This window comes from Papaver somniferum, unplaced genomic scaffold (genome assembly GCF_003573695.1).
Source record: "Papaver somniferum cultivar HN1 unplaced genomic scaffold, ASM357369v1 unplaced-scaffold_31, whole genome shotgun sequence".
NCBI classification, from domain to species: domain Eukaryota; kingdom Viridiplantae; phylum Streptophyta; class Magnoliopsida; order Ranunculales; family Papaveraceae; genus Papaver; species Papaver somniferum.
In genome coordinates, this window is record NW_020642151.1 from 983654 (window position 1) to 1055742 (window position 72089).

Here is a 72089-nt window from a genome sequence, read left to right on the forward strand (position 1 = left end):
TATCAAACGGGGTAATGACCAGAATATATAAAGGGAAATTGAAATCTTAACCAAACCCCCTGTCTTCTTGAGATATTGTTCACCATTTACTATTTGGTGGTTAGTTTGGTTGGAAAGAAACGACGCTGCAAAGAAACAACGGAGAAAAACTTTAATCTCTCACAGTTGGGATATAAGTATTAATTCATTTACGAACATTAAATCGAGCAAAAGGAAAAAAAATTTTAAGAACATTAAACTTGTAAATTCTCTATTCTCTTCCTCTTGTATTGTCTAAGGACTAGGTGCTATATATCTTGGCACTCTTTTTTAATTTAATTTGAGCGTGCCTTTTTCAGAAACAAAAATAAGATATAAAGGGCTAACTAAAAACGCAAAAATCACCATAACTGGAATCTTTAAACGGGAGGAAGAAAAAAAAAATCTATAAATGGTAAGCAGTTGAAGACTTCAAATATATTTCGTGGTGTTGTTTACTAATGGGACACCTCTGTATGAACAACTTTTTTTTTTGACTTCTCTAAAATATGGCCCACACATTTATTAACCATAACCTAATTTAAGTTAAAATGAAAAACCAAACAAGTATTAATTTCTTATCAACAATCAAATAGAAATTGTCATTCTGCGTGAGAGTTAAAACAAACCCTAACTTTTATGTTAATTATACTTCAAATTAGTTATAATTGTTCTTGACTAATTATAAACCTCAATTCCTTTTTTTTCCCCAAACAAAATAAACCCTAATTCTTAATTTTTTCTATTGTTTTTCTCAATCATAATTACATTAAAATTAAAAGGGATGGATATTCTAATTGTTCCATTCAAAAATTTCCACAACAACATCAATCAAAAGGGATTAAATTAAGGTTTTGATTCTTTTCCTTGGACCAATTTCCTAAAACTCCATAAACACAATCCATAGAAAAAACTCTCTAAGATGATTTTTGCTCAATCATGATTACATCAAAATTGATTGAGGGTATTGATTATTTTTCAAAAGCATTAATTGTATCCAATATCTTACATAAATTTAATTACAAAAATTAGATAATTAGATAATTGAATTATTTTTGTTGTTGTTGACTTAGAGCAGTTTCTATGGACTCAACAAAACAAGGATTTGTTCATTATGCTCCCACAATGGACTCAACAAACATGAAAAACGGATGGACAAACCAACAAATTTGTTGGTTTATTGAGTGAGATGGAAGAAGAGGCATGCATTAGATGGAAGGTCGGGCGGTTGTGCCACAATCGTTGGCGTGTGAAGTAAGTATGCTGGCGTGTAAAGTAAATTCGCACGGGCATGATACAACCATTCATTGATTCTCATATTTGTTATTACATGGGTAAAGTCGTTTAAAACATTATAATATATGAAAGTGGGGTACAACATTTCCGGTTTTTAAAGAAGAATAGATTATTTTGTTAGAAAAATAATAATCATGTCCACGGATTTTAAGGAATATAATATACAAAAATCATTACTATATCAAATAAAATAATTATTTCATGTACTTCAACACCAGAAAATTATTTGTGGGCGGCCGATTCTTGAACGCCCGCAAAATCATCCGATGTTGAGTTCTTATTCCATAGCGGAAAAAAGAGTTTGCACATCCACCTGGCTACATAAAAAATTTCATTTGTACATTACCATAAGAACTGCCCGTAAGAATCTAATTATCATCTTATTATTTTGGGCTATATATAATTATGTATAATTTTGTGGGCTATGTGCAATGGCATTTAAAGGTGTATTCGGTTAAATTAAACACTTAATTTAAATGAGTTATGGGTAATGAAAACATGAGCTACATTTAAGAGAAAACCTTCTTCTTCTTTTTTTCGATTTTTTTAAAGAGAAAGCAAAAAACAATCCTAGGAGAACAAAATTCATAGTCAACTAATTTACTAAACTGATAGATATATTAAAATTTGACTCAGACAAAAATATCCCTCACATATTCCTTTCAGATGCTCACAACCCAACCCCAGATAACCCTAAATTAAATTAACGTGACAGTCCCTTATTACTTCTTGTAAAATGCAAAAAAACCATATCACTACTTTTTTTTTTTTTTTTAACCTATCACCGTCTCCTTCCAGAGTCATGCTTCCCCATGAAAATTATTTGTACTCACTTTATAACAGTAGTGCATCTCCCTCAAATACATAACTCAATTAGATTATGTTCTATAAAAAATAAATTAATCAAGCTACACTATTATCTTCTTCTTTAATTTTTTATACCTAGTTGATGATCATAAGAAGTATTACGATTTTTGAGTAAACAGTCAATAAAAAAGTCGTTGGTAATTAAATTTATGGGGATGAAAATTGAAAACCAATGTTTTCTCACTGAAAATGATGATCGACTTCGATGAGATGATGATAGGGAATAATCATTCGTTCATACATGGAAGATAAGAACGTTTTCTCGTTATAGAAAATATTCAAAGATTTTAGATTATGGGTTTCATTGTCTCACAATCGTGTAGACAGAGTTATATTCCATTGTGTATTTATACATGTTACATGAGAAGAAATCAAACTAATCTAAACAACTTGTACGAGTTTACAGGGAAGATTACAACACAAGACTAGGAAGTTTACATGACTTAGTTATAGCACAAGACTAGGACTTTACAACAGATTACAGCTTGTATATAGCAAAGGACTTGGACTTGGATTTATGTAGACTTGGACTTAGATTCATGTGTTGATGTTGTGTGTTGTAGCCGCACACTCCAAGGATGGCAGATAGTACGTCTAATACCCCCCTCAAGTTGGAGTCTGGGGAGAATCTGGACGAAGACCCAACTTGCTGGCAAGTCGTCGAAAATGATCCACTCTCAGTGTTTTTTTTTTGAATAAATCAGCTAATTGTAATACCGATGGAAGATGAGTAGGTTTGATGAGACCGGATAGCAGTTTTTCACGTCCAAAATAACAATCGATTTCTTTCGTGAAAAACTGGATTCTCAGAAATATGAATAGAAGCTTGATTATCGCAATAAATTGGAATAGGTTTCGGGATAGAGATACGAAGATCACTGAATAGATAATGTAACCATTTCAATTCAGAAGTAAGCCTTGCAAGAGCTCGATTCAGCCTCAGCAAAAGAAATAGAAATTGTCGGTTGTTTCTTAGACTTCCAAGAAATAGGACTATCGCCTAGCATGGTAAAGTAACCTGTCATTGATCGGCGAGTTGTTGCGCAGCCATCCCAATCAGAGTCAGTATAGCCGGAAAGAGACAAAAAGCTTGAAGCAGAGAGTAAGATGCCATGACTTACGATGCCTTTAAGGTAACGGACTACACGATGTGCACCATCCAAGTGATCAAAACATAGATCCTGCATAAATTGACTTAAAAGTTAACAGAATAAGTGATGTCAGGGCGAGTCACTTGAAGATAAAGAAGTCGACCGATGTGACGACGATAAATACTAGGATCAGGTAGAGGCTTACCAGAAGACGGAAGATGTTTGAGATGTTGTTCCATCGAAGTTGGAGAAACCTTAGAACCTAAAAGACCAGAATCATTAACAATGTCAAGAATATATTTACGTTGACAAAGAAAAATACCTTTGGGAGAGCGAGATACCTCAATGCCCAAGAAATATTGTAAACGACCAAGATTTTGTTAGAGAAAATTGAGATTCAAGTTTATGTTTTAGGTCCTGAATAGAAGAATCACTATTACCCGTGATAATAATATCATCAACATAAACTAAAACATAAATAGAGACTACACCAGAATGAAAAGTAAATAGAGAATAGTCAGCCCAACATTGAATGAAGCCTGCATTAAGTAGAGCTGCGGAAAACTTAGCAAGCCATTGGCGAGAAGCTTGCTTTAACCCATATAAAGACTTATTTAGTTTGCAAACACGATTATTTCTCTTTTTCTGGAACCCTGGAGGAAGTTTCATGTAAATATCTTCGATGAGATCTCCTTGTTGAAAAGCGTTATTAACATCAAGCTGATGAAAAAGCCAATTATGAATGGAAGCTATAGATAGTAAAACACGAACAGTAACTAGTCTAGCAACAGGAGCAAAAGCGTCGTGATAATCAATACCTTCTTGTTGTATGTAACCTTTAGCAACAAGAAGTGTTTTTCATAGCGTTCAACTGTACCATCAAGATGATATTTAATTTTAAATACCCATTTGCAGCCAACGGCATATTTTTCAGGTGGAAGAGTAGTGATAGTGAAAGTATCATTGTCTTTTAGAGCAGTATGCTCCTTTACTATGGCATCACGCCAAACTGTATTTTTCATAGCCTCCGTAAATGTGCGGGGTTCATCATTACTAATAACGGAGGTAAGGAATGCACGATGTTGCGCAGTAAATTGATCAAAAAAATAATAATTTGTGAGGGGATATGCAGACTTAGATGTGCACTGTTGAACCAAACATATGTAATCCTTTATATGGTTAGGACGATGGTGTTCTCTAGTCGATCTACGCAAAGGAACTGAAGATGTATCGACTGTAGGAATTAATGAAGAGTTGGAACCAGAAGTACCAGGAGATATAGGTAAAGAAGCGATAGTGCTGGAAGTTGACAAATCAACAACATCTGGCGAATGTGACATATGTGAAGAGGTACTTACGTTTGGAGAAGATTCCATAATTGGAAAATGTTCCATACAATGATTTGCCAGTGGTTGAGCTGCTGGCAACTGTGAAAAAGTCGTAGGAGTATCATCAAAAAAATGATCCTCTTGTGTATTTATACATGTTACATGTGAAGAAATCAAACTAATCTAAACAACTTGTACAAGTTTACAGGGAAGATTACAACACAAGACTAGGAAGTTTACATGACTTAGTTATAGCACAGGACTAGGAATTTACAACAGATTACAGCTAGTATATAGCAATGGACTTGGACTTGTCTTTACGTAGACTTGGAATTAGCTTCATGTGCTGATGTTGTGTGTTGTAGCCGCACACTCCAAGGATGGCAGATAGTACGTCTAATGCCCCCCTCAAGTTGGAGCCTGGGAGAATCTGTACGAAGACCCAACTTGCTAGCAAGTCGTCGAAAATGATCCACTCCCAGTGGTTTTGTGAATAAATCATCTAATTGTAATGCCGATGGAAGATGAGTAGGTTTGATGAGACCAGATAGCAGTTTTTCACGTACAAAATAACAATCGATTTCAATATGTTTAGTTCTTTCGTGAAAAACTGGATTCTCAGAAATATGAATAGCAGCTTGATTATCGCAATAAATTGGAATAGATTTCGGGATAGAGATACGAAGATCACTTAATAGATAATGTAACCATTGTAATTCAGACGTAAGTCTTGCAAGAGCTCGATATTCAGCCTCAACAGAAGAAAGAGAAACTGTCGGTTGTTTCTTAGACTTCTAAGAAATAGGACTATCGCCTAGCATGGTAAAGTAACCTGTCGTTGATCAGCGAGTTGTTGGGAAGCCAGCCCAAGCAGAGTCCGTATAGCCGGAAATAGACAAATGTTGAGACGATGATAAATACTAGGATCAGGTAGAGGCTTACCAGAAAACGGAAGAAGTTTCAAATGTTGTTCCATCAGAGATGGAGAAACCTTAGCACCTAAAAGACCAGAATCATTAACAATGTCAAGAATATATTTGCGTTGACAAAGAAAAATACTTTGGGAGAGCGAGATACCTCAATGCCCAAGAAATATTGTAAATGACCAAGATTTTGTTAGAGAAAATTGAGATTCAAGTTTATGTTTTAGGTCCTGAATAGAATAATCATTATTACCTGTGATAATAATATCATCAACATAAACTAAAACATAAACAGAGACTGCACCAGAATGAAAAGTAAAGAGAGAATAGTCATCCCGGGATTGAATGAAGCCTGTATTAAGTAGAGATGTAGAAAACTTAGCAAACCATTGGCGAGCAGCTTTCTTTAACCCATATAAAGACTTATTGAGTTTGTAAACACGATTATCTCCATTATTCTGGAATCCTGGAGGAAGTTTCATGTAAATATCTTCAATGGGATCGCCTTGTATAAAAGCGTTATTAACATCAAGCTGATGAAAAGGCCAATTATGAATGGCAGCTATAAATAGTAAAACACGAACAATAACTAGTTTAGCAACAAGAGCAAAAGTGTCGTGATAATCAATACCTTCTTGTTGTGTGTAACCTTTAGCAACAAGACGTGCTTGATAGCGTTCAACTGTACCATTAAGATGATATTTAATTTTAAATACCCATTTGCAGCCAACAACATATTTTCCAGGTGGGAGAGTAGTGATAGTGAAAATATCATTGTCTTTTAGAGCAGTATGCTCCTTTACTATGGCATCACGCCAAACTGTATTTTTCATAGCCTCCGTAAATGTGCGGGGTTCATCATTAGTAATAACAGAGGTAATGAATGCACGATGTTGCGCAGTAAATTGATCAAAAAAATAATAATTTGTAAGGGGATATGCAGACTTAGATGTGCACTGTTGAACCGAACATATGTAATCCTTTATATGGTTAGGACGATGGTGTTCTCTAGTCGATCTACGCAAAGGAACTGAAGATGTATCGACTGTAGGAATTAATGAAGAGTTGGAACCAGAAGTACCAGGAGATATAGGTAAAGAAGCGATAGTGCTGGAAATTGACAAATCAACAGCATCTGGCGAATGTGACATAGGTGAAGAGGTACTTACGTTAGATTCCATAATTGGAAAATGTTTCATACTAGGATTTGCCAGTGGTTGAGCTGCTGGCAACTGGGAAAAAGTCGTAGGAGTATCATCAAAAAAATACTCCTCTTGTGTATTTATACATGTTACATGGGAAGAAATCAAACTAATCTAAACAACTTGTACGAGTTTACAGGGAAGATTACAACACAAGAGTAGGAAGTTTACAGGACTTAGTTATAGCACAAGACTAGGACTTTACAACAGATTACATCTTGTATATAGCAAAGAACTTGGACTTGGCTTTATGTAGACTTGGACTTAGCTTCATGTGCTGATGTTGTGTGCTGTAGCCGCACACTCCAAGGATGACAGATAGTACGTCTAATAAATATCAGTTCTTTTTTCCCTAATGTGGGTTAACAAATGTGTTTGGGTTGTGAGCATGTGAAGGGAACATGTATAGGGTATTTTTGTACGAGTCAAATTTTAATATATCTGTCGCCCTAGTTAAACACTTGACTAAGATTTTTGTTCTCCTCGGCTCGTTTTTTACTTTTACCTTAACAAATTTTTTTTTTTTTTGTTATATACTGGCGTGTTACAGAATTTCAGTACAAAATGATGGTACAATCCGTACAAATAAAAATCACACAAATGTACTTCCCTGTACATAACAATCTACAACTTTTCGACTTTTCCTATACTCTGAAAACTCGGATCAAACTGAGGTTTGTGAGTGTCCCAAATGAGGGTCTTAGATGGTAATTTTTCAAATGAGGTTTCTTTCCTTCCACAACAATATAACATATTCATTCCCAAATGGGGTTTCTTTCCTCCCAAAATGACTCTTTGGGTACTACATACGGACGTGTAATTGTAACCTTGTTCTTTCCTTAAATGCATGTTTAAAAGAAAAAAATAAAATAATAATACTCCCCCCGTTCCATTTTACTTGTTTTTTTAGGGTTTCTTTTGTGTTCCAAATTAGATGATAGTTTTAGTTTTTTTTCCCAATTTTCACTAATTTATCCCTGTTTTGGAATCACACCAGAGAATTAATTCTCATGGTAATCAACACAAAAACAATTACTCTATAATTTTTAAATATACCCCATGGAGGATATATACTCAATCTTGTACATCTCAAGTACATAACTATGGGATTGATAACTTTCCCTATATTTTAGAAACACAAAACTAGGTTATTTAATTCTTTAAGTAGGAATTAATATGGGTATTATTGGAAAGATTTTACTCTCTCTGATATTTCTTAATATCCATGAAAAATTCAACAACGTCAAGTAAATCGGAACGGAGTGAGTAACATAGATAAAAACGCATCATTCCACAAAGCCTTTGCTTAGCCGGTCCGGGTTGGGCATATATATATCTAAGATATGCAAGCATCTAAACACTGACGCTGGAAGCGAAAATTGTACACACCATAATTTGCATTCCATAAATTATATAGAATGCAAATATTAATTATGATACCATACTGAATTGCAGGTGTTAAGGTTTAAGCATCTTATAACCTCTGAACTTAGGAGGAGGAAGAATCCAATAAGAGCCATTGATGTAATTGATGTCCAAGTAAGGTTTTACTTCTTCATCTGTTAACATCTTTACATATTTTACACGCCCTGTTGGGTTTGCTCCTGGACCTTTGCACTTGTATTCTCCATAAAATACAGTCCTGCACCACCAAACACATATTAACAACTCAAATAGGGATACAAGAATAGCAAACGCTGAAGAAAAAGTATTTAAAACATTGTGAAAGAAGAATTGAGTGTATACTTATCGGCTTCGAAGTTTCCTCGATCATTCCATCCTTCGGAATTAACAACAGTTCCCATGTCTGAGTAAATGAATACAACTTTTGCCCTTTGTTTCCATGCTCGTCCCAAATATGTCTTACTATTTCCAGGACCTGAAACTAAACAATGAACAAAAGAAAATCCGCTGTCGTCTTTTTCTTCTACTCTTGCTTGTGCTGTTATAACTGCAACGTCAGGCGCCACCGATCTTAACTCTGTGTTCTGCATTAAACATATACGAGTTAGCATAAATTATCTAGGTGCTCCACGCTTAACCTGTGCCAACACAGGCATCATAACGAAGGATGAGCAAATGCTTACCAAGTAGAGTGATTTTCCATCACCAAAGATATAATCCACGGTTCCTTCAACATAACAGTCCTTAAAAAAATGGTTGCCCCTATCGTCGCACAAAGTGTCTTGGAAACCAAGGAACTTGCAATTATAGAATGCAGCTTTGTCACCTGAAATTCTCATTGCTACTGCTTGAGCTCCCTTTCTTATTCCATCAGGCATTGGTGACGAATTCTGAAATATATCACCAAAAATATTATTATTAATCGTTTCGATTGGTTTTTAAGTATTTCCTACTCGAAACAGAAGTTTGTTAAAAAATGGATTATTACGCACCTCAAAAATGACATTGACAGCCATGAAGTAATCGGACGAGACGATTACGGAAGCACTATCTACGGTACCATACTCAGCAGCAGTGCCGTGAAATGTAAGCTTCGGCATTTGATATTTCGATCCAAAAAATGTAATAAAGGGTTTCGTCTGATCAATATTTATTTTCTCTTTATAAACACCAGGACCTATCCGTATAATCACACGTCTATTATTTCCCCACGGTATACTATCTATAGCTTCAGTAATAGTCTTGAATTGCCCCAATCCGTCTTGACGTACACTGATAACTAACTCCTGGCTCTCTGCATCCACCAAACTTTGTTCAAGTCCTCGTATGTCATTCTTACGGACCTTAAACGGGATTATATTTGTGGCAGACCAAGATCGCAAACTTGCTGGATTCTCAGGAATTGGTGAAACGTTAACTGAGAAAACAGGAATTAGCAGGTGTAGGAGAAGAACAAGATAAGTGGGAAGAAAAACAATGTAGCTCTTCATTTTTGTTGTTCTGCTAATTATACATTTTGTTTTTCATGGAATTATTTATAATAGTAGGGAGAAACTGAATTCAGAATGTGTCCATTGTCCACTGATTTGGAACTGAATTTGGTTCCGAGTTGGTTAGGTTGCTTGAACTTGTTGGAGGTTTATTGGTGAGGAATTTTGTAACTGAAATTGGAAAAGCTGTTTTATGGGTCAATGGGTGAGTAGTACAGGCTGCCTATGTACGTACATATCCGATACCGACACACAGTTGCAATATACACAGAAGATCACAAACATCTGTGCGATGACCAGAAGATTATATAATTAATGCACACACATTATGCCATGTTATTTTTTTTTTCCATATTCTTTTTGCTTTAAATCGCAGAATATATGGTAAATGAAGAAATACTTAATTTTTAAGAAAAAATTCATGAGAAATACTTTTCGTCTGACACCTTGACAATCAGTGACAATGGAAGGGTACCTAAGAGATGTCAATCATAGAGTTGGATTAGCTTATTATGGGTAAACATCATCTGTAAGCATAGAGTCGGGTTGTCATGTTTTAGCCGATGAGTGTCTTTCGATATTCTGTCAGCCAATTTGGAATAATTGCATAGGCTATACGATGTTTGCATATGTATAGTTGGACCTACCTATTTAGAAGCTTTAGTCAATTTTGGCATAAGCTTTTTTTTTTTGCTGATGAAGTTTTGTTTTCTTCTTGTTTGGCAAATATATAGTGTACACGATATGAGAGAAAGCGAGTTGCGAACAAATTAAAAGGATAGCTCAAAAATATCTTTGTTTTTGATTAATTGTGTACATTAACGTTTTCTCTTGTTCACAAAAACAACAAAAGAAAAAAAAACATATTTTTTTGCAATAAGAAAGGTCGTGATTCTTACAAAGGTGATATAACATGTGATCATGCATCAATTGTATCGGTGGGTTACATTTTATACGAGGTGGGGAGGAGGAAGAAGCCAAGCTGAAGCATTGAGGTCATTGAGATCCAAGAATGGTCTTGCTTCTGCATCGGTTAATTTCTTGGCGTATTTTACTCGGCCTGATAAGTTTGATCCCGGACCTTTGTTCATGTACTCTCCATAATATACAGTCTTATCAACTGCTGTTTTCCCGTTGTCACTCCAGCCTTCTGGATGGATACATGCTCCCATGTCTACGTAAAGGAATACGACTTTTCCCCAGTCTCTCCATAACCTGCCTAAGTATGTTTTACCAGTAGTGACACCCGAAATTGAACCATGTATAAATGCAAATCCAGTTTTTTCAGATTCTGATGTCCTCCCGTGCGCGGTTATGACACCCCCTTGGTCCCAAACTGCTCGTATCTCTGAATTCTGCGCATATGCTAGTATCATGTGACCATTTTGCAAAGAATTAAAGAGATAGATAAATAGATAGATACCAGATACACTGATTTGCCGTCGCCAAAAATGAAGTCAGCCATGCCTTCAATATAACAATCTTTGAAAAAGTGATTTCCATATAAATCACATAGAGTGTCTTGGAAACCTTTGAACCTGCAGTTGTAGAATGCAGCTTTGTCCCCGGCTATTGTCATTGCTACAGCTTGACCATCCATGGTTCCCATTTTTGGCATTGGCGACGAATTCTTAATTTACCAAATGAAAACAGAAGTTAGGCAAGAAAACGTATTGCGACGTGAAATCTCAGCACTACGAGCCTGAAAAACTTACCTCAAAGATGATATTCACAGCCATGAAGTATTCTGAATAAATTGTAACAGAACCACTAAAAACGGTACCATATTGTCTTGCGGTTCCATTGTTGAGATTATAGTCCCACATTGTCTGGGTTATCTCGAATCTTGTGGTTTATAACTCTATGGGCCTCTCCACTCATTGTCAATTGGTTTTGAGTTGGACGCCCGTATTCTAACATGGTATCAGAGCATTCTATTTGTGTCGAGTCATTTGACCGCACCTTTACTCCGCGTCACCCGATTTATTGTGTCCACGTGTTAGACCCAACGAGGCTACACGTGAGGGGGCGTGTTGAGATTATAGTCCCACATTGTCTGGGTTATCTCGGATCCTGTGGTTTATAACTCTATGGGCCTCTCCACTCATTGTCAATTGGTTTTGAGTTGGACGCCCGTATTCTAACATCCATCAAACGTCAATACTGGCATATCGTTTGCATCTCCATATAACGTAACGAATGGTTGGTCTCTTTCTATCGTTATCTTTTCCTTATAAACACCAGGACCGATCCAAACGATTGTACGTTGGGTATTCGCTTTTGGAATCGACTTTATGGCATCAGTCACCGTTCTGAATTGGCCTGAACCATCTTTACGAACTTTGATTATAACTACATGTTTCTCAGCTGTTACAAGAGCTGGATCTAGATTTGATATATCACCTATACAATCTCTGACTGAGACAAGATTTGCATGCGCCCAACTGTTCAAACTTGCTGGATCGCTTGGGATAGGCGCTAAAGAAAATGAAAAAACAGGAACTAAAAGACCAAGAAAAATGGTGTTTATAAATGTTGCAGGAACAATGTAGTTCTTCATTTTTCTTGGTCTATTTTATTCCAAATGGTCGTAGGATCGTTTTACACACAAGCTATCTATATACCGGATAGAATAAGAATAGATATCGCTATTTGCGTGGCTGGTTTGTGATAATTATAAACTGGTTTACTACACTTGAATGTAAGCTATAACTTATGAGGTTGTGTTCTAATAATAGGTTGTCGTTAATCAATCACAAAGGACTTATCGGCAAGGATTTATGCGTAGGTTATTGATGCAGTGCATAAAAACATGGCAGAAACATACCTAGTGGAAAGGGAGCGGCGTACTCGTTGTTCTTAGGCACTTTGGGAAGAAACGCACTTAAGGTTAGTTTGTAGTAGTTTTGGTTGTTTTGAGTATTTTATTTAGGAAATAAGAAATCTGTCGCTGCATGTAAAGATATTTTCATTATTTGCAATTAAAAAAAATAAGAATTCATAGATTTTTAGATCTTTATAGCTTTATTTTCTAGGGACTAGGGGTTAAATGAATCTTTTGTTTCTAAAAGCCTTTAATGGCTGGGATGTTTCTTTGATTATTTGGATAACTCAAACAACAAGAACATAAACCATTGTAGGTGCACATTAACGGAACACTTAAAAATATTCAGACACAAGAAGTAGAGGATAAAGAACTATAATTCTGCATTTAAACTAAAGGAGGAGCTGTAATCCATGTCGAACCCTTGACATATTCAATGTCTAAGTATGGTTTTGCTTCCAGGTCTGTTAGCATTTTCGTAAATGTTGCCCGTCCTGATGTGCTCGCTCCTGGACCCGTACAATGGTATTCTGCAAAATACACAGTCCTACAAGAAAAAAAATATTATTTGAAATTTCAGAAATCAGTTGTTCGATGTAAAAAAACAAAAACGGGGTTTTAATTCCATACTTATCGTTTTTAGTGTCTCTATGATTGTCCCATCCTTCGGGCTTCACAGAGTCGTCCATGGATGAGTACACGAAAATAGTCTTCGCATATGGCTTCCATGCCCTTCCCAGGACTGTATTACCAGCCCCACTACCTTGAATAGTAGCATGTACAAAGACGTATCCCGTATCATCTGCTTTCTCCCTTGCTTGTGCAGTGATCACTCCAGCTTTATCTTTAGACACCGAATGTAATGTCGTTTTCTACACCAAATGTTACATGAACATAGACATAAAAAAAATTAGGTTGTTAATGTACGTTGCATGAGTCGTATCCATGCATGTGAAGATGAGTTAAGAGTTAGATAGAAATACCAAATATAGGGATGTACCACTTCCAAAGATGAAATCAGCTGTTCCATCGACAAAACAGTCCTTGAAAAAATGTAATCCCCTATCATCACATATAGTGTCTTGGTACCCGTAGAATTTACAATTGAAGAAGGAAGACTTGGTCCCTGAGACCCTTATCGCTGCTGCTTGAGCTCCTTTTCTTACTCCATCAGGCGGAGGCGATGAGTTCTGAAATTCAAAAGTGTAATAACATAATCATCCCGGTTAGCGTACACCATTCATGGATTGCATTTGCCTCAAGCCAACTGATGATCTTTCCCTGGCAATAGCGGCATGATCTTAAAATATAAACGTCACAATATGCAACAATCTTGGGGTGAAATTTACTCAACAAGGAAAATTTATGTACGACCCAAAGAAAATTTATTGATAAACGGGGTTTTAAAATATTCATCACCTCAAAGATAATATTAACACCCATGAAATAATCCGACTCAGTTATGACAGTTGCGCTATCGACCGTTCCATACTTGGCTGCATCCCCATTAAATGTAAGCTTTGGCATATCATTAGCTTTCTCTCCATAAAACGTAACGAATGGTTTGGATCTTGGTACTTTAATCTTCTCTACATAAGTTCCAGGACCGATAACAATGATCGTTCTTTTTGTGTTCCGTTCAGGGATACTATTAACAGCTTCAGTTATAGTCTTAAATTGCCCTGACCCATCTGTTCTTACCAGTATTTTTACAAGGGTTTTCTCTGCTTGTTTGATAAGAGGATCGAGTTTGGGATCGTTGGCGCGTGCGCTAAACGGAAGTATACTACTTGATTCCCATGTATGTAGAGCAGCTGGATCTGATGGAAATGGAGTTACCTTAAGTGAAATCACTCCTGGGATTAGTAAAAGTAGATTAGAATGAAGAAACAACATAATTAGGAGGATATTGTTTTGTGCCATTTTCATTAGCTTTAAGTTTTTCTTGTTTTTGTTTTCAAGTCTATATCAGTCTATCTATATATAATTAAATTACTAATTAGATGATGAAATGTGCACCTAATTTGTAGGGGTAAGAGGAGAATTCCATGACCAAGTGACCAAATCCAATGTTATTGGTGCTTGGCATGTGTTATATTTAACTTTAGAATGCGGTATAATTAATTGTATCCGTAATCATAGGTGGTGTGAAGATGTTTTTAGAAAATTGTTTGACTCAAACGGTTTGTTCCATATGCGAAGGATATGCATACCTATTTATTTTACACATAAATGAAAATTCTGACGCATGTCGAATAAAAACTAAAAGGAATCACTAGGCTAATCCGGTTATCCATAAATTTGCTGAATTGACAATACTTAAAAAGAAAATTTTCATTTGTTATTACTTTTTATTATTAGATAAAGAGTATTATTATAAGAAAAATATTTTTATTAAATAAATAATAAATTTGTTAGTAATCATATCAACCGGTTGGTATTTGTGTGTGGTGGTCCATGTAAGCCAATGACGATAGTGATGAAGTAGTGGTGATGTGTGATTCCGGTAGTGGTAGTGCAGGTGGTCAGTGCGGTAGTCAGTTAGTGGACAATTCTTATTCTATGTTGTTAGGACACAAGTAAATCATTATGGAAGTTGTGGTTGATTTTTTTAATATGAAAATAAGCTGGTTATATAATACAAAAGAAACAATTGTACAAGCTACAATGGGGAGATCTAGAGTTATGGAGAGAGACCGAGGGAGAAACTTGGAAACTATCTGTCTAGAGAGATTTTTTTTCTGTATCAATGGAAACTTTGGGTAATGTTCACGGAATCAGATTGGAGGAAAGAAAAAAAAATGGGATTCAGATCTTGGATTCATTTTTCAATAGAAATGGCGTTTTGGTTGAGTGATGTATTGGATAAAGCAATGGAGGAAGGTGGAACTAGGAAGAAGTGGCCAAAGAGAGAACGGGGGGCTTCTTTTTTATGCGAGGACAAGGAGAATGAAGGAGGAAGATACATGAAAGTTTCTAGAGTAAGAAGAGGAGATCAAGACAGATCTCATGCGCTGTGCATACCTCGTGGAAGTAGCTGTTACTATTGGGTCGTGCTTTGTAAGGAGATCAGAAATATGTTACATGTTAATAACTTGCGCAGAACGATAAGATAGGTTTTACCCTCTGATTCAGATTTTGAAGTATCTTTACCTAAGAAGACGATGCCTGGGGTCATTTCATGTTGATGGCTTTATTTGATGGCAGAGGGTTGCAAGGGAGATTAGAAATCAAATGCAGTGGGAGTCTTTTATAGACATGGAGATTATTGATGAACACAATGCGAAGATTACTCATGATTATTGGCTTGATATTTGGAAGCCAAAAAGCATTATTGTGGATGATTTATTGGCTCACTTATCTCAACTCCGTGAGGAGTCTGACCAGGTGGAGATTGTGCAGCAAAATGATACCGCTAAACAGAATATCTCAGGTAAGCAAAAGGAGAAGGTGAAACAAAATAATTCAGCCAAATCCAGTATTGTTAAAGATGTTATTATTCCATTTCAGGCGGCATGAAAATTTAAAAAATGGCTGAAAATTAGAGGCATTCCTCGCTGTTATTGGAATTCTAATCTTTTTAGATCCGTTGGTAACTCCTTGGGAGGTTTAACTGAGATTGCAACTAGCTCTTTGCATCTCGAGAATGCTTCCTTATTTAGAATCCAAGGGAGATTTCTCGGAGATTCCGGCGGTTCTAATGGTTGAAGAAGGAGACCAATTATGGGTTGTTACAATTGAATGGGATTTTAATTTTAATCTTAAAAATAGACCTACATTGGAGGAGTATAATAGATTGGTTATTGAGTTTCACAATAAACAGAAAATTTCAAAATCAATTAATCCCTTGATGTTAGGAGCTAAATCGGTCTAAGTCTCTGATTCTTCATCTGGCGAGTTGAATCAGCATTTTCGTGAGAAACAAGACAATAATAATTGGGTTTATAATCCTAAAAATAAAAAAGTGTCTGATACTTTGTTGGACGATTCCTCGCTAGAAGGTGGTGGTTTCCATGGGGTTGGCACTTCTCACTCTGCTTCTCAGGGTTTGATGGAAGAGAAGTTTAAGTTCCCCTTCAAGCTAATGATACAGAGTTTAATAACTATGTTGTTGAGTTGAATGGAGGTGCAGATGGTGTTCCCATCACTAACAATAGAGATATAACTCCTCCTGCTAATAGTTTTCAGGTTTTTGATGAGGATGGAAGAGGTGTCGTAGTTCCCATCTCTTCTAGGATGGATATTATTGACAGTATTTTTGCAGCAGAATCAGTGGGAGTACAGAGTGAATGTGGAGGTGGTGAAGGACCCTTTCATTTTGTTTTTCAACTGCATTCGAGCTGCTCTGGGCTCTCCCCTTCAGGTTGTTAGTGGATGTGAAAGTGTAGTTCCTACTACAACTTTAGAGTTGAGTTCAGAGGCTAATAAAAGGTTTGATTCCTCAGGAGGTCCTGACGACCTTCAATTAGTTTTACATGGCATGCCTTTGCAAGAAGAGATGGAATTGTAAGTGGCCACTGATATCCAACCTTTACAAGTAATTCCTACAAATCTGTTTACAGTGAAGGAATATCAAATTGCAATCAGTCTTGGGGATCTCCAGAAATCTAACATCGATTCAAAAGAAATTATTTTTTCAACCTCAAAAATGGTTTTTGAGTTATGTTGCAAAATGGGAGGTATTAAATCCAAAGATGAAACGGATGCCAAAGAGGTTATTGATGAGATTCTCTTCAAATACAGAGATAGGTACAGAGCTATCGCAGAAGGGAAACAGGTCCATGACAGTTGCGAATAAACTAATTATGGTAATTCTAATGACCTGAATAACGAACATCAAGAGTTAAATTCAAGGGAGAAGTTAATCTCTGATGGGTTCTAAATTCATTAATAAAGATTGTTGTCAGAGATTTGATTGTTGCACATAGATGTCTGGTGTGCACAATTCAAGAAACGAAAATTCTTAACTTCTCTCAGTGGTTTATAAGGCAACTTTGGTATGATTTTGAGTTTGGGTACGAATATATTCATTCTCAAGGCGTTAACGGTAATAGTCGAGGTCTTATTTTAATCTGGGACAATACTAATTTGGAGTTACTGGACAAGAGATTGGGAGTCAATAACATCTTTATTCTCTTAGATTCAGATGCAATGACTTCAAATTTATTATCACTAATGCCTATTCTCCTTGTGAGATTACTATGAGGGAAATTTTCTGGAATGACTTGGATGAAGTGAGAAATTGGCATTCTGAAGCTTGGTGTTTGATGGGAGACTTCAATGATGTAAGAAGTGATGCTGAAAGAAACATGCCAGGGGGATTTACGAAACATGTCTTTTCTCAATGATTTCATTACTTCTCAGGAAATGATTGATTTGCCTCTAAATGGTAGCTCGTTTACTTGGAGTAATAAGCAAGATGAGCTGCTCCTATGAAGATTGGATAAAGTATTGTTTTGTATTGTATTGCTTTTGACTCTAAATTTTCGAATGCAACTCAAACTGCTTTGGTACGTAATTTCTTTGATCATAATGCTCTATTACTGGAATTATCTCCAAGTGTTAGATCATTCGGTCAAACTCGCATGCATTGATATCTCAAGCATGTTTGTCAATGTTAGTGATCAAAACAATAAGTCTTGATTTCTAGCCTATTTATAGATGTCTCAGACTAGGACATAGATAGTGTAGTTGAGCTTAGATCTCTCGGCGTTCATCATTTGAAGACGAATAACTACTAAGGAGAGCTTGTGGAACTTCATCAACAAAAAGGTATGTGGAGACTTGAATTCATCTATCACAGGAAGGTCTATATCTTCTATATATCCTATATTGAGACATAAGTCGTATTTACGATATAGTTTTCAACTATACACATTTGAGATTTCGAACTAAGTATATCTCGCTTACATATTTCTCGAAATATTTGTTGGCAAGCTTTCACTTTATCCATGTTCATCTTTACTCGTGACGAAAGTCATGTTGACATTTCAATAACTTGAAAATTACTTTGATGCTAATAGTGTGTGAAAACGACTATTGTCATCCTCTATGAATGTTTCGATGATTGGAATGAAGAGTTGATAATGTAACCATCTTTGGATATAAGCATATATAGTGTGTTCGCACATTAGTGTATAAATCTATAAACCGGGAACCATGTGCATGCATATGTGTGTATACCAAATTGGTGAAAGGTGACAAGATAAGTGTGCGTACACGTACGCATACTGGTAAAGGTTTTCAAACCGAAAATATCTGCTGGGTTTTGGAATTACAAACTCCTAAACTAGTCACCTTAAGTATGCGTACCCATACACATACTAGAGGGAGTTTTCGAACCGAAAATATCTGCTGAGTTTGGGAATTACAAACTCCTAAACTAGTCACCTTAAGTATGCGTACCCGTATGCATACTGGCGGAAGTTTTCGAACCGAATATTTCTGCTGAGTTTGGAAACTTAACAAACTCTAAATGCGGTTGCTTAGGTACGCATACCCGTACGCATACTTAAGATGGTTACTTTATCAAATCGGTATACTCATGAACTTAAACATTTAAATCTTAAGGAATAAAATCTTTGCAAACCGTGGCTATAATGTTCATGATTGATTCAAGTGAATCAAACCGATTTTGTTTCGATTGTTTTTTCTATGCAATTGAACAACTCTTTAGCTAGTTTCATTTGAGTCATTGGAACTAGTTATGGATAAGATGAATAAGGTTAATATGAGAGTAAACATATGGCTAACTTTGGTTATTCATTTGTGAACCGGCCAACATGGTGTACACATTTAGGTACAGTTGCATAAACCTAAATGAAGGGACATTTCATTTGTTTGTGACAAGATAAGTTCGATATAACGGTTAAAAGATATTAGCTTGGTTGAATCAGGTTTTTCATCTAACGGTGAATATTGAATGCTTTGTTACTAAGCTAACATTGATTGCAAACCCTGATTTGAAAACTATATAAAGGAGAACTCTAACAAATGGGAAACTTAATCCCCACACCTCCTGTGTGATACTAGTTGTATGCTACAGTCGATTAACTTTTCTTGTAGTTGTGTGATATGATCTTGTTGTATCTATCATATGAGCACAATAGAATAAATATCTTGATATTTATTTCTCCGATAAGCAAGATAAAAAAAGAAGTCACAAACACCTTCGTCTCATCGTTTGTGATTTCACAATATCTAGTTTCGTTTCCACACGATTTAGACTATTGTGAGGTGATTGATAATACTAGGTTGTTCTTCGGGAATATAAGACCGGTTTATCAATTGGTTCATGTTCACCTTGGTTTATCAAAATACGAAACAAAAACTCTTGGGTATTACTGTGGGAGACAGATTTATTCAATCCTATAGACTTTTTTGTGTGAGACAAATTTGTTTATCAATTCTTCGACTTTGGGTCATAGCAACTCTTGGTTGTGGGTGAGATTAGCTAAGGGAATCAAGTGCGTACGTAGTATCCTGCTGGGATTAGAAATGTAAGGAGCGCAACTATACCTTGAATCAGTGTGAGATTGATTGGGTTTCAACTTCAGTCCAGTACGAAGTTAATTGGTAGTAGTCTAGTGTCTGTAGCGGCTTAAACAGTGTGGTGTTCAATCTGGACTACGTCCTGGGGTTTTTCTGCATTTGTGGTTTCCTCGTTAACAAAATTCTGGTGTCTGTGTTACTTCTTTTCCGCATTATATTTTGTGATATAATTGAAATATCACAGGTTGTGCGTTAGATCGATCAATTAGAATATCCAACCTTTGGTTGTTGATTTACATTGATTGACACTTGGATATTGGTCTTTGGTACCATCCAAGTTATCTCTCTTGTATTTAATTAAGACTCGCAGATTTCTATTTGCTTGAGTAAGGATTAAATCAAGAGATTGAGATATTAAACTCTTTGATATACTTTTATCTATATTGAGTTTGACTATCTAGTTGATTCTCTAGAAAGTGTATTGGAGTAAGTCCTCTCAGATTTCCAAACGAATTATTGGGTGTGGTTATTTGACCCCCGCATTTTCACCAAGTATTTGTCAACATTCTAGATTTAAAATTAAAAACCATTGGTTGAAGCACCCAGACTTTGTGAAGATGGTAGATATATGTTGGAATTCTATATATTTTGAAGGTACTCCTGGGTATGTGTTTTTTTGAAAACTGCAGAATCTTAAATTCTTTATTAAATCTTAGAGTAAGGAAGTTTTTGGTCACGTCAAAAAACAAGAGGTTGAGTTGAAAGACAAGATTAAAGCTCTTAACCTTGATGAAGAAACTTCTGCCTTAACTAGAACTCAAAAACATGAAAGAGCTGATTTATTAGTGAAACTCAATGAGGTGAAGATTAATAGAGCTAGAATGGCATATCAAAGGGCTAAGGTTCAAGGTTTTAAGGAGGGTGATAAAAATACTAAATATTTTCACAGGATTGCAAATTATAAGAGGAAAAGAAGTTTAATTACTAAATTAGAAATTGGGGGAGTGGATGTGTTTAATCAAGAAGCTATAAATATGGAGATACAACATTATTTATCTAATATCTTTACATCTACAAGTTCCGTGGATCCTTGTTTTGAGAATATGGAGTTTAGATGCATTGATATCAAAAATGCTGGTTGGAGAGATGCTTTCAGGAAGAGGAAGTTTGTTGATGGGTATAATATTGAATTATTTAAAGATTGCTGGAGTACGATGAGGAATGATATTATGGTTGTTCTTAATGAGTTTTTCTCTAAATGTAAGTTGGATTGGAGACTAAATATGTCTTTCTTGAAGTTGATACCAAAAAAGGAGGATTCTGCAACTCCAAAAGACTTCAGACCTTTGAGTCTCATAAGAAGTTTTTATAAGATTATTTCTAAGCTACTTGTTGAAATATTGAAGGTGGTCATGCCAAGTTTGATTTCTAATGCTCAAGGAGCTTTCATCAAGAATAAACAAATTTTAGACGGTATTCTTATTGCAAATGAATGCATTGATAGTAGACCGAGGCAAAAGAAACCAGGCATCTTATGTAAGATACATATGGAAAAATATTTTGACAATGTCAATTGGCTTTCCCTCTTCTATATATTGAGAAAAAATGGCTTTGGTGAGAAGTGGATTTCTTGGTGTGTTACAGGTAGGCAGTTCTATATATTGGTCAATGGTGGTACTACTTTTAGAATTCAACCTTCTAAAGGAATCAGACAGGGTGATCCCTTGTCACCTTTTCTTTTTATTTTGGTGGTAGAAGTTCTTTCAATTTTGATAAATGATGCAGTGATAATAGGGAGGTTAACTGGTTTTCAAATGGTTGAAGGTGGTTCTTCTGTTTCTCACTTACAGTTTGCTGATGATACCATTATTTTCTTGAATGCTTCTAAGGTGGAGGTAAGAATATTACTTATTATTTTGTTGATGTTTGAAGTTCTATGTTAGCTGTCGTTAATGAAACAAATTAATAAAGATATTTCTTACTAATTAACCGGTAATATAGCGGTAGTAAGAGATCGTTCCCACAGAGAGCTGTGTAATTGATAGGCTATTTGAAATAGCACAATAAAGCAAATAATAAAGAGGGTTTGGTTATGAGATAAATAAAAAGACAATAAGAAAAAAAAGATGATTAAGGAATCCTTCGCCGTTACTAAGCGATAGCTGGATTAGTATACATATCTATCGTTCATAAGAACTATTCATTAACAACCGTGGAATAACATCTAGAGAAGTGTTATCCCCAAAGTTCCTTGTGTAACTGAATATCGAAGCGCTCGCATATCAAGTTCTATCCAATTGAACCACCAAGTAGTAGCGCACTCAAGGTGTAACCCAATTGGAAGATTTAAGTTATGTGAATTTAGGTTGATCCTAGCAATTAGACTCTTAGCGCAAGGTCCACTTACTAGTGTTGTCTTCACACACGATTGCTCTACAAAGTCCCTCTGAGAGGTCTCACGTTCTCTACTTGTGTAAGGGTTATTCAAAAATTACACGGATATCCTAACCCTTTACTAGCAATACAATGATCAAGAGATTAATCCAATTGTACACTTCAACAATCTAGAAATCAATCATAAACCCTAGAAATAGTGAAAACAAACGATGATGATAAAAACTCTCAATAGATTTGTATTAATAATAAAGCTTCACGCTTAGAACATTGAATTCATCCTTAATCCACAAAGTAGCTACTCATATTACAAAGAAGATGAATAATCAACAAAGTAGCTACTCACGGTGGTTTCCCCCTAAAGGGGCAAACCCTAGGTTTTGATACAGAACTTGTGATATGACATGGTCGAAGATTAATTTTACATAACCTAATACCTTTTTATAGGTTTAAATTGCTTGGTCCTCAAGTATCTATTTTGGTTAAGAAACCCGATCCGAAAATACAAAGGAAAGACTGTAACCGTGAGTTTTGTCTTAAGTATGCGTATCTCAAATTCCAGCAGACATATTCGGAAATTTAATATGCGTACCGGTATTGTCTTTCATATTCGACCAAGAGCTTGTTTTGGCCGTAACTTCTTCGTCCGAACTCGGAATGACCTCATTATTTTTGCATTCTTTTTATCTTTCAATTATATTCAAGATGGTGATGATAAATCCTTAATTTGAATGAGTTAATATCGGTCTTTGGCCTGTGTCTTGATTTTGAGCGTTTTGCTCCTTTTCGTCGCACTTCTTCCACTACTCTTGAACTTAGGCACTTGGATACTTGGAACACTTCTCTTAATAGCTCTTTTAAGCACTTTGTAGCTCCTTTTTGGATGATTCACCTAATATATACAAATAAGAGAAAACAATAGTAATAATACAAATACATGCAAGAATAATAGCTAAAACATGGAATGGACACTAAAATCATTTGAATTATGCACTTGTCATTCTAACTGGGATGAAACTGAACTTAGATAAGAGTTCTATGAAAAGTATTGGTGTTGTGATGTGGTGAATGAGTTTTCTTTGGAGTTGGATTGTAAGGTTGCTGCTCTACCTATAACATACTTAGGGATGCCCATAGGTGCTTCTAATAGGAATGTTAACATTTTGGAAGAGGTTATTAAAAGATTGTAGAAGAAACTTGCCCCGTGGAAGAGAAAGTTTCTCAATAAGGCTGGTAGAGTAACTCTAATAAAAATCTCTTTGGAGAGCATTGTAGTTTACTACTTGTCTCTGTATTACTTGTCGGTGTCTGTTGAGAAGAGAATCAACGCAATAATGCAAAAATTCTTGTAGGAAGAGGATGAGAACAATAGGAAGATGAGTTGGGTTTTTTAGGAGAAGATTTGTAGACCTAAGAATAAAGGGGGTTTGGGTATTAAGAATATCAGATTGGTGAATAGGTCTTTTTTGTCAAAATGTCATAGTAGAATCTGCAAAGGAAAATCAGCGTGGTGGAGGCAACTTATTTGTGAAAAGACTAAAGAAGATTTGGAGTGTTTAGTGCCATTACAGGTGAATGAATCCATCGGGAGGAGTATGTTGTATGAAATTTTCAAAGCAAACAAAAAATTTTTTGAGACTGTCAGCTTAAAGGTTAACAATGGTAGAAGTGTAAAGTTTTGGCAGGACTTGTGGCGGGAAACTATTCTCTCAAATATAAATATCATAGAATTTACAGAATAAGAAGGCAGAAAACTGTAGTTATAGCTGACATGAAGAACCCAAATTAGAATCTCTTATTTTTGAGAGAGCTAGACACTATGGGGAGAATAGATTTGTTGGAGCTCAAATTCGAGACAAGAAGTGTGATTTTGAGTACTGATGCAAATGATGAAATTGAAGGAGGAAGCTCAGCAAAAGCAGTTTTTAAGAAACTCTCTTCAACTCAAGAAGAATGGTACGGTTGTCATGCCTTGGAGAGTAAGTTTGTACCACCAAAGGTTTGTTTTATCATGTGGGAAGCTTTGATGAATCTATTACAATGAGAGATATGTTACAGCACAGACGAGTTGAAATTAATTCTTTGTCTTGCCTGTTTTGTTTTGGGACGAAGTGGAGACATTAGATCATTTGTTCTTAAACAGTAAAGCTAAATCTCTTTGGGATTATTTTATAGATTCTTTACATGTTAGTTGAGTAATGCCTGCAGATCTAAAATCTCTAATTTTGAGATGGAAAATCCAGAGGACAACAGAAAAGCGAAGGACTGTTTGGCATCTCATTCTTTTTTCTGTTTGTTGGGAACATTGGCCGGAGAGAAATAGAAGAGTGCATCAAATAAGGCCAAGAACTACTGATGAACTCATATATGCAGTGAAGCTAAACATCTGTTTATGGAGCTCGAATAATGACATATTCAAGGGTTATTCTATCAATCAGATTATACACAATTTTGAGGATGTAAATATTTTGTAATTTCTTTTTGGGTCTTTTGGTTAGTTCTCTTTGAACTTTTGTAAATATCTTTTTCTTTCTTAATATATACCCTTTCTTCCTTTAAAAAAAAATTTGTACAAGTTGATCGCAATTTTCCCTAAAAACGACCTGAGAAAAATTCAACGACGATAGGGTAATGGATACACTATTGGAATAGTAAAGTTTTCAGTTAGTCCCACTACATGTTTCACTCGGTAGTTTCTTCGAGACAACTATTACGGCAAACCTAGCAAAACCATGGAAACATATTTTCACTATATATATATAGCCAACAAAAGAATAACAAGGTTTAAAATTGACATAATTCTTCTTTTAACAGAATAAAGAGTAATAATAAGATAAAAAATGGCCAAGATTTGTCTAGGGAGAAGATAAATATATGGTCATGGTTTGTTCAAATTAAACATTACAAGTGTTTTATTAATTAGTGTTCAGTTAATTCCTCATAATAAATGATTTATTAATTTTTCATTTCATCATAAATATTCCCTTAATTAATCTATCATAACATATTTTCATCAATAAATAGTTTTGATAAAAATTAGTATTTCAATAAATAATAGTGGTGGTAGTGGAAGAAGTAATGGGTGGTGACAGCTATGGTGGGTGTTAATGAGGGGTGGAGGCGGTAACATTAGTGGTGCTGGAAGAAATTGTGGAGGTGGATGGTTTTAGTGGTGGTGGGTGTTTATTTTATTTATTTTTCCTGAAGCATTAAAAAAAAAGAAAAAAAAAGTCTTTAGATATCGGGTAACATTGTATTGTTGTAGTTGGTTGTTTTTGACACCATTAATAAAGGTAGGTACTAAATGACACGATTAATAAAGATATGTACCAAATATTTCGAGGATGATACTAAACATATATAATAAAATGATCATGAACATGGTAACCAATCATGTAAATCATTGTTTTTAGTATTAAGATAAATTGTAATACAAAAGAGAATATAACAAAAAAAAATATAGGAGAATAAATTAATTAATGACCTAAGTTTATTCAAACTAAACTTTATACATGAAATTTGCGATTGATCGCCCAACATCCTTCGAGGGATGCGGTGATTTTGTGGTGTTAAGGGTATTCGTGAGTAGCAATATACTATGTTAATTTTGTGCCGATACAAAATGGGTAACACTATAAAGTAGAAGATGCGATTGATCGTCTTAATGCTAATATAAACTCGATTAAAATACATGAAAATTTATTAAAAAAAAACACTAGGATGTCACGTTATATAATAACTACTCTAAATTACATATTTACTATTAAGATTTCTCCTTTCAATGGATAAATCTACGGTTGTATTGAAATCCCGTAAGTAGTGCTCAAGTTGGCTATTGGCTTTCTGAATGATGATGAATACATGAAACGCTCCCTCTCGTTTTCTCCAAGAAAAACCGAAACCTTCTCAAAAAATAAAATAATCAATCGAACAACAGTTAGATGGAGCACCATCACTACCACTGTAAACTTCTCTGAATTGCTACATATCCAACGAACTTTCCACATATTAATTTGGTGATTTCGTCATACCATAATTCTTGATAAGGCATGCAATTAAAACTCTAATGTTGATTTTTGAAGGTATTTTCATATTATGAAATTCTCTTATAAGTTTTGTTTTATGCAAATGCAAGTATTGGTTCAACTTGGGTTCTTCTATGTTTTTATATTAAGTTGATGATTTTTATACATTTGAATACATGTTTAGATAACATAATTTGATACATATAAGGTATTCTCTTTGTAACACCGATGTTATTCTCTCCATTTTAGCCATTGGCACTCTGTAATGATCCCGGATTTGTAGACATTAATGTTGGGGTATTTGTTTAATCTCAAGGCTGGTTAAACCTAATGTATTTTATACAAATTGAAGGTGATAGAAGTTTGTGTCGGATTTTACTCCGAAACGAATGATATTTCTTCAAAAGGCACATACATCAATATGACTAGATATGTTCTTCAGTGTTCCAAATTACTTGAGTAACACTAGATGTGAGAACGCCACTCATGCACTACTTAGCATAGATGATGCAGAAAAATTTATCTATGAATTTGTTCAATTTTGTGCTATCATTTTATGTTATCAATATGATTGACGAAGGATCTTGCACATGTGCATATTTACTTTTAGAAGTTTATTTTTCATCTCACACATGTATATCTCATCCTTCCAAGAGTTCTCCAGTTTTATAAAACTCTCACATTTGCACACAAAAAGAAGTATATAGTAGGGAAAATATTATGGGTCTTTGCTTCACTCCGTAGAGCCTTAATTATCAGTAATTTTGGAATCCACGAGTTCATAAATGTCATGGAATTGGGTTGGCATGTTAGGCATATTTATTTTTAAATAAAATATATTCTTTGAAATTTAAAATTACGGTGGGATGAAATAGTAAACGAGAATAATATCTATTTTATATTGTTTTTAATTTTCATGTTGGAACGAAATTGTTACTCCGGATGAATACTAAATAGAAATAAAATGCTTAAGAAAAACAAAAAGGTAACTAATCATTTCCTGACTGAAACCTTTTTGAATATTAAATATATTACCCACGGAAAAAATAAATAAATAAACGGAACACAAACAAAGTCGAATTAGATAAAAAGGCATCCCGTACCGTTATGGCACGGGTTAAGCCCTAGCCTATCTATATATAATTACTAATTAGATGATGAAATGTGCACCTAATTTGTAAGGGTAAGAGGAGAATTCCACGACCAAGTGACCAAGTCCAATGTTATTGGTGCTTGGCATGTGTTATTTAACTTTAGAATGCGTTATAATTGGGCCGACCGACCGGAGGGTCCAAAGGGCCCGTAGGGAGGGAATCCCTTTTATGGAATGGTTTTTTGGGGACCAGTCTTTTTTTTGGGGACCATTGTTTTATTTTGGGTAAGACATTAGAAGTAAATCTAGGTCACCTCTTATCTAAATATTTATATTAATACCAAAATTACCCATTTCAATTAAGTTAGTGTAATGATTAGTTATATCATTAGGTTAACATAATTAGTGATTAGTGCAAGATTAAATCAAGAAAAAAAAATTAAAGTAAATAATAAAAAAAAAAATAGTTGTATCATTAGGTTAGCTAAAATTACCCCTTAACATAATTAACTAGTTCGGTTGGGAAATGTTTTTTGCGACGCAACCGAACTGATGTTCGGTTGGGAAATATTTTGCGAAATGACCGAACTAAAGTTCGGTTGGGAAATGTTTTTTGAAACTAACCGAACTTAGGGTTCGGTTGGGAAATGTTTTTTGCGACGTAATCGAACTATAGGGTTCGGTTAGGAAATGTCTTTTGCAACATAACCGAACTGATGTTTTGTTGGGAAATATTTTGCGAAATGACTGAACTAAAGTTCGGTTGGGAAATGTTTTTTTGCAACTAACCGAACTATTAGGGCTCGGTTGGGAAATGTTTTTTGAAACTAACCGAACTTAGGGTTCGGTTGGGAAATGTTTTTTGCGACGTAACCGAACTATAGGGTTCGGTTAGGAAATGTCTTTTGCAACATAACCGAACTGATGTTTTGTTGGGAAATATTTTGCGTAATGACCGAACTAAAGTTCGGTTGGGAAATGTTTTTTTGCAACTAACCGAACTATTAGGGCTCGGTTGGGAAATGTTTTTTGCAACTAACCGAACTATTAGGGTTCGGTTGGGAAATGGTTTTTGCGACGTAACCCAACTAAGACTCGGTTAGGAATTATTTTTGCAAAATAGCCAAACTGTTCTTCATGTTCATAATTTCCATTAGGTTCGGTTAGTTCGACAAAGTTTTTCACATAATTCCTAGCCGAACTTCTCTCTGCAACTTCCATTTTCAACTCATTTTGATGGGAAATACTCATTTTTGAATCGAACGAGGAACGTCAAGGAAAGAGAAGAAGAGAATAAATTTTTTTTTCAAAACTAAAAAATTTCGACTCCCCCTGTTTTTGTTTTTGATTTTGGTTAATAGATTCATTTAGATTAGATACGTATAATTAGATTTATATAGTTATTAAGTCAGTTTTGATTTAAATTAAAGTATAAGGTAAATGTGTATTTACCTAACTTTAGGACACCCTTATAAGTATAGGGAGGTTGGCCTAATAAAACCATGGTCCCACAACAACCATGGTCCCTGAAAAATGGTCTGTTGGATCACAAAACTTAAAAACAAGGAATTCATGTGAGCCGTTCAGATTTCTATGTGTAGATTTAATATCGTTCGTTGGATTAGATGAATTTAAAACAAGGAATTGATGGAAGCCGTTGAATTGATTAACACCTTCAGTTTCATCACCACTTTCCTCCACTCCATAAATCTTCGACAATCACCACCAGCAACACCACTGTAATCAGCGACCTCCACAAATAATAGCAGCTCCGTCATCACCACGGCCGCCATCACTACCAGTGCCGTCACAATAACTAGCGCCACCAGCACCGCCGCCATAACCATTTATAACCAGCATCATCAATACACCTTCAGCACCACCACCAATACACCTTCAGCACCACCACCGCCACTAACAGCCCCTCCGCATCTCCCAAGTACTACTAGCACCACCAGAACCAATTCTATGAAACTAATACCTACACTCTCATATTTCAATCTCATGCAAATAAAAGTTCCAAACTCAATACACAATTGCAGTATCAAGGATTTGAAAAATCAAAGATTGCCGTAGTAGCATAGATCTGTGAAAAACAACAAGATGAGTCGGTCTGACCCAGTAACCGATTCAGTCATTATCAACCAAAATTCTTCCTTCAAACAAAAATAAGAACACACCCCACACTAAAATACCCACCATGATGCGAATGCCGATATCAATTGGATCAACCATGCGATCAACTGTTTAATCTTGGATGCCTGAAATTGAATTTTGCTTGGATCCGACCCGTACCTTAAATGCACCACAGTATAATTTCCTTAAGTCTTCTACTTCTTCCTATTTAAATCAAGTAAAGATACAAGTGACGCAGATTACATAGTGGAGAAATACTTTGAGTATTATAAGAATGATAAGTTCAGTTAGCAACAGAGAGCGGCTATCCAGCGAAGGGGAATGAATGGGTGAATAAAAATTGGTTAATACATAAGTTACGGAGATGCTATAAAAATATGGAATTACCCTCCTCATTATTCGATATTTCCATCACATGATTGGAATTGTCTGGAACTTTTGGATACATGCATTAGGTGGCCTATGGGCAATTCCTATGGTAATGTTCAAACTCAAAATTTTGTTGAGCCACGCGGATGGTCAAACGGGTTTCTCCACTATGTTAAAGCAGGAAAAAATGAACAGGTTTGGTTTTCTAGGGTCCCATTAGTATTTCTTTTTAATATAAAATGCTTTGTAGGATAAAGTTAAAATATAAAATATAATATTTTGGTGAGGTAAAGTAGGAAGAAGTGAGATAAAATAGTATAAAAGTGAGATAAAATAAGATAAAGTAAAATAAATATTAGTAAAATAACAGAATTTGCAGTGGGCGGTTGTGGTAGAAACACCGGAGTTTGTGGTAGAAACGCCCGCGTGTTTTCTTGGCACGCGCGAATTATCTAGGCTCGCGCGTCCTTCCCTCAAGCGTGCGCTAGGTGTTCCATCTCTGTGTTCAAATCAACAATTCTAATGACTTGAACATCCATTTCTCATGTTTGTTGATTTCATAGTGGGAGCAAAATGAACAAACTTGGTGTTTGTTCATTCCATAGGAACTGCTCTAATACGTGGAACATGTAGGAAGAATAATGAGGTCCATCGTCAACGACTTAATAAGCATCATGAATGAAATTTGTTTTTTTTTTTTTGTGACTTTTTCTAATACATGTAATCTGGTTTTTTGCTTTTTTTTTTGCTAAGAAACACACCATTATATTAAGAAAGTAGAGAATTACAGACTTCATGTAGGTTCTCCTTCCTAATAAGAGAGTTCAAAAAAGAAGGAACAAAGATCCAACGACCCTTAAGACTCAGTTTTTTAGCCCGACGTGCAAGACGGTCTCTTAGAAAAAAATTCACACGTTTAATGTGCATAATTTTAAAGGACACTAAACTAGAAATTAAACTTCGACATTGCTCGACAAGATCACTACTTCTCCAAGCAATATTAGAACTGACTCCATTACTGAACTGCACAAGCTTAAGACAGTCACTAACAAACACGACTCTGGAAAGATTCATCTCTTCTGCCCAAGAGATGGCCAAAATTAGAGCAGCAGATTCAGCACCTACTGCATTTGTCATCATCCCATAGTCTGAACGAGAGCTTCTTACATTTCCAACAATGTCACACCAAATAATACTCAAACCCATATTAAAATCTTTAAAGGATCCATCAATAAACATAAAATGGTCCACCTCTGAAATAGGGATTTTGTTATCACTAAGGGAAACATTTGGGGGAGATTGAGGAGAAATATAAGTGTTAATCATTCTCTTCGTATCCATTATGGCCCTATTTAGATCAACAGAGGCATTCCTGAACATTACATCACACCTTAACTTCCAAATACACCAAATAACAATGGCACCAATACTAGGCCAAGAAACATTATAAGGAGAAACACCAATAGCTGGATCATGCCAGAACAGAAAAAAGTCATCAATCCAATCTAAATCCAGGGTTATCAAGTGCTTTAAAGAAAGACCAAACCAAATGTGTTCCGCAATTGAGCAATTAATAAATAGGTACATAACTGTTTCTTCATGCCTCTGACAAAGAGGACAGATGACATCAACTTCAGGGTTATAAAACTGAATCATGGTATTGACTGGAAGTATATACGCAAATATTTTCCACAAAAAGAATTTAATTTTAGGAAAACAGTCAATGGCCCAAACTTTCCTCCAGAATGCAGAATCAGCAGGTGGCGAAAAATCATTCATATAAACTCTATAGGCAGATTTAATAGTAAACTTACCATTGCTAGTATGTGCCCACATCAAGGAATCACTCTGATTAAGATTAAATATAATTGTCTTAATCCTATTCACTTCATCAGTTGAGAATAATATCGATAGCAGACTGTCATTCCAACAACCATTATGAATATCAATAAGATCATTAACAAAAACATAACTACTATGAGAAGGATGACTGGGCACCAGGGGATTCAAATTCCCAGGAATCCAGTTAGTATTCCAAATGCGAGAAGAATCCCCATCATTTATTTTCACCACCAAATTAGATTTAATAAATTGAACCCCATTAACAAAACCTTTCCAGATCCAAGAGAAGGAATTAGGTGCTTTGTCGATTTCTAACAAGTTCTGATTAGGAAAGTACTTGTCTTTCAGAAAACGTGAAAGTAAGGAATTAGGATTATTCATAATCCTCCAACCAAGCTTACAGACAAAAAATGTGTTAGTAGCATAAGTGTTCCTAATACCTAATCCACCATTTAGTTTAGACTTACCTATATCACCCCAGGATCGAAAATATGCAGCATTTTTAGGGTTCTTCTTAGACCACCAGAATATTCTCTGAATAGAGTCAATTTCGGAAGTGGGAAACATGTCATATGATAAACTGCTAAACTAGACAACACATGTTTAGTTACAACAGTTCTCCCTGCCACATTGAGATTGAACTTCTTTGTAGAACTAAATCTAGAATACAGATTTTCAATAAGAAAATTGAAGGATTTCGTTTTCTCCTTACCAACAAAGAGGGGAGTTCCTAGGTATTTTCAGAGTTATAAAAAAATTCATTTTAAGAGTTCTAGATAAAATTTTAATATGCCTATGATGCATCTTCTTACAAGTAATAAAACCTGACTTTTCAAAGTTAATTGCCTGACCTTAAGCCTTAGCAAAGACATCAATAATCTTTAGAATATTCCTAGCATAAGTGACATAAGCCTTGGCAAATAACATGCAGTCATCTGCGAAAAAAGATGAGAAAGATAAGGACTATTCTTTTTGAACTTGAAGCCTTGTATCAATTTTTCTTCTTATGCTTTTAAGAGCAATTGAGACAAAAACTTCCATGCAAAGAATAAAAATGTAAGGCGAAAGACAGTCCCCTTGCCTGATACCACGAGAAGGGTAAAAGGTTTCACCAGGAGAACCATTCACAAGGACCGAATACGAAACAGTACTAATATACTGTGAAATCATTTGACACCATTCTTCAAAGAAACCAAGTTTTTTAAAAACAGCAAGAATAAAAGACCACTCCAATCTATTGAAGGCTTTAGATATGTCAAGCTTTATAGCTAGGTGACCATTCTTAGAGTTTTTCTTTTTCCTTCTAAAAGAGTGCAAAATTTCATGAGTGATGACAACATTATCATGTATTTGACGATTAGCGACAAAGGCTGACTGAAAAGGCGAAACTAAAGTGTCCACAAGAGGTTTCAAGCGATTAGTCAATATTTTCGAAATTATTTTATACACAGAATTAGATAAACTAATAGGCCTGAAGTCATGAGGAGAAGAAGCATTCTTGATTTTGGTATTAAAGTAATAAAGGAGAAATTAATTTTCTTTAGAAGAAATCTATTTTTGAAAAAACTCTGTACATGAGTGATCACTTCAGAGTGTACAATATCCCAATTATCCTAAAAGAAGCCTGCCTGAAACCCATCAGGCCCCGGAGAGCTCCAAGAAGCAAATCATTAACCGTATCTTTAATTTCCTGAACAGTGGGAATGGAAATCAAGGAGGAGTTAACATCATCAGAGATAATAGGGCTAACAAAACTTAATGCTTCCTCAATGTCATTATTTCCAGGGCTAGAAGTAGTGAAATTTTTATTAAAATGTTTAGAGAGCGACTGAACTACTTGTTCTCTGTTTTATAACCAATTGCCTTGATCATTTCTAATAGTATGAATGGTATTGTACATATTTCTAAGATTAACGGAATTATGGAAAAAATGAGTATTCCTATCATACTGAGTAAAGTAATTAATTCTAAATTTTTGTTTATAGAAACTATGCTCTATTTCATACCAATAATCAAGTTGCTTAGAATAATCTTGCTTTTTTCTACCCATAAAAGTAGGATAGGAAAAACTTCATTTATCGTCGCTTATATATATAAGAGTATAAAAAAACAACAGTACTGCATTTCCTTGGAGCAAGTCCAATAGGAGCAATTTAGTCTAGCCATGTTGTCATGATTTCTCGGGTTCATCATCTCTTTGTTTTTTAACTTCTCTTTACAAATTTGCAAGTCCGATTCCGTGCCGTTATGGCAGAAATAAATTGTGAGTATAAGGTTTAGTTATGCGTCAATTTTTTCGGTCGGCTGTCCCACCGTGGCGGCGGTCATTTAGTTGTATCCGTAATCATAGGTAGTCTGAAGATGTTTTTAGAAAATTGTTTGACTCAAACTGTTTGTTCCACATGCGAAGGATATGCATACCTATTTATTTTTACATAAATGAATATTCTGACGCATGTGGAATAGAAAAAAAACGAATCATTAGGCTAATCCGGCTATCCATAAATTTTGCTTAATTGACAATATTTAAAAAAGAAAAATTTAATTTGTTATTATTTTTTATTATTAGATAAAGAGTATTATTACAAGAAACTAGTTGGAATTCTAACAAGCTAAGTTCCAACAACGTACTACTACATTAGTTGAACATGTTGTCGTGCTAGCCTACCTGCGAGCCTCATGAGAAACCAGCCAAGGAGCCGAAGTGAATAGGGGATGACTATGTCGCAAGAGAGCAAGATAAACTCTACCTTACATATCAAATTAATTATGCAATATTTTATTTTTTTAATTATTTTTTTATTTCTTATTTACTGTTCAGCTGACATTTTGCCAGCCGAACTTCAAGGAATTTTTCATATATGAAGAACAATGAGCAGTTTGGCTGATAACTTGTCAGTCGAAACTAGGTATTCTGAAAACATACCTAGATTTGGCTGACAGGTTATTAGCCGAACTTCACTTTGTGACTGCGGAACTTAGATTCGGATGATTCGAGCAAAAAATAGGAAACCCAAACTCAATGTCTTTCTTTATATAGTGATGTTTGGCTATCATTTGTGTTTAGTTAATTATCAGCAGAACTGTTCAACAACACCTTCAAGAATGAATGAAACAAAATGTGCAACTCGACTGATAATTCGTTTTAGTTATCATCCAAACTTCATTATGCAATTGCCGAAAATTTGTAGCATTTTTGATTTAAACCTAATCCATCATGTCAAACACAAGAAAATAAGACATGAGTTTGTGAAAAATACTTTGTATTGTACTTTTCTTTTTGCAGTCTGCATGGCAGAAAAAGAAAAAAAAAAACAAACAAGAGAAAAAAAGAACTAACAAAAGTTCCCAAGATAGAGTCTCATCTTGTAAAATACTGGAGATGCACTGCGGGGGTTTGGAATATATCCAATAGTCTTGGACATGGTGCTTTACAGTGCAGGGGTTGGGAATATATGCAATAGTCTTGGACATGGTGCTTTACTGCACATTGAGAGAGTATATGGGAATATATCCAATAGTCTTGGACCTGGTGCTTTACATCGCATTAAGAGAGTATATGAGCAGCTTCATTTGCTTCTCACGGCACAAACTTGAATTCTACATGAGGAATCCTGGAAGTCATAGCTTTGATCTCTGTAATTAGGATTTGGTTCTCGCTCTACAACTTTACTAAAATCAATTTTTGCTTCATCTTCTTCTTCGTTAATTCGTGGATTAGAAAAACGATTATGACCCCTACATTTTGCATGAGACAAAGAAAATTGAAGTTGAGTTAGTGATCGGTAGGTGTAGAGAAGAGAGAAGCCAAGATTTTTTTTTAAAATTTCAAAAAATTTAAAATATAAGTAATTTAATAAATTAATCTGAGTGTAACAAAGTAATTTACCTATTCTAGGATGCCCTTACACTCTACCCTAGTTAGTTTAACCCTTTTGTATACCTCAAAATTCTAGTGTATTCCCTGAATCATGGTTGTTCTTTTTCTTCAAAAATCTATACATGCCAAGCTAAAACGATTTAAAAGCCACGCTCACACAAGTGGGCCTGAAAATCCAGCACCCTCATAATCCAGGGAACGGAGCTTATTCGTGTTAGCGGGCGATTTTTGAAATGAACGATTTTTTGGCCACCACTCCATTTTGGAGGGGGCATGATTTTCATTTTATTAAGTAACTTGAAACACCCTTATCACATATTTTAGTTTAGCCCTTATATTATTTTAATAATTTATCAAAAAAAATATTTTTTTATATAACCTTTTAATTTTGATTTTTTTTATTAGGTTTGGTCTGACAAGACCCTAATTTTAGCAATATGGAAATTCGCGAGAATTTTCCCGCAAAACAATTATTTTAATTATTTTGGATTGAAAAAAAATGAGTAGTAATCATCAAAATATGGTGAAAATGAAAGCTACAGTAGCATGTTCGGTTAGTAGAAATTAAAAAAAAAACCTAGTTTAGTAACCGAACTTTCTGAAAACTATAATCTCATATGTTTAGTTCGGTTAGTTCGCATTTTTTCCCCTAACCAAACTTTTATGTCCATGTAATTCGGCTATGTTTTATTTTTTTCCTCCTAGCCGAACTCTCTGTTGAGTTCGGTAGTTCGCATTTTTTTTCCTACCTAACTTTTATGTTCACGTAGTTCGGCTAGTTTTATTTATTTTCTCCCAGCCAACTTCATGTTCGTCTAGATTTGTCTTGTTTTTCCCTAACCGAAGAAAATACAAAAAAAATTAAAATAGAAAAAAGAAATTCTAAAAATATTATTCAATTAAAAGATAGCCCAGTTATTTTATAATTTGGACACCTCGCGTAAATGTAGGGCAGATGGCGTAAGCATCCCGCCAAAAGAAAAGAAAAGTATGCTCACAAAATCGTTCTTTCAATTAGTATGAATTCTAAATATGTTCAGAGGGAAAATTAGGCGTAGACCCAAAAAATTAATATTTCTGTAGTGCTTGTAGCCGGTGGATGTGCGGTCCAATATAGTATCTAGGGTTTTCTTCCTACATGTATATATAAGATAGTGTTCCATGTAACCTGATGATGTTGTTTAATAGAAACTTTCATCTACCTCTTTATCTTCCTTATATTTCCACTGCAAAAATATTCTTATTGTCAGGTCCAAGATTATTTTTAATTTTCATGACACCCATAATTATATGGAATTTTGAAAAATGTCTGCATAACGGATTATGCATCCTAATTTTTCAGGGGTATAATTGGCAACACAACTTGGATTAATATATATATATATAAAACTACACATTGGAATTTTATATTGTTGGAAAGATTTTTTTAGAGAGCTACACAATGAGTACAAACAACAATACCAAATTTATGTTTTTTGCGAAAAAAAATCGGAGGAGATTGTTCTTTTAAGCAAATTTTTTGAGAATTTGGTACTAACCATTATGCAGTCACCAAAACGATGCATAACACATTATGCAGACACAGGAAAAGATGCATAAAACATAATGCAACCATGTTTTGGTTCATGCATCTATTAATTTATGCATAACATGTTATGCATCCATTTCCTTGGATCCAAAAAGATTATGCATCAATTTTTTAATTCATTGCTTACAAAAATATGGTTGCATAATGCTTTATGCTTCCATTTTCTCGACTGCATAAACATGTTATGCAGATATTATTGTATGTGCATATCGTGTTACACAGTCTTTTTTTGTTGGTTTCAATACTAACAAAAAAGTAGCTTCATAACGTGTTATGCAACCATTCTCTGGACTGCATAACAAGTTATGCAAAAAAAAAGGCTGCATAACTTGTCATGCACCTGCAATAATAGAAGCATAACATGTTATGCAACTATTTTTCGGGACGGCATAACAAGTTATCCAATAAATTTTTATATGCATAACAGATTACACAACCATTTTGGCAGTTGCATAAAATATTATTCAATCATAATAGGTAGAAACTTAATTCGAAGTGGAAGACATTGTCAACTAGAAGTCTAATGATGTCTGCACATACATAGTGAAATTTAGTAGGTGCAGGTTAGTTAAGCTTTTAAGACTCCAAACCTGCTAATTTGCAGTTTTCGTGACCTTAAATTTTAAATGTTGCGGGGGAGTAAATAGGGTGAAATGTCATCGTAATGTCTTTAATACGTAGAGGTGTAAAACGTGACGGTCCGGCGCAGCCCAGCCCACGAAATCACGTGCTTAGCGAGCTGGGCTGGGTTGTGTCAGAAATTCAGATGTGCTGTGCTAAATGGCGTGCCGTGTTGTGCCAGAACAATAAAAATGCCGTGCCATGCTGTGCTGTGCTAGCACACTTATTTTTATGGTTTCAAAAATAAATATTTTTGAGATATTATAGTTAGTACATGTATTATTACAGAAATAAATTAGCATAACGAAAATAAAATGTTAGAAATTGACTAAAACAATGATTATTTTGTGAAATATGCATCAAATGTGATGTATTGTGTAGTATTTTACGCATGATATGGCGTGCTTTCTTCGCGTGCTGTGCTGTGCCTATTTATCTGGCACAACACAACACATTAAACAAACTTGTTGTGTCCGTGTGGGACGGTAGCGTGTTGTGCCTTACCGTGTTCGAATTTTAATCTGCTGTGTTATGCCATAAACGTGATGGCCCGCCAATATTTACACCTCTATTAATACGTATAGCTACAACATCCCATATTAGAACACATCATGTGGCCGAGGAGCTAAACCACATGTGGTCGGTGCTTTTTCTTTTTTTTTTTTAATACAAAGAGTTGAAAAAGGTTGATCGGTGATGGCAGCGATATATTCCGTGGAAATATTCTCCCAACTTCCTAAGCTGAATTATTCGCATATAGTCTATTTTAAAATCTCTGCTGCTTTCTGTTGCAATTGTAACAATAAAACACTCAAAGAAAGATGTTAGAAGTAAAATTTCTGGAAGCTAAATAAACACTTAAATGGACAGCAAACAGAGGATAGAGTCACGTGTTCAACACGCTGTCCTTAATACAATAGTTGACCGGTACGCCTCAAAAATGAGTGATGCCTATACCATGTGGTCAAGTTGTATCCAGGATAAAACTGCCCGTTGCAAGTATTATTAGCACTACAATATTTTCCCACTCATACGAACTCAACAGCAAAGCACGGAAGAAAAGAAAAAGACCACACAGAGGGAGAGAGACGAAAAGAAGAGGATAGTAGCTCTTCTGGACACAAATGAAAATGAAAGTTTCAAATTCTTTTTATTGGCAAACAGAGAGGGTGAAATCAATGCACATTAATGTGCGAATCAATACTGCATGCGAAATAATGATGTCATGATGTCGACATAATTCTGTCATCAACAATAAAAAAAACGGTAAGAAAATATCGACATCCATGCAAATAAATCCATTAAGAAAAAATGTTTTTGGTAAGAGAATAAATTCATCCGGGTTACACACCTCCCATATTTAAGACAAAATTTATTTTGATTTTCAAAATGATTAGGAAATAAATCAAAATTTTTTTTTCCAAAAGTCCATGCCGCAAGCACGAGCTCGAGCCCTAAGCCCAACCTCAAGCCCTTAGTGGAAACAAAAATATTTCCCAAGCCCACCCGTTCCACCTACATTATTTTAATAACTATCTATAAAGGAATAGCTATATAGTGGAACTCCTCTTCAGTTATGCGCAATGTGGGACTAAATGACCTATTTCATTCACTCATAGAAAATGAGTAAGAGTTCTTAGAGACCCAAAAATCCTAAGTTCCGGTCCCACCACGACCATAAAATCAAAACATTAAAAACTCATTTTCTCCAACACTTTCATGGAAACAAAAGACAAACTAGATTCATTTAACATGCACATAAGCAATAACATTAATCAAAAACTTTGAATAAATGACCTCGTCTGTAACGGATGGTGAGACCGTCTCTACTGCTCGATCAAAGTGTGTTTCATTGATCGTCCATTTTTCTGTTTTATGACCGACCTAACCGGACATTCGCTTCTCCTTTAGGGAAATCATGGCAGCTTTGTCAGCCTGTAAAGGCATATTTCTAAAGCTCAGATCTGGTGGAAGATATAAAAGGCTGGATCACATAATAATCATATAACTTTAAAGCAGTGGATACATACCACTTTGGCCAATTCAATGTTCTCAGTTGTTAGGGATTGATTGGAAAATTCAGTGATAGCAATTTCTCTTTTTTAATTTCTCATAATCAATCCCTCTTTAGGAATCTCTCTCTACACGGGTCTGCCATGGAAGAAAAAGCAGCATCAGGATCACCAGTACCCTGGCTTGTGCTTCCATACGATGAAGGTAAGAGAAATCATGCTTCCAACAGAATGGATATCCAACAACGACCCATGTCTTCTAGCACCTTCAACAATCCACCGGTGGTCACAGTCACCATCATCGTGATCTTTCTCCATCAATTTTTAGAGTCGCTGTTTAGTTCGCCATGAAAGAAAACATTTTTTCTGATTTTCTTCTTCTATTCCTTTTTCTGATTAGTTTCTTACTCCTTCCTTGTTCTGGATCCCGAGAGACACAAAGAGAGATACAGATAAGAGAAGACTGGACTGTTAAAAAACGAAAACAAAATTCTAAAAATTCTGGGTTTGGGAAAAAATTTGACTGAAGCAATAGGTGCGCGCCTGAAATTTTTTGTCGGGTTTCACAGTGACCAAAATCTGAAAAATGGGTGTGGTAGCCTAGTTAGTAATTCTCCGAATCATTCTCGAATGATTCGCGAACGTATCCGAACTGACCGAATACGAATGATACTTCCGAACTATTTGAACTCCGAACCTAGTTCTCGGATTATATGGTCCCCACGAATGATTCACGAACGTATCCGAACTGACCGAATCTGAATGATATTTCCGAACTAGAACTCCCATAGGTTACTCTCTGACCAGAGTTCTGTTGATTGGTTTTTGTTTGATTTTGTATATACTTTGTATTTAAATACAATTATTCAGTTAAAATTTTCTACTGGTAGTTGTTTAACCAGTGTTTTATGTGTTCATTTTTATTTATTAGTCTATAAACTTGTTTTATACATTTATGCGATTAAATTGTTTACTTCTTGTTAAATAATCACGCTAAAATATTTTTTTCCATCTTATAAATCATATACAAATAAAATTAGTTTCGTAATAAGGTCATAATACTTATAATTTATCATATATGTAAGCCGAATTTTAAGTGTCGAACTCACATTTATAAAGCAGATATGCACGTATGTATGCGTTCCGATCTACTGTCCGAACAACGAACCGTTGACCGGATTTTTTTGACCGAATCCGACCTATCTGAATCCATATAATCCCCCGTATGTATGTCGTCCCGAACTACTACCTGGAGCCCGAATTGCTAACTAGGTGTGGTAGTAGTTTTCACATCTTTAGAAAGATTGTCTTTTTCTTTGGGCCTTCAGCTCCCATCAGCACAAAAAAATTATACATTTTTTATTAAATTCTTTCAGCTCTCCTTGGTTGTCCATTAGCACAAAAAATTATACATTGTTTACTAAATTTTTTCTTTTACAGATTAAAACAACGTAAATCTATCTGGTTTGGATTCACAGAGGAGGGGAGCCATAAGCCATTAGAGCACGGGTGTGCAAGAAACGTTTTTTTCGTGGCGGACCAGCATGTGATAGGAATGTTTACCCTATAGTTATAAGGAGTGTCCTAATATGTGGAGATGCTCAATTTACCCTTTATCGTAATTAAGATTATAATTAATCTAAACAACTACCTAAATAATCTAATAACAAAATTAATTCATTAATACTTCCCTAGCCGAATTTTTGAGAATCTTCTTTTCCTCTTTTTCTCTTTTTTTTTCTTTTCTTTCTTCTAATTAAAATTATAACTAATCAAAACAAGAAACCAAATTCTAACAATATGCAGATTCACAGGTATTTTCTCATATACCCATTACTTTCAATTATTTTTTGGTTGAAAGAGTTGGATTGTAATCATCAAAATAGGTTGAAAATGGGAGTTACAGGAGGAAGTTCGGTTAACAAATTTGTAAGAAACCCAAGATTTGCTAACCGAACTTCCTGCAGTTAAGAACACCAAGAACAGTTTGGTTAAGGGAGAAAATTTGTTCCCAACTGAACTCTGGAGTTCGGTTGTTTCGCAAACAATTTCTTCCTAACCGAACTCATTCTTCGTAGCAAATGTTGAGTTCGGTTTAATCGCAAAAAAAAATAATTCTTAAACCGAAATCTTCTCACACTGAAAGTTCGGCAAGAAAAGTAGTAAACTCAACTAAACCGAACTTTACTCTGTATACTCTAGCATAAGAGTTCGGCTACCTCTCCCGGAAACAGATAGCCGAACTAACAAAAGCCTCCATTAAATAGTAGTTCGGCTCCCTGCGTTTGCTTAAAACACTAGCTGAACTGCATTTCCAGAAAAGTTCGGCTACATGTTCTTCAGAAATCGTTGTCGAATTCCTTTGACCTAGCCGAAATAACTAATTTCCGGATCTTTGTGAAGACTGACGAATACTCTAGATGATGAAGGATGCTCTGATACGGAGGAGGAGCTATCATCAATCAAATCAATCATTTCGTATTCACCCGTCTCAATAAAAACAAAAAAAAAAAAGTTGAAAAACCTCTTCTTTTTTTTCAAACTCTCTTAATAATTCTTCTCAATCATTAACTAATCACTAATTAATTTAATTTAATCATTACACTAACTAATCATTTATTAACTTAATTTGGAGGAGTAAGTTTAGTATTAACATAAATAGTTAGATAAAAGATGACCCAGCAGGTTTACTTCTTAATAACCATCCAAAATTCAAATAATGGTCCCCCTGAAAAAGGGACGGTGCCCAAGAAACGATTCGTGTGCAATTTCACACCCAGCCTAACTTGTTCCCAAGCCTAAAATCTTAAGGAAATCTGGCCTCAAGCCCATTTTTGGTTACTTATTTCTCTAGCGAGATTTTGCTTCTCCACAGTAAAGATTCTGGCTCCGCTCACATATGTCCAAGGATGCATCCAGCTAAAAGTGGAGTGAGCATTTGGCCCGTAATCCGCGGATTCAACCGGGACCAGCCGTATTTTTGCGGATAGATGTCCGGTCCGTTCGCTAATGGATTTGATGAGAATGGGATTTTTGAAATCTAACGGATTACGGATTGGGCCTGGATACAACGTTGAAAATTCGTTGGACATGCATACCCGTTAGATCAATGACATTTATATAGTTTCTAGAAAATATATAGATAGTTTAGGAATTCTTAAGGTGTTTTCTTGGAGTATTGTTCATGACACTTTTATATTTATATGCATATATAGAATGTGGTTGGTTTTATTTCTTCAATATAAATTTTAACTAAAACAAATCTGTTGGATTATCTGCATCCAATCCGTTTATCCATGCATGCATTTATTGGATACAAATTCGTTTGATGTTAGATCGGATGTGAATGCCGAATTTGTTGTCGTGAATTGGATTGGATGCGAGTGAGGCAAAAGTCGACCCATACCGGCCCATGCTCACCCCTAAAAGCATGATGAGCAGTTGCATAAGCAGCCAAAATGGCTTTCAAGCTTAAAATCTTAAGAAAATTGAGCCTTGGAGCCCATTTATGCTTACGAAGTACAAACTGTATTTACAAACAGCACGTGCAGATGACACACATACAAAGCTATACACACAAGTTATTCACACGCATTATCAAAAACCAAAAAACAGAAATCTCTCAACTGATCCTGCACTGCATTAGTATCCCTGGAAACTAACCGACAGATGGTACATAGATGGGTGAAACAGACTGATTAGCACTCGAGGAAGATGCCTGGGTCTGCTGGTTGGGATTCGAAGCTGCAAGCTCAAGTGATATAATGAAAGATGACTTCCCCGCTTCTCTCAGAAACCGCACATCACCGTCCATGAGCCCCAACAACTTCCGGCTCACCACCAGGCTCATCCCCTCTTCTGAAACCACTGGTTGAGTTTCTGTCTCATGACCAGTAGTGTAGTTTGCAAACATCTCACTCAGCAGCTCTTCAGGTACCCCATCTCCCAAACGTGTTATTCTTCCAGAAGGTAAGAAAATCAAAGTTTTAAGGAACTTCAAATCAAAATTGTAGAGATATACAAACACGAACATGGTGAATCCCCTTCATATGAAGATTGTAAGTTAATAGCTAGCTACTCCCTCCCTTTCCGGAAAAAGGTTACCATCGCTTTTCCAATTTATCCTATTTTTAGGCTAAAATGAAAAAGTGATAATGTACCTCTTTTCCTGAAACCGAGGTAGTATTTTAATCCACGTATTCATTGGGCTTTGGATGAACGAATTAGAGGTCTGACTTGACGCGATATTTGAGCAAGGCCAGTAACTTTCTACTATACTTATTTCAGTAACTAGGAAGTGACTTAATACATAATCCAAGTAAAGCAAATACGGAGAAAATAACAAATAGGTGTCTGCCAGTTTTAATACCTGAGCTCTAGATGAGCAAGATGAACCCTTTCTACCAGTCTATCTTTGGTCATACTGACAGCAATCTCAAGCTGACCGCCATTTGGAGTGTAGTTCACAGAAACCAATAGGAAATCAGCCAGGACCTGTTGAAGCCTCACATTGTCTCCATAGAGTCTTTCAGCCATGATCTCCTCCGATGTACTAAGAGTAAGGCGGATACCCTTTTCGCTGCTCTTAATCATAACTTGACTTACCGAAGTAAGCAACACTTCTTGCAGAGTGAAGTCAACCTTTTCCAAATCCAAATAACTGTTAACAGCAAGCAATGAAACAAAGGTAGTATCAGACTAGCATTGTTGTTATACTAAGCGTTGAAACGCAATTTGAATTTTAGCATCTAAATGAACTATTGAAGTTAGAGGTCAACCACATCCTAACAATTCAGAAAGCTACACATCAAGGATGAAGGAAATGCAACAGAATATAGTGTCCATTGTGCAATTGAAGACATGGCTTAAGTTTGAATCTCTCACCGACTCACTTACCCATCCATGATGCTCTCAAAATCAGTTTCGTCAAGAACTTTATTCAGTTGGCGTTGACAATGCATACTGGTGTGCAAAAGTTGCTTCTGTTCATCATCCAATTCAGTTTCCTCCATCATTTTCCTGGAAAAGATAATCCCAGAGAGAGGATTTTTTATCTGTTTCTTTATATAAGTCAACTCCTTCACTCTTTTAATTGCAGTTTGTTCGGATATACGTTGAACATGAAGTGCTTGTTGCAGCTCTTGACTAGCAGTCTGCAAGAAGCAAAAGAGTCCAGTTACAGTACCCTCTGCGTCCATTTTCTTGGTAACGGACAGCAAGCAATCCACATGCTTCCCATTTCGCGCTAAAAACCCAAACTGAACTCTCTCGGCTTCCTCACCCATCATTGCATTATTGAGTATGACCCCGAAGTTCACGAATGCCTCCTGGTTCTTGAGAGGACAGCATCCGATATGATTACCGAAAACCTCACCTAGTAGCATCTTACCAATCACTTCATCCCGGCTCCACCCAGTCAACTTGGTCATTGCTGGATTCCACTCAGAGCACCAGCCAGATTCATCTGTGCCAAATATAGGAGGTATAAGTGCACTTGGGTTCTGCACAATTGTTTTATAATCTCCTTCGATCCGAGTGAACTTGTCCATGGCCTTCTTTTGAGTGGTCATATCTTGTGCCACAAAACAAACCTCAACAACATTCTCCCAAATATCTTTGCTTGCACAAGCGTTCACAACTAGGCTGACAGGCCCATTATCTTTGCGAGAACCGTGAGTTTTCATCTCAAAATGAACATTTTGCTCTTCTTTACCTGGTTAATGAAGACGGTGTAAAAGATTAGTCGTATTAATAAACACCACCAAACTATGAAAAACAAGAGCCGGGAGGGAAAAACAAAATTAAGTAGAGAATCATATGCAGTTGTAAATGAATAAAAATATGATATGACATACCCTGTAGAGCCAAGTGCAACATCTTCTTGACCGCAATAACCGAAGAATCTTCCACCAGTGTGAGCAAATGCTTCCCAATGACTTGATCAACAGGTAAACCAGTCAAATCTGCAATTTTTGTATTCCACCCGTTAATGAGTCCATCAACATCAACAGCCAATATCGGCACCGTGGCTGTCTCCATCAAACGGACCAGCTCATTTGTCACCACCTCCAATTCCTCCACCCCTTCAAGTTTAAGATCATTGAGCTTCGAATGGATTAACACACTGGGATGTTCACCCTTGGCATCCATCTCACTGAAAGCATTCCTGAGGATAAGCTGCAAAGAATGGATTGCATCCATCTCAAAATCTTTCCAAGGTGCACTTCTTGTCTTAACCACTTCAAGGAATGCCTTAAATGAAGATCTAGGGTGCATTACTCTCTCGTCATCCTTCTCGCCTGGAATGTGCTTTGCCCCACCCCATCGAATCTCTGCAGCAGTGTGAGATCGAAACCAGAAAAGCATATCTTTTGATGCTATCTTCACAGCAGCCATCCCGCAAACTGCGTCACCAAGTGAGAGAGCCCCGGGATATCCCGCATCGTACAAACTATCAGTACTCAAACCTGTGGAGTCCGTGTGATACTCGGTTAGCCAAGAGGCAATATCGTGTATCTGGAAATCACTTGGTGTCATTCCAAGACGCCAGATTTTATTTTTGTAAAATAGTGCAGCGCCATCACATTTTACAAGGTCCATAATATTAGGATTCTGCGTTATAATGCCCAAAGGTGCATCTCTCAGCAACATATCACACAAGAGTGTCTGTGTACGTAAAATGTTCTTTTCGACCATCTGATGTTCCAATTCAAATTCCTTGCTAACATGGATGGAAAATACTTGAGTTAAAAACTCACAGGCATACCTTAAAGGAAAAGGAACAAATCTTGGAGTCGTGTGATGACACACGACTAGTCCCCAAAGCCTTTTCCGCTTCTGTGGTTGTGCAACCCCAGAACCACTTTGTTTTTCCTCGTCACAATCATTGATTACAACCGACATAACTAGAGATGCACCTGAATCCATGTTTTTCATGTACTGCAAGTGGCAACTATGTGGAGCTCGAAGTGTCGAACCACACAAGGTGAGATCGAATGGTAATTTATCATCCTGGATGACTTTAACATGCTTGGCCCAAATATCACATATCATACGAGTTCTGTTTTTCATGAACAAAAATCGAACAGCTTGAGGGATATCTGTGGCTGGGTAATGCAAACCCAAATAAGATTCGAGACCAGGTTTCGTAACCTCAGCAACAAACTCACCATGATCATCCTCATGAAACTTATAAATCATCACTCTATCATAACCAGTGAGTTCAACCACTTCCCGAACCATCGTATCACACAACCTTTCCATACTCCCACTGGGGAGAGACTGCAACCTTGCAATCGCTTTGGCGGCAAGCTTGTACGACTGTAGTGCACCAGAAGCAGTCATGGGAACTTCATAAGGCATTACCGGCTCGAAATCGATAATCAAGCTCCCAGTGACTCTGTGCAGAATCGCATAGAAGGGATTTCCAGAAGTCTTACAGTGAATTAAGATTGGATTCAATAACGAAACCTCCCCAAACCCTAAAGCCTTTTGAAGAGCAGAAGCACTTGATGTAGTGAAAATGGTTCTAAGATCAGTACCAATGCCAAGAGCAGGATTATGGCCGACATCGCTTGGGACAGCATGACTAACCATGGTTAACATTTCAGGTGCATTTTCACTGTAAGCAATGACTTGAAATGATTTTTCATCTATGGCTAATAAACAACCGAAGGGTTGAATTACTTTTAATTTCAGGATTTGCTGGAGGTATGCAGTAGTAAGTTTATCAGGCCTACCTGGTTGTTGGTTTTGATCAGGTGAGGTTAGAGCACTAACTGATTTAGAGTAATCAAAAGAAGTACCTCCAGATTCCTCAAACTCGGAATGGAGCTTGGCATCTATTTTGGTCTGAGCTATGATCCTATCATTACGTTTCGATCTGCTTGATGAATTGCTCGAAGATGACCGGATCGGCCTAGACGAAGACATCTCCAAATTGTATATATCTATCTATTAAACTCTATTCCAAAGAATCCAGCAACAAGAAACAAAGAAATAGCACACAGAAATCTGTGGATTAAAAAGCTTAAGAAATGAAAATCTAAGATACCCCCACGATGAGAAATTGTATAAAAGAAGAGACTTTTTGAGAGAAAGAAAGGAAATTTATATGATCCCAAAGCTCATTTTCGATAAAAGAGTACTGGCTTAGTAAGTAAAGAGATGACATTGAATAAAAATACTAAGAGAGGAATTCCAAAAATAGCAAGAGAGAAACTACGAGAGTTGTATTACTAAAATATACACATATGTACACAGAGAGTAGATGAGTAGAAGTGAGGAACCTTACCAAAGTAAATGAATCTGCATGCTAGCTGCTGGATGAGGGAGAGGAATTTGGAAGCTTTTGGAAAAAACAAGTTATAACTATCCAGAAGTAACAAAAAAGCTACACCAAAGACGAGATTCGTTTGGATTATATGGGCTGGGACTTTCAGGGGGGACTTTTTTGGTGATCCAGCGGACGACATGCGTTTGGATTACATGGGTTGTTTCACCTCCCGCCCCAATATGAATTGCATATGGATTTCACGTGAAGGACATCACCCTTTTCATCAACCTATACAAACATGTGTATGTCATCTGTTTTTATTTGTCAGACAGAAAAGGACAATTTTTAACTATTTGGAATTCTATCTCCATTAAATCCTCATCCTCCTCTTTGGCTAGGAAGGCTTCTAAGACTCCCTTGTCTATCTTTATTAGGTTCGTATTCATTTCAGAAAAATATTCCTACATGCACCATAATGCGTAAAGGTTGTCTCAACGACAAACATGTTAGCATCCTATTAGGTTCGATTAAAATGTGAACATCAAAGTGATTTATAAATTCTTTTTTTTAACCAGCAACGTCCACAGCTCAAAGAAGACGAATATGTACGTAAGATACAGATCTTGAATAGAATACTAAAAAAGAAACAGAAAAGATGTATCACATCGATCACCTACCATGCTGATATCAGAAAAACACTTGCACACACACAAATACAAATATTAATTAATATGGTAAGTTAGAGCAACTGGACTGGGTAAAAGGTCTCACTGAGTTTAGAAACTTCCAAGATGTCATCAAGCAAATTCAATAAAACCAAAGATGAAGTAATTACAACACCTTGAGCGAACATGAAAGAGGAATTATATTACCTTGAGCGCGTCCGAATTCTAAGACTTGGTTTTGGTAACAGACTCTTAATCTGGTAAGCCAAACAAAGGATTGATTCTCCTGAATGAATCAATATATCACGGAACTGCTCAAGCCTGCAAAGACTAAAACATATAGTCACATAAATCCAGCAACTAAATTCTGAAATACACAAAGCTTCGGATCAGAGAATAAAAAGCAAATATTCCAGATCAAAGATGAAACAACAATGAGCACAAAACAAGTATTTGTGCACTGCTTGAATTAATTTGCTGACACCAATCGTTAAAATGTAGTATAGGTTGATGTACACTTACTTACCCATCAAAAACTAAAGGGGACATTTCATTTGCTATCCTCATTCTGTAGCATCTCAACTGCTTCAAATAGAGTAATCTTACAGGGTCGGCGTCTTGTTGCATGTAAGGCAAATTTTTCATAATGGCTGTTAATGTTCTGCAATCAAATTGTTTAGCAATACAATTATTTCTATTCATAATTGTTCAATCTTTAAAGAAAGATAAAGAAAGAGAATTAAGAGGGAAAAAGAAGGAACGGAAAAATGTGAGGATGAACATGCAAAGATGATGCAAAAAAATCAACCCAAATTCGTTTAGATGCATCTACAGTATGTTCTTCTTTGGATACGTGCAATGCTGTTTAATAGGAGATATGGGTCAAGTTACCGTGAAAAGTGATAAATATGAAATTCCAAAAACTGTAGACATGTAAACAAATCTCAGAGATGAGTTACATCAAGGAAGATTCATAGAACGATATTAGCAGCTTATTAGTTGAGAGAATGGACAGAAAAATGATAGTATATTTAGAGGTATTACGAACCAAAATAGGAAAAGTATATGATATTACCTCTGACATCTCAACATATCTCTTCTTACTCTTTAGCTAGCCTACTGAGTTACTTCTTTTTCAAAATGCAGGTATGCGGCACCAAAAGAATCGTCAATAAATACTTATATCCAATAGTATTTGTAGAACACGGTTAATTACTGGGGACGGACCTGACGTGAATCGAACACGTAACCTTCTGACGTAAAGTCAGACGCGCTACCATTGCGCCACAGATCCGTGGTTTAAAAGACTTGTCTTAGAATGAGACAAAAGCAGGATTTACCTTTGGTGCTAGTCTTTTCAATAGAAACTACGGAACTGCGAGAATGGGAAACCATACTTTATGCAAAAGCAGGATTATGGTCATGATACTTTATATTGTAACAACAGACAACAACAATTGAAGAGATAACAACAAAAGTACCAATCAGTTCATTTCATGAACTGATATCCAAGAAATCCCACATTCTGAAAAATGAGATAATAGGAGCCAAGTTGACTGACTTATATACATTTCTGAAAGTATCCAAATCAAATAACATATATAACAAACAATATATTGGCATCAAATAACTGGTTCTCTGACCTAAATTTCTTTCAAACCCCTCAAATTGTAACTCTATTCATCAGTAATTACGCTTTACGGACAAATGCCCACCAACCCAAGTTTCAGCAACATACCCAATTTTTAATTTGTAACACAACAATAGGGTTTTGATGATCTTGTATTAGTATTACAAGGAACTCAAATTTAATTTGTATTACCTTTGGCTTTGGAAACTTATGAAATGCTAGATCAACTGGAATACGAAGATCAGAAAACAAGAGCCGAAAAAAAAAACACGAAGAGATGATAGAAGAAAAGAACAAGGATGGCTGGATGGGGATTATCTTTATGTGGGTTCGACGGTCTGAGCTGGAAAGAAGTCCGGCCCTACTAAGGAGGATAGGGCTTTGGCTGTAAAAAAGAAAGAAATCTGTTTCGAGCCATACTAAAATTTTGATCGGAACCTATGTTTTTATCTAGGTTCGGCTGACAACTCTAGGTTCGGCCGATAACTTTTCAGCCGAACGTATGCCTCAAAACAACCTTAAAAAAAAAGAAAAAAAAATTCAGGGCTGCTACTAGGGCAACTCCTATGATATGGAGGTAAAAACATCCATAACTTAAGGAGTATCCACGTATATGTGGACCTTTGGTAACTTGTGGAGTTAAAACCCACCGTGGGAAAACATACTAAAAATTAGTCCATCCGGATCTTCCCTAACCGGATAATTTGGTATGATTCAAAAATTTGGAATTAGCAACACTTATAATTGTTGCTAATTTAGAGAGACTGTTGCTAAAACATTTGAATGGATATAAAAACATCATTCTTAAAATGGAAAATAGATCATTTGTCCAAATATTTTTAAAACATGGTTCAGATGGACGAGTAAAAAAAAATATGGGTGAAATGGACACCAAAAAAATAGCAAGGGTGAAACTGGATTCATCCTGGCTTAAACTTAGAAAATAGCGAGGATGAAACTGGATGCATCCTGATGTAAATTAAAAATAAGAAAAATTATTTGAAAATGGGTAGGATGAAGCTGTTTACATCCTGTCTATTTTTATATTTTTGTCCATTTAAACAGTATCAAAATCTAGATGTCTTTTCACCAAGGAATTGTTGATTTTGGTCTTTTTAACCAATTTTGTGTTCTTAAAAAAGTAAAGTTCTGATCCGGTTACTTAGGAACTGGATGTAGGAAATTTTCTTTTTGCCTCCGGACATTTAGTGACCGGACTGGAGAAAAAAAAATGCATCCGAGTACACTAAGTCTCCGGATGGGATATCCGGTCAGCTTATAACCGGATGGACACTCCATAGTGATCCCCTCAAATTTATGGAGTAGCATCTGAACTTCACAAATATATGGATGATAAATTCACCTATAGTGATGTTTTTTAGTCCATAAGATACGGATTATCACAAAAATGTGGATGATTTTCTTTCCTACAGGAGTTTCCTTTATGATCATGAGGCTAGAACCTTCAAGGAAAAAAAAATATGAATAGAAGGAAAAGAAATTACTCTATCTAGGTGTTTAATAAAAAGACTCAATGTCAGGGAAAACCATCCGAGAAATGAAGAATACGATGCTTCTTTACTTGGAGTATCTTCTATGATCATGTATTACAATTATCTTCTTGAATGAAAGGGGTGACTAATTTAAAGCTCTCTAGTGAGATAATTGAAAACAAATGAAGATCAACAAAATGCAGAATCTAATTAATACTTTAACTATTTATGCATTTTGACGTAATTAGACTAACCTATTTGGTGTCTAAAAACCCGAATATCGTAATTTAGCTCAAAACATATTAAAGAAATATGGATTTGGTTTCTCTCACAACTGTGAAGAGATAAATTTCGTTAAGAGGTATTTATACTAATTACATTGGTGCAGAGATAAGAATACATAACATAAGTGACTAAAGAATAGGTATAACTAAAGAATCGAAAGACTAAACCTAATAAGCTACAGAACAGGGCGACTGATAGTCTTTACAACATAAAAATAGGAAGACTAATCTATGATACAACAACATGTACGCGTGAGAAGTCCACTTGTACAGATGAGAAGTTTATCAAGGGTTTGATGGGAAACGACGTCCCAATGATCAAAACATGCATCCTTGCATGGTCTTCACATGTCATAGCTTTGAATATCCTGGTTGTCCGATAAGAGGTAAACCATAGGTTATCGAGTTTACACACTCAAATTAGTACTCCCGAAAATGTGTTTAGTGGTCAGAAGGAGTTTGCCAATTGGAAAAATTGAGAATATGTCTCGTTTTCACTAATCTGTTTGGGGATCTATCTCATAAAGGAAAATATTAAGGAATATGTCCCAGAAAGAAAGAAGAAAAACGTCAAGTTAATACCTCACATGTATGGTGTTACATATGTGTCAATTTCACACTTAGACCTTATCATTTAAATTAATTTTGGTTTCACCTATTTACCACCCACACTTTTCCTATTTACCACTTGCCTCACAATTTCTAAAGTAATTCTAGTTTTTCGATTCTTCTTTTTCCACTTTACCACCTCAAAAATTCAAATTAAATTTGACTGTAATTATTACCATCCCTATTCCGTCTTCTTCTTCATTAATCTCTATTTCTATTAAAAAACTATTAACACAGAAAACTAGAAACTCTAAATTAGGTTTCCATGTAATTATAATACATTAAAATCTCGTAACTTCTTTATGTTTTATCATTTAATTACGTCTACTTTAATCGGCGATTAACCCTTAACCCATTATTATGGATAATTATTGAAAATCTAGGCCAACAATGAAAACTTTAGATGAATCCAACATCCAACAAAATTACAACAATTCTACTAAATTAAACTCATTAAGTGGATAAGATTTGGAGGTAAATAAGTGATTAACATTAGTTTTTTTTTTTTTTTTTTTTTTTTTTTTTTTCTATTTTGATTTTCATCGAACTAGTCTTTGATTTCAGGGCGACTAGAAGGTGCTATAGTAGTCCAGATAACAACGACTACATAGAGGAATAATATGCTTTGCCTGAATGATTGTATGATTCACAAACAGTCGTTTCTGGAAAACTAGCTACGGTATTTTCTGATCTCTTTAAAGCCGACGACTAAAGCAGACTTATTAATTTTTTTTAAAAAAATTCGGTTATAGGTCTTTCAGAACCAATTAACCGGTCCTTGGCCATTTGATTCAATTGAAGAAATTAATGATGATGAAGAACAAGCGAAAGAGATCGTGTTAGGTTTTGTGGAACAAGATCAAGAACACCAGTGGAAAATACAAAAAGTAAGTCTGCCATAAAAGCATTTAAAAACGGTTAAAAAGACTGTTTTTGGCAGCGCTAGAATTGTAGTCTTATTTCTCAAAAAGACTGCTTTTGAGATTCCTTTAAGTTTTCAAATTATGTCTACCTTCAACAGCCTATTGGTTTAATAACATATCATATTGTTGTGATTCCGCGGATAAAGCCTTATGCTAATTTATGTAAGTAGCTTTAAACTTAGGCACATTGTATAGCATGCATTAAGCCATTGCCAACTATTCATTACTTCTATGAGTGAAGGTTCCGTCTTCTTCTTCATTAATCTCTAATAGTTTTTTGATGCACATTGTATACCATGCATTAAGGCATAAGCATGAACTCGATTAATTTTCTTCTTTGCCAACTAAAGATACGTGACTGTAGCCTTGTTCTCTTTACGAGTGAAGTAAGTTTTTTTATTCTCTGATGAAAATGTTCTCCTTAGAGCAAGTGTTATGGTGGAATCCAAACTATTCCAAGTGTGGAAAAACTATGGAACGTTAAGTCTAGTGGTTTTTAAATTGGGATCTTCCACAAAAACTCCAAGCTAGGTTCCACGGTTTCGTGGAAGGGTTCGTGGAATTCATCTGAACGCCAATAAGAATACCGTTTAAAATGAGTTGTTGAAATCTAACGGCTGAAAAAAAAGGTCCATTCTTAATTGCGTTTTTTTAGCTCCATTCTTAATTGCGTTTTTTTTTATCTGTAGAAGAGTTGAAATCTAACGGCTGATAAAAAAGATTCATTCTTAATTGCGTTTTTTTAGCTCCATTCTTAATTGCGTTTTTTTAGCTCCATTAAGAATAGCGTTTCTACTATTCCACCATTACACTTGCGCTTCCATCCACAGTTCCAAATGCTGAGGTGGCGTGGAAGATGGATGGATTCCACCATAATACTTGCTCTTAAATTGAAGTTACTTTATACCATATATTACCATGAACTAAATGTACTGCTACTTACATAAAATAGTAAAAAAATAACAAACAATGAGTAGATTTAATAACATATCATATTGTTGAAAACGAGCTTAAGGTCTGGTTTTCAGTTTTCTTATTGTGGATAGTTAACTCCAGTGGTTTGTAGTATATCTGTCGACGATGCCGTACTATTTTGGGATATTCAAATGGCCAATTGAATAACTCAATAATAATCTTAGACACTAAAAATAATAGAGATAATCGACAAGAAAATTAAACTCAAAATAAAATTGTGAAAATAATTAAAGTTCCATAAATCAGGACTTTGAAATCATCCTTAATCAGTAAAACTTAGGTACACATATATTTACTAGAACCCGTAAAAATATATATAGAAGAAAATGAGAAGAAGAAAACTTGGTTTCCCCCCTAAAGGAGTAAATCCTAGATATGGAATATATAAAACCTTTCCTGTCTATTCTTTATGTATTTTTTCTCTCCAAAAAGTTGTCTCTTCTCCTCGTGCTCTTGGCCTTATATAGCTTTACCACCGACCCTCTCTCACCGAGAAGATCATATTCATCCTCCTCCTTTTGAATAGGCGAGTGATCCTTATTATAATCTGGAGTTGAAATAACATTACCACTAATGCAAGGATTTTCCAAAGGTTTCTCATCTTCATCAGAGTCTTCGTCAACCTCAAAACCGTCAATATCGAAGCGGCGTTCAAGTTCCAATTCTATGACCTTGTTAATTTCATCCAGAGTCTGTTGTGATGCACCGGATTCTTCTAGATGCTCGTGTTGCTTAAAAAGTTTTCTGACATTAATACGTTTTCTACCATTATGCACAATCTCCTCTTTTGAAAAGAGTGAAGGAAAAACATGATGAAGAGGAGTAGGTCTTGATTCAGTATCATAAACTTTTAGTTCCAAACTCTCTGTCATCTCCACATTACTAGAAAACAATTGATCAGAAGCACCACTATCCTTCCACCCTCGTGATTATTCACTTACATGCCCGTCATAAAGTTGTTGACATGCATGATAATATTCGTAAGGTTCCGTGGGATATTGATCGCAGCCAAAATATTGGTTTTGATTATACCCATAGGATGGTTGGTAGTTGTCATAAGAATGAGATTGAAAACCATATTGATTACCACTATTGTGTATGTAATCTTGTGCTCAGTACATGTTATTTCCGTAAGGAAACATGACGACTCACAAGAAAGAGAAAATCAAAAATAAAAATCTAAAAAATAATAAGCTAAACAAATAACAAATCAATTAGCAGCCGCTCCCCGGCAGCGGCGCCAAAATTTGATGCGTGTCGTAAGTGCAACAAATTAATAAAGATATTTTCCACTAATTAACTGGTAACATAGCGGTAGTAAGAGATCATTCCCAAAGAGAGCTGTGTAATTGAAATGTTATTTGATCATCAAAATAAAGTAAAAGACAAGGGGATTGGTTTAAAATAAAATAAAAAGAGTAACAAATAAAAGAAAAATGATTAAGGAATCATTCGCTGCCACTGAAAAGAAACTTAATAAAAGTACTTGTTTATTTCTTGCAGGATTTCCTTTGTCACCAACTGTAGAATAGCAATAAGCTCTGCTATCCACGGAATTCCTGTTGTCAGTGAATACGGAAACGCTCGACTACCAGATTCTATCCATCTGAGCCACCATGAATAAGCTCTCAAGGTGTAACCCATCGAATGCATTACGTTTTGTGAATTAGGTTGATCCTAACATCAGACGCATAAGCTCAGTCTGCTTACTAGTGTCATCTATATACACAATTGCTTAACAGAATCCCTCTGTCAGCTTTTGCGATGTACTACTTGTGTATGAAATTGAGTGACTATTACACGTATCACCAATCCCAATACTAGTAGAAGAATTATCATCGGGTATATTCAAATGGACAATTGAATAACCCAATAATAATCTTAGACACTAAAAATAATAGAGACAATCGACAAGAAAATTAAACTCAAAATAAAATTGTGAAAAGAATTAAAGTTCCATAAATCAGGATTTTAAAATCATCCTTAATCAGTAAAAATTAAGTACTCATAAATTTAATAAAACCCATAAAAATATATATAGAAGAAGAACAAGAAGAAGAAAACTTGGTTTCCACCTAAACCCTAGATATGGAATATATAAAACCTTTCGTGTCTATTCTTTCATTTATTTTTTTCTCTCCAAAAAGTTGTCTTTTCTCCTCGTGCTCTTGGCCTTATATAGCTGTACCACCGACCCTCTCTCACCGAGAATTCCTTATTTGATAAGGATTCATAATCAGTCAACAGTGTTTACAAGCTGGAGAAACACCTTTGCTGCGATCCGGTGTAACAAGGAAAACTGTAGTAAAGTAAAGACGGATTTCTAATTGGATGCTTAATTCAGTAGGGTTTGTATTAGCCAATGATCTTCCTTTAAGAATCAGTTTACACCAAACTTGATGTCCTGCTTCGTACCAACTTCCCACTTTTCCAGTACGCGATAAATCTTTTCACTTTCTTGGAAATCTTTTCCATATTTCATCCCAAAAGTAAAACCATCTTCTCAACTAGTTTCTCGGTCACGAAACTCACTACATCCCTAGCTCCGTATCCTGTTCAAATTCGATATCTTTCTGCCACACGTTCCCTGTCTGGCTCGAGGTCCATCTGCCAAGCTCAAGTACCAAACTCAAACACGAGCTTTTCTACCAACTGCATTTCAAACACCAGCATCAACCTCTATTACCATAGAGCCATCTTCATTCCCGGTTAGGTTAATATCTCTCCACCAGTCATAGCCAAACCCGAGCTTCATCTTTGTATGCACCATTCTCTCGATAATCGATAGCAACCAACACCAAATCCATTACCAGCACCACTTCCTTATCCATCATGTTGTTGTGATCATCAGTCATCACCGTGATCATCACGACTTTCTCGAGCTCCAATTGTGTAGCAACGACTGATCACATCGCCATCATAACCCCATCGTCTCTGCCAACAGCTCGCTAAACTCTCACCTTCACCATTCGAACTCCTCCACCTCGTCTCAGACATCATTATCAGGTCCAGTTAATGGCAGTGACCAACAGAAACCAACAATCAATCACTGGCTCAACCAACGTCTCAACCGAGACCTCCAAACTCGATTTCAAACCCATCTTCGTTAGTCTCTGATCAAGTCCATCGATCACCATTCCCTGTTAATCTCCAAACTCCATCGTCAGCAACAATGGTTCCCGGAAACCAAACCTCCGTCGAGTTCTTCTGTTAGTTAAAAGAAGAAGACCAAGGTGCCCCTAGTAAAATGGCTGGTGCCTTTAAACACTATTTGAGTTTGGCCTCCCCCTTTATAAAAGACCTGATTTCCTTTAGCAGTTCCTTTGATGCTTGAATGCCCCTTAGTAGAGTGACTTCCCTTAACGTACAGTGGGGGTGCCAACAACACTTGTCCTAAGAAATGACCATTTTGCCATTTGGTCTTCCAAGTTCTTGTTTTGCTCGTAACTTCTTCATACGAACTCATAATGACTCCATTCTTTCGCCACTTCCTTCGTCTTCTCACCATCTTCAAAATGATGACTAGAAATCCTAAATTTTTACGAGTTCCACTTGGTCTTTGGCCATTCTCCACTTGCAAACTTCGCTTTTGTAGCTATTTCTACTTCTTTTTGGATGACTCACCTAATATAAGATAAATACAAAAACACAAGCGTAATATACAATAGTTCACCAGAAAGATAGCAATTACTAGCATGGAACTGACACCGAACATATGTGATATATGTACTTATCACAACTTCCATTTCTCCAGAGAGAAGAATTGGATGTAGTTCTCCATGTAATACTGTTTCATCAACTTCTGGAAGGTGGTATTCAAATTTGTGAGATCAAAAAAAACCCAATTAAGTATCAAATGATAAGCCATATAATACCAAGATCGACAATTACCCTCAGAAGTCTCGTAAATTTTATAACAAATTCCATGGGAAGTAGGAATCAATGAATAATTCTCTCGATTGCTAAACACTAGGAGCTGATATAAAGGTCCGGCAACTTAACTAGGAAAGGCAGGGCAACTTAACTAGAAAAAAACATCTCTAGAAAAACACAAAAGGTGGTGGGCACGATGTATCATGCAGCCATTGGGTCTTTTAAAATGAAAGAAACTTGCAAAACTGAAACACAATTAAACTTACTAGTCCAAGCTACTCAGTTCACTTATATCAAATTCGTTAAAAAACTAATCGCCCAAATTGCATGTGAGCAAGTTTGAACAAGGTGACTGCAAATGTAAGTGTCAAATGCAATCGCCTCAAACAGATGTAAACTACACAGTGATCAATGTTAATTGAAATTTGCTACAGACATAACGAGCATGCAACAAAGTATATATCATAGTATCCTTATCCTCCCTTACAACATTACCCACCACAACAAAAGATTTTACAGCAGAAAGTTGATCAATTATCACTACTTCAGCAAGTTTCAACTTCTCATTGTACACAATTTATGAAGACGGTAGATAGGATACAGTGATCAACAGAAAGTATTACATTAAAGCTATTAGATACGGTGTTATAACCAATCTTAATTGAACCCAATCAACAGACATCCGATCAATTAATCAAAAAGGCAGTCTATTAAACATCTAAACAATGAAGATATTCTCAATATAAAAGCTTCACATGGTATAAATCTATGGACAATCAGGACTAGCATTCTTCCCATTTTCGTATTAGAAATCATCTTACATATAAACACATATTTTTCCAAAGTTGATCATCATCTATTCTTGAGTGATGGCTATTAGTATAATCGACCTCATAATGAAAGTTGGATTTAACCAATACATCCAGAATTCTTAATAGATCAAACATCAATCCTTCTATATTCCTTCGTATTCTTTAAAGATGTTTAACTCATAATCTACAACTCAACCCAACATAAAAAAGAAAATAAAAAAACAAAGAAATCCATATAAACAAAGCATTTAGAATATAATTTTTGTCACGTCAAACACGCTATTTCACCCAAAATCTTAATCTACCCATTCAAGAAAACCCATAACTGAAAAGGAGACAGAAAAATTAAAAACCCATACCAAAATTGAATGACTACTATAAACAATTAAAATCCATCAAAATACCCAAATCCTAATTGGAAAAATTGAAACTGAAGTAATAATATGTTGGGACCTTAATCCCACATTGGTTAGATGGGGGTTAATTAGGTAGTTTATAAGTCAATGGATTCCCTCATGTAGTCAACCGGTTTTCAATTTGAGTTCTACCCTTGGGCTTATGATGAGTTTAGGATCGGTACCCTAACATTTGGTATCAGAGCCAACCACCACGACCCATACCCGCTCCACAGAAGGGGTGACCTATAGGCTGGAATAAGGTGTAGGGGCATCTATGTATGAGAGTAGTTGTCACCGCATTGAATACTGATAGTCGAGTGGAGCTGCCATAAGGAAAGGGATACCGCCGGGTCAGTGTCGATAGAGTGGGCCAACGAGGACGTTGGTCTGGAAGTATGGTGGGATGTTGGGACCTTAGTCCCATATTGGTTAGATGGGGCTTAATTGGGTATCCTATAAGTCAATGGGTTCCCTCATCTAGTCAACCGGTTTTCGAGTTGAGTTTTACCCTTGGGATTATGATGAGTTTAGGGTCGGTACCCTAACATAATAAGTGTATACCTCACAAATTGTTATGACATAACCACGAGGATCACCTCAACATCAACACCCAAAAAATTGAAGATAAGTTGTTCACTACAAGTCCTCAAAATTAAAATTAAAGATCTTAGATGCTTAAGACAATCATAAACCAACTAATATGAGAAACTAGAAGAAGAAATCAGGAGTTTAGATATCATTCACCTTCGAAGATGACCTCGAATAGATCTGTTAGGAGAATAGTGGTTTACTGGGTTGTTATAGATGCAAGGGTTTATATTTTCTCTTCCCTTATCACGGATAGAGAATAAGATCAAATCTTCGATTTGTTTCACCAGATGTCTAGGGTTTGTATATTTTTTTGTTCATCGATAAAATAAGAAAAGAAGAGAGTAAGAAGTGAGAGAGAGAAATGTCCAGAAGATAACGATAATGGTATACATAGAATGAAATGTGATAGATGTGAACGCTCTGCAAGTATATTATCCCCTAGGCAGTTATCTTCATCCAAAATCAGTTATCTTCTTCCTAAACTTTCTTTACCATTTCTACCCGGATCTTGATTTTGTTAAGATTCCAGTAGAGTGGTTTAGTTTGTTTTTATGTTTCAATAAATAAAATTGCATTCTAGCAATGATTTATATGTTTTTACTGTATTTTCTAATTCTCATACCTATGGCAAATGTATTCCACTATGGTTTCTTATACCTCCTGTAGGGCCTTGGGTTTCGTGTAATCTTTCAATCAGCCATTTACGGACGTGATGATCCGAGATTATAGAATTCGATGTGGAATTTGAGCATATTACTTCTTTTATGGAAGCATCATATATTCTCGGAGAGTATACTACAAAATGGTGATAAACCATCAGAGGATTTTCAATCCTCTTTTCGATTTTCATATATTTGATACAAAATCTTTTTTTCGATTTCTTTCGATTCATAATTATTGTATTAATCATGTATAAATAGATTTTGGGGATGTAATTGAATATTGTGTAATTGTTTTCAAGTATTAATAAATTTTGGGGCTTTCATGCTCCTTATTCCTTCAAAAAAAAAAAGGTGATAGTTGTTGCCTCGATATTTGGTCTATATGAAACTCCGTCTCTCGAAGTCGTTATATAAATCCTCCTGGCAGCTCCTTTCATTCACTAAATTACCCCCTCATAAAACGTCTTCCACGAGAAGAATTTTCTATTTGAACGGTAAACGACTTCCTTCGAGAGACCGTTAAATAAGAAAGCCCAATGGTAGACGTTTTTTCAAGGCCCAATCAGACTTAAAAATCATGTTTTCCACTAGTGAAATATTAAAAAAAAAGAAAAGAAAGATGATTGAAAGTGGTGGCGTGTTAGTGGAATGGAGTAGAGGAAGTGCTGGTTGGCAGATGGAGATGAAGAAGAAGAATTGGAACAAAAATTTGAACTTTGATTTATTAGTTGGGTGGTTTTAGATAGTGGGTGTAAATAAAAAGTTAATAGGATATGAAAAACTCTATATGAGTGGTAAAAAGGATAATTAGGGATGAGAATTAAGATGGTTGGTTAATAGGTAAAAACTTAATTTTAGATTTTGAGATTACCGATTTGAAACGGGGTAATTTTCGAATTGATCCAACAACATCATATACGAAGTGTACAAGTTATTCTACACATGTATAAGGTATCAATGCATGTTTATCAGGTTCTTGATTAATGATATCCTTTGCTTTCTCTTCTTCTTCTTCATCCATGGTGTCACAAATGATCTCGATCAGCTCTTGTATTCGGCAAACAAAAAACAAACAACCCACAAGCTACAATCACTAATCCAAATACTCCATATGAATAGATAACAATCCCTTATCATCAACTCCTCTTTTATATGCAATCAAAAATGGACTAAAAATACCACCAAAAACAAGACCTTGTCTCACCATCGGCAATAATACCCACCTTATAACGGCGCGAGTTTTCCCAACAATATTCGTCGATAGAATAAGTGAGAAAGTATCGATTCATGTAAGAAAATAATACCCACCTTAGTGTACTGTTCTTAGTACAAATTTGTATAAAGATCCGGGAATTAGATAAGAATCAGAGAAGAGTAGGGAAGAATTAGACGAAAAGTGGAGATGAAGAGAGACGAATTAGAGAAGAAGAAGAAGAAGAATAATCTGGTTCAGGTGAATGCAACCTCAAATAGTAATAAGTTCATTCATTAAGCTTACCCAACTAGGTACTCAACATAATACTCAGGGCAACCTAGGTACATAACCTTACTCTCTCCTTAGAAGGTATCCTTGTCCTCAAGAATGAAATTTGGATAATGAGCTTGAATGTTCGACTTGTCCTCCCAAGTGGCATCTTCCAGAGCAGAATTAGTCCATTGTATGATGAGTTGAGTAAATTTCCTTCTCCTTGTAGTGATTGATATGGTAGCTAAGACCTTTTATTGCATCATAATAACCTCTCCAGCATGATCAACTACAGGTAATACTGGTGATGGTATGTGGGTCTTTCCAATATGCTTCTTTAACTGAGATACATGAAATACAGGATGGATTCTAGCACTAGATGGTAATTCTAATTTGTAGGCTAAAGATCCAACTTTCTGCAGAATAGTGAAGGGACCATGGTACTTAGATGATAACTTGAAGTTCTTGCGCAATGAGACTGAAGCTTGTATGTAAGGTTGTATCTTAAAGTAAACTCTGTCTCCAACTTCAAAACTCCTATCAGTCCTACTATTGTCAGCAAAGAATTTCATTCTCTCTTGAGCCTTCTGCAAACTCTCCTTAAGCAAGTCCAACATGGCATCTCTTTGCTTTAAATATGACTCAACTGATGCAACAGAAGTGACTACGATGGATGGGAATGACATATGAGGGGGATTGTAGCCATACAGTGCCTTAAATGGACTCATCTTCAGGCTTGTGTGATAACTACTGTTGTACCACCATTATGCCAATGCGAGCCATTTGAACCACTGACTAGGTTGATGCCCTGTTATACATCTCAAGTAATTTTCTAGACAGGCATTCACCCTTTCTGGCTGTCCATCAGTTTGGGGGTGGTAAGCTTGAAAAAGCGGGGGTCTAACAACACCACCCAATATTTCGCTTAGGAATCTGTATGGACAAACTCGAATATACTTCTAAGAGAATCAACAAGACCCAATTAATGAAAAGTGTATCAACGAGTTTATATCTCTCTTCTTGATTTGATTTACTCAAGCAGGAACTGCGAGTTTTAATCAAATGCAAGGAATAACTTGGACGGTAACAAAGACCAATATCCAAGGATCAATCAATGACAATCAACAACCAAAGGTTGGATTACTCTAATTGATTATCTAACACACAACCTGTATTATTTCAATTATAAAGATAAAACAATATAATGCGGAAATAAAAATAACACAGACGCCAGAAATTTTGTTAACGAGGAAATCGCAAATGCAGAAAACCCCTGGGACTTAGTCCAGATTGAACACACACACTGTATTCAGCCGCTACAGACACTAGCCTACTCCAAGCTAACTTCGGACTGTACTGTAGTTGAACCCCAATCAGTCTCCTACCGATCCAAGGTACAGTTGTACTCCCTACGCCTCTGATCCCAGCAGGATACTGCGCACTTGATTCCCTTAGCTGATCTCACCCACAACTAAGAGTTGCTACGACCAAAAATCGCAGGCTTTGACAATAAACAAATCTGTCTCACACAGACAAGTCTATCAAAGGATTAATCTATCTCCCACAGATAAACCTTAAAGGTTTTGTTCCGTGTTTTGATAATAATCAAGGTGAACAGGAACCAATTGATAATCCAGTCTTATATTCCCGAAGAACATCCTAGAGTTTCAATCACCTCATAACAATCTTAATCGTATGGTAGCGAAACAAGATGTTTCGGAATCAGAAACAATGAGACGAAGATGTTTGTGACTATTTTCTATATCTTGCCTATCGGAGATATCAATATCAAGACAATCAATATGATTGTACTCGTACGATAGAAGATGCAAGATCAGATCACACGACTACGATAAAAGTAGTATCGGCCTGGCTTCACAATCCCAATGAAGTTTTTAAGTCGTTAACCTGGTTTCAGAAGAAGAAAACCAAAGGTTAAAGGAGAAACGACTCTAGCACGCAAACTAGTATCACACGTAAGGTGTGGGGATTAGTTTTGCACAATACTAGATGTCTCCTTTATATAGTCTTTCAAATCAGGATTTGCAATTAAGTTACCTTGGTAACAAAGCAATCAATATCCACCGTTAGATGAAAACCTGATTTAAATTCAAGCTAATATTTCTCAACCGTTAGATCGAAAACTTAGCTTGTTACACACACTTGACAATGCACGTTTCTAGGTTTGTTAACCGTGCCCAAACGTATGCACTTGTTCGTTCAACAATAGTTAACCAAATGGTTATCCATATGAGCATTTCATATCAACCGTGTTCTTCTTAACCATAACTAGTTCAAATGACTTCAAGATGAACTAGTTAGAGAGTTGTTCAATTGCAAGGAAATCTCATGTACTACACAAGACACAATTGAAGCAAAGATAATTTGATTCACTTGAATCGGTTCATGAACTTTTATAGCCACGGTTTGCAAAATACGTTCCTTATTCTTTTTAAGTTTAAGTTCAGAAATCATCTTCAGATATATAACCTTCTCAAGTTCGCAGACTCGGTTCGCGGACTTAAGTTACCGGGCAGAGTTTACAAACTCCAGCAGAAAGTCTCGATACTGAGAACTTCTCCGTTTCATGGACTGGGTTCGCGAACTGGGTTCGCGAACCGATTTCGTGTACTTAGCTTCATGCAAATAGTTTGTCAACTCCAGCAGAAATTTTCGGGTTTGAGAACTTCAGCAGTTCGCGGACTTGGCTCGCGCCATTCTTCTGGTTCTCTTGATCAACAAAGTTCGCAAACTTTGGTTCAAGGAATAGGATTTATACATAAATGTGTTTCCACAATAATGCTTATGTCCAACATTGGTTATGTAATCTAAACTCTCATTTCAATCATTGAAACATTCTTAAAGGGCGTTATATAGTTGTTACACCATTTCTCGTCAAAGCAATTTTCAAGATGATTGAAACATATCATGACTTTCGTCACTAGGTAAAGATAAACTTGATCGAAGTGAAAAGCTTACCAATACATATTTTGAGATATAGATAGGCGAGGTATACTCGGCTCGAAATACCAAATGTGTATAATCAATGTCTATATATATAGCATGCGACTTCTTGTCTCAAAGAGTAGGAGATAGAGTAGATAGACTTTTGAGTGATAGATAAGTTCAAGTCTTCACATACCTTTTTGTCGAGAATTTCCACCAGTTCCTTGAGTAGCTCTTCTACTTGTATGATGAATTTCCATGAAGTCCTTGAGCTCAACTACACTTTCTATCCTAGTCCGAGACTTAGCTATAATAGACTAGAAATCAAGACTTATAGTTTTGATCACTAACATTGACAAACATGCTTGAGATAGCAACGCATGCGAGTTCGACCGAGCAATGCTCTAACAATCTCCCCCTTTGCCAATTTTACTGACAAAACTATCAATACATATGGAATACAAAAAAGATAAAGAAACTTTAGTAGCTCCTATTCCACATGTCTAATCTTCAACATTCCTCGAAATCTTCGTCACTTCCAAGTACTCCAATGATCCCAAAGGTTGTAAGTTTAGCATCACCGCTGTTGAAGATCCGTAGCTATAACAATGAGAAAACATAGTTCTCGATCATTGTTATACAGTGTCATAGTATTATTACACAGCGTCAAAGTTCAATTGTATCACAACTTCAACAATAATACTATGGTGATATGTATCACTCCCCCTTAGTCAATACTCCATCTCACATGGAAACCACTCCCCCTTATACAATGATCCTAAAACCATATGTATTTGTAGTGTGAACTACATATTAATTCTCCCCCTTTTTGTCAATAAAACTGGCAAAGGTACAAGGACGGGATCATAATGAAATTTCCGAAAGAGACATTTCATGACAAAAGGAAAAAATACATACCAACTATTTTAGATGCAATCATAAAGCCGAAGCTAAATGCATTCATCAAGGAGTTTAAAGATACAAGATAACCCCTCTAAAATTCCACAGCCGCATACCCCTCAAGATATGACCATTAAGCACAAGTTCAAAAGAACTCTCCCCTATTTGATGTCATTCCCGAAAGAACAACAAGAGCGACCTTAATTTCAAAAGAAAGGAAGGATTTTTATTGGACACCAAAAACCATAAGAATGATTTTCTATATCAAAAACTCAATCAAGTTAATCACAAGTAAACCCATGATTAATTTAATCGGAATACACAATCAAATTAAACACAAAAAGTGATCAATTCAATTGATTGTGCTCAACATAAGAGAACTTATGGAGACACGAAAATACTCAACTAGATTAATTACAAGAGAACCCATAATTATTCTAATTGGAATACACAACCAAACTAATTACAAAAGTAATCAATTTAATTGTCATTTTGCTCGACATAAGAAAACTTATGGAGCAATAACCAAATAACCAAACAAGATGATTAATTTAGTTAAATATGCTCGACATAACATACTTCACGGAACACCAACTAAGCTAAGAAAATCAACTTGGTTGTATATCAACATAAGATACATTAAGGAGCCTCACAGTAATATAAAAATATGGATCATGGATGATCAATACTGCGGAATACACAAGGATTCATTCTATCTTCCCATCACTATTTACATAACGATATTAATAGACATAATCCTTGAAAACAAAAGATTTTAACCTATCTTCCATCAAATATCTGACAATATAGGCTTAACTTTTGTATTTGTCAAAAGTCCATTCATTCTTTTACCAGTACGTGAATACCGACCATGGACGACTTTACTTTTGACAAAGTATGGGACAAACATAATTCACGGACATAAACACCAATCCCATAACAAATTTCAATATAACAAATCATAAAGATTAATACTGCAAAAACATCATCCTCCAAATATTTTTTAGAATTTAAACCAATAAACCTAAAAAAAGAACAAGAAGATGAAAAATAATAGCTATGTGTAGTCACAATCATTGCTATTCAAAGCACTAGTTATTCTTCCAACTAAACCAAAAAGAAGACATACTAGGAAACAATGTCTTTGAGAAATTCCTTATCATTCCTGAACTCCTTGTCTTCAACAGCCATTGGAATATAAGGTTCGTGGAGGAAGGAGTCAATACCAACAAACCGTCTTGGCTGATGATGTCGAACCAGGGCCTTCTGAATTTCCAAAGATCTTAAAACGCAAGCCTTTATTTCACTAATCTCCTTTCTTACTTCCTTCAACTCATCAAGAATATCGTAAAACTTCTGAGAGTTAGAAGGGACATCCCTTGACTTTCTTGTATTCCTTCTCTTTCTTTTCAAGGAAGGAGTTACTTGAGATTTCTTTTTTTTCTTGATTACACACACTTGACAATGCACGTTTCTAGGTTTGTTAACTGTACCCAAACGTATACACTTGTTGGTTCAACAATAGTTAACCAAATGGTTAGCCGTATGAGCATTTCATATCAACCATGTTATTCTTTACCATAACTAGTTCAAATGACTTCAAGATGAACTAGTTAGAGAGTTGTTCAATTGCAAGGAAATCTCATGTACTACACAAGACACAATTGAAGCAAAGATGATTTTATTCACTTGAATCAGTTCATGAACTTTTATAGCCACGGTTTGCTAACTGCATTCCTTATTCTTTTTAAGTTTCAGTTCAGAAATCATATTCAGATATATAATCTTCTCAAGTTCGCAGACTAGGGTCGCGGACTTAAGTTACCGGGCAGAGTTTACAAACTCCAGCAGAAATTCTCGGGAATGAGAACTTCGTCGGTTCGCGGACTGGGTTCGCGGACTTAGCTTCATGCAAATAGTTTGTCAACTCCAGCAGAAATTCTCGGGTTTGAGAACTTCAGCAGTTCGCGGACTGAGTTCTCGGACTTGGCTCACGACATTCTTCCGGTTCTCTTGATCGACAAAGTTCACAAACTTTGGTTCAAGGAATAGGACTTATACATAAATGCGTTTCCACAACAATGCTTATGTCCACCATTGTTTATATGATTTAAACTCTCATTTCAATCATTGAAACATTCTTAGAGGACGTTATATAGTTGTTACACCATTTCTTGTCAAAGCAATTCTCAAGATGATTGAAACATATCATGACTTTCGTCACTAGGTAAAGATAAACTTGATCGAAGCGAAAAGCTTACTAACAAATATTTAGAGATATAGATAGGCGAGGTATACTCGGCTCGAAATACCAAATGTGTATGATCAAAGTCTATATATATAGCATACGCCTTCTTGTTTCAAAGAGTAGGAGATAGAGTATATAGACTTTTGAGTGATAGATAAGTTCAAGTCTTCACATACCTTTTTGTCGAGAAGTTCCACCGGTTCCTTGAGTAGTTCTTATACTTGTATGATGAATCGCCATGAAGTCCTTGAGCTCAACTACACTTTCTATCCTAGTCCGAGAATTAGTTATAATAGACTAGAAATGAAGACTTATAGTTTTGATCACTAACATTGACAAACATGCTTGAGATAGCAACAGATGCGAGTTCGACGGAGAAATGCTCTAACAAAGTTGTGCTTAGATTTAAGCTTGTACCTATATCCTTAAAGAGATCTTGCCAGAAATTGCTGGTAAACACCCTATCCCTTTCTGAGACAATTGAAGAAGGAAGTCAATGTAGCTTGAAAACTTGATTCAAATAGGCTTTAGCCACTGTAACTGCTGTGGAAGGATGTTGTAACCCAATAAAATGGATATACTTGGTGAGTTTGTCTACCATCACCAAAATAACACTCTTCTTTTCACTAACAAGTAGCCCCTTTATGAAATCCATATTTACATGTTTCGAAGCTTGTTATGGAATTGGAAGTGTTTGGAGCAAACCATTTGGATATTGATGATCATTTTTGTTCCTTTGTCACACATCACATGAGGATACAAATGATAGAACATATTTTCTCAATCCAGGCCAGTAAAAATACCTCTTTGCCCTGACATAAGAAGCTTGTATGCCTGAGTGTCCACCAACTGCAGAAGTATGTATGGACTCCAAAATGGTGCTTCTGACCTGGTTGATATTCCCCACATAAATCTTGTCCTTGTACCTCAATATACTTCTTGTTTTACGGAAAGTTTATCATTACCAGTAGTTGATGCAAGGGTCTGAGAAATGAGCTGTTGTGTCTTGGTATCTTGAGCATAGCTGGAGAGGATATCAAGATTCCAATGTGGCTTGGAGAGTGCTAGAAATCTACATGCAGCATTTTCCTGTGGTATTCTAGAGAGTGCATCAGCCACTATATTATTTGTTCCCTTTTTGTACTTGATTTCATAATCAAAACCAAGCAGCTTCATTAACCACCTCTGCTGAAGTACAGTTGTAATCTTCTGATCAAAAAATTACTTTATACTTTGATGATCTGTTTGTATGATAAACTTTCCAACTTGTAAGTATGGTCTCCATTTGGTGACAGCCATAACTACAACAAGCAACTCCTTATCATATACTGATAATGCTATTGTTCTTGGCCCCAACGCTTTGCTGAAAAAAGCAATTAGTTTTCCCTCTTGAGTCAACGCAGCTCTTGCACAAGAATCACTAGCATCACTTTCAACATTAAACTTCTTTGAAAAGTCCGGCAAGTCCAGTACTGGTGTGTTAGTCATGGCTTTTTTGAGTTGTTCAACGGCCATTATGGATGACTCACTCCATAAGAAGGAGTTCTTCTTCAAAAGCTCAGTGAGTAGTCTGCTAATAGCTTCATATCCTTGCACAAATTTTCTGTAATATCCAGTGAGCCCAATAAACCCCCTTAGCTCTTTAATATTGGTTGGTATAGGCCATTCCTTCATGCATGCAATCTTGGTTGCATCAGCCTTGACTCATCTGCAGTGATAATGTGACCAAGGTATTCTAGCTTTGTTTTTCCAAAACAACATTTAGATACCCTTGCATATAGCTTGTGGGCTCTCAATAAGGAAAAGGTAACTTGGAGGTGCTTCAAGTGCTCTTGTAAGGAAGAACTATAAACCAAAATATCATCAAGGAAAACCAGTATGAACTTCCTCAAATGTTCTTGAAAAACCTCATTCATGAGAGCCTTGAAGGTTGCAGGAGCATTTGTTAGACCAAAAGGCATCACCTTAAATTCATAATGTCCTTGGTGAGCGCTAAATGTTGTCTTGTGAATATCAGCCACATGAACTCTTATCTGATGGTAGCCATTCCTCAGATCAATTTTAGTGAAGTAGATTGCTCCATTTAGTTCATCTAGAAGCTCCTCAACGACTGGGATTGGGAATTTGTCCTTGACTGTGATGTCATTCAACTTCATATAGTCCACACAGAACCTCCATGTATTATCCTTCTTCTTATATAGCAAAATAGGGGCAACAAAGGAACTACGATTGGTTTGGATGATGCCTGAATTGAGCATTTCTTTCACAAGTTGTTCAACTACCCATTTTTGTATGTAAGGGAATTTATAAGGCCTCTGGCTAGTGGGTGTTGAATTTGGTTTGAGGGGTATGGTGTGATCCAGATTCCTAGTGGGTGGTAATGGTTTGGGTTCTTCAAATATATCTTGGAATTCTTGTAATAGTGGTAGTATGGAAGGAGGAGTGGTAGTAGATAAAGATTGAGGAGAGATGGAGAATAGTTCACCTACAATTCCATAAAGTATTATTGTTGAAGTAATTCTCTACAGCCTCACTGCTCATCATTCTCAAACTTGGATGCTCTGGCTCCCCAGTGAGTACAACCTTCTTGCCTTGATACTTGAATGATATGCTCAATTTGGAAAAGTTAAAGGTTATGTCACCTAACTTTCTCAGCCAGTCTGCTCCTAACACCATGTCACAAACTCCTAAAGGTAGTACCCTCAAATCCTATGTGAACTGATGATTCTGCATGGTCCATTGCAGTTGAGAACATATGCCAGTACTTACAGTCTTGTCTTCATTAGCCACAGTTCCCAGCATTTTCCCAGTGGGTTTGATGAAACATATAAATTTCTTTGCCAAGTGAGTGCTTCCAATATCTATAAGTATTGACACCTTTTGCCTCTTAATGGCTCCAGGAATCCTTATAGTGTCACCAGCAGCAGTACCAGTTAGGGCATGTAGGGATATCTCCATGTCAGATTCCACTGGAGATTTTGTGGCTTCTTCATAGACCTCAACTCCTACTTCCTCAGAAGATTCCGGTTTCTCTATCTGTACCATAAATAGTCCCTTGTCCCTCCTAATTTTCATTTGTTCCTGTGTTAATCTTTTGATAAGTGGAAGTGGTGGACTGGATTTTGGTGTGAAGTTTCCTTATTTGGGTGTGAAATGGCTAGAGACAGTGGTACGTAGTAGTCTGAATAGGCTTAGGAGGAAATGGAGATGATGAAGCCTGGTATGGCCTTGTGTTGGAAAATGAATTGGTAAATGACCTCTGGAAAGGCTTTGAGGGATTATATTGTTCAACACACTTTTTCTCTTGCATTCTGGCTAATGAAAAAGCGTGTAATAGTGTAGGTGGGTGAAACATCAACACAAAGTTCTTTATTTCAGCCTTCAACCCACTAATGAAACTTATTACAAAGCATTGTTCATCTAAATGGGGGTTACTACTTAACATA

The 72089-nt window shown here is 35.9% G+C and overlaps 4 protein-coding genes across 4 annotated transcripts; all 4 read right to left on the bottom strand.

Annotated features, from left to right (window-relative positions):
* Positions 1–8117: 8117 nt before the first annotated feature.
* LOC113341759 (putative pectinesterase 63) lies at positions 8118–9619 on the bottom strand. The gene is made up of 4 exons (XM_026586515.1): positions 9122–9619; positions 8813–9019; positions 8472–8713; positions 8118–8367 (listed from the first exon to the last, which is right to left on the bottom strand). The coding sequence occupies exons 1-4, from the start codon at positions 9617–9619 to the stop codon at positions 8184–8186; spliced, it is 1131 nt and encodes a 376-aa protein (XP_026442300.1). The 3' UTR covers positions 8118–8183.
* Positions 9620–10569: 950 nt separating this feature from the next.
* On the bottom strand, positions 10570–12179 carry LOC113341760 (putative pectinesterase 63). Its single transcript, XM_026586516.1, has 4 exons — positions 11771–12179; positions 11335–11423; positions 11043–11249; positions 10570–10974 (listed from the first exon to the last, which is right to left on the bottom strand). The coding sequence occupies exons 1-4, from the start codon at positions 12177–12179 to the stop codon at positions 10570–10572; spliced, it is 1110 nt and encodes a 369-aa protein (XP_026442301.1).
* Positions 12180–12668: 489 nt separating this feature from the next.
* Positions 12669–14382, bottom strand: LOC113341708 (putative pectinesterase 63). The gene is made up of 4 exons (XM_026586470.1): positions 13863–14382; positions 13427–13633; positions 13074–13315; positions 12669–12990 (listed from the first exon to the last, which is right to left on the bottom strand). Exons 1-4 carry the CDS (start codon positions 14370–14372, stop codon positions 12831–12833), a joined length of 1119 nt encoding a protein of 372 aa, XP_026442255.1. The 5' UTR covers positions 14373–14382; the 3' UTR covers positions 12669–12830.
* A 14807-nt stretch (positions 14383–29189) lies between these two features.
* On the bottom strand, positions 29190–47826 carry LOC113341761 (phytochrome A1-like). Its single transcript, XM_026586517.1, has 8 exons — positions 45750–47826; positions 44791–45607; positions 44264–44554; positions 43562–43853; positions 43301–43420; positions 32875–33167; positions 30892–32373; positions 29190–29340 (listed from the first exon to the last, which is right to left on the bottom strand). The coding sequence occupies exons 1-8, from the start codon at positions 47824–47826 to the stop codon at positions 29190–29192; spliced, it is 5523 nt and encodes a 1840-aa protein (XP_026442302.1).
* Between the last annotated feature and the right edge of the window lie 24263 nt (positions 47827–72089).

Coding starts and splice junctions, on each gene's coding strand:
- LOC113341759 (XM_026586515.1), bottom strand. CDS start 9,619: ATGAAGAGCTACATTGTTTTTCTTCCCACTTATCTTGTTCTTCTCCTA. Junction 8,714..8,812: donor ATGGAAAATCACTCTACTTG/GTAAGCATTTGC, acceptor TGTTTAATGCAG/AACACAGAGTTAAGATCGGT. Junction 8,368..8,471: donor GGAAACTTCGAAGCCGATAA/GTATACACTCAA, acceptor TTGGTGGTGCAG/GACTGTATTTTATGGAGAAT.
- LOC113341708 (XM_026586470.1), bottom strand. CDS start 14,372: ATGAAAATGGCACAAAACAATATCCTCCTAATTATGTTGTTTCTTCAT. Junction 13,316..13,426: donor GTGGTACATCCCTATATTTG/GTATTTCTATCT, acceptor CATTTGGTGTAG/AAAACGACATTACATTCGGT. Junction 12,991..13,073: donor AGAGACACTAAAAACGATAA/GTATGGAATTAA, acceptor TTTTTCTTGTAG/GACTGTGTATTTTGCAGAAT.
- LOC113341761 (XM_026586517.1), bottom strand. CDS start 47,826: ATGTCTTCGTCTAGGCCGATCCGGTCATCTTCGAGCAATTCATCAAGC. Junction 45,608..45,749: donor GTTGCACTTGGCTCTACAGG/GTATGTCATATC, acceptor TTCATTAACCAG/GTAAAGAAGAGCAAAATGTT. Junction 43,854..44,263: donor CTTGCTCATCTAGAGCTCAG/GTATTAAAACTG, acceptor ACCTTCTGGAAG/AATAACACGTTTGGGAGATG.
- LOC113341760 (XM_026586516.1), bottom strand. CDS start 12,179: ATGAAGAACTACATTGTTCCTGCAACATTTATAAACACCATTTTTCTT. Junction 11,424..11,770: donor TATGCCAGTATTGACGTTTG/ATGGATGTTAGA, acceptor ATAATCTCAACA/ATGGAACCGCAAGACAATAT. Junction 11,250..11,334: donor CTGTGAATATCATCTTTGAG/GTAAGTTTTTCA, acceptor TGGTAAATTAAG/AATTCGTCGCCAATGCCAAA.